This window comes from Oncorhynchus gorbuscha, linkage group LG02 (genome assembly GCF_021184085.1).
Source record: "Oncorhynchus gorbuscha isolate QuinsamMale2020 ecotype Even-year linkage group LG02, OgorEven_v1.0, whole genome shotgun sequence".
Taxonomy (NCBI): domain Eukaryota; kingdom Metazoa; phylum Chordata; class Actinopteri; order Salmoniformes; family Salmonidae; genus Oncorhynchus; species Oncorhynchus gorbuscha.
Genome location: NC_060174.1, coordinates 109338021 through 109410109, shown reverse-complemented (window position 1 = coordinate 109410109; position 72089 = coordinate 109338021). Strand labels below are relative to the sequence as shown.

Genomic DNA, 72089 nt, shown 5'->3' with positions numbered 1-72089 from the left:
CTGTATACTGTCTATATTAACCATGTATACTGTCTATATTAACCATGTATACTGTCTATATTAACCATGTCTACTGTCTATATTAACCATGTATACTGTCTACTGTCTATATTAACCATGTATACTGTATACTGTCTATATTAACCATGTATACTGTCTACTGTCTATATTAACCATGTATACTGTCTACTGTCTATATTAACCATGTATACTGTATACTGTCTATATTAACCACGTATACTGTCTATATTAACCATGTATACTGTCTATATTAACCATGTATACTGTCTATATTAACCATGTATACTGTCTACTGTCTATATTAACCATGTATACTGTATACTGTCTATATTAACCATGTATACTGTCTACTGTCTATGTATACTGTATACTGTCTATATTAACCATGTATACTGTCTATATTAACCATGTATACTGTCTATATTAACCATGTATGCTGTCTATATTAACCATGTATACTGTCTATATTAACCATGTATACTGTCTATATTAACCATGTATACTGTCTATATTAACCATGTATACTGTATACTGTCTATATTAACCATGTATACTGTCTACTGTCTATATTAACCCTGTATACTGTCTATATTAACCATGTATACTGTCTATATTAACCATCTATACTGTCTATATTAAACATGTATACTGTATACTGTCTATATTAACCATCTATACTGTCTATATTAACCATGTATACTGTATACTGTCTATATTAACCATGTATACTGTCTATATTAACCATGTATACTGTCTATATTAACCATGTCTACTGTCTATATTAACCATGTATACTGTCTACTGTCTATATTAACCATGTATACTGTATACTGTCTATATTAACCATGTATACTGTCTACTGTCTATATTAACCATGTATACTGTCTACTGTCTATATTAACCATGTATACTGTATACTGTCTATATTAACCACGTATACTGTCTATATTAACCATGTATACTGTCTATATTAACCATGTATACTGTCTATATTAACCATGTATACTGTCTACTGTCTATATTAACCATGTATACTGTATACTGTCTATATTAACCATGTATACTGTCTACTGTCTATGTATACTGTATACTGTCTATATTAACCATGTATACTGTCTATATTAACCATGTATACTGTCTATATTAACCATGTATGCTGTCTATATTAACCATGTATACTGTCTATATTAACCATGTATACTGTCTATATTAACCATGTATACTGTCTATATTAACCATGTATACTGTATACTGTCTATATTAACCATGTATACTGTCTACTGTCCATATTAACCCTGTATACTGTCTATATTAACCATGTATACTGTCTATATTAACCATCTATACTGTCTATATTAACCATGTATACTGTATACTGTCTATAGTAACCATCTATACTGTCTATATTAACCATGTATACTGTCTATATTAACCATGTATACTGTCTATATTAACCATGTCTACTGTCTATATTAACCATGTATACTGTCTACTGTCTATATTAACCATGTATACTGTATACTGTCTATATTAACCATGTATACTGTCTACTGTCTATATTAACCATGTATACTGTCTACTGTCTATATTAACCATGTATACTGTATACTGTCTATATTAACCACGTATACTGTCTATATTAACCATGTATACTGTCTATATTAACCATGTATACTGTCTATATTAACCATGTATACTGTCTACTGTCTATATTAACCATGTATACTGTATACTGTCTATATTAACCATGTATACTGTCTATATTAACCATGTATACTGTCTATATTAACCATGTATGCTGTCTATATTAACCATGTATACTGTCTATATTAACCATGTATACTGTCTATATTAACCATGTATACTGTCTATATTAACCATGTATACTGTATACTGTCTATATTAACCATGTATACTGTCTACTGTCTATATTAACCCTGTATACTGTCTATATTAACCATGTATACTGTCTATATTAACCATGTATACTGTCTATATTAACCATGTATACTGTATACTGTCTATATTAACCATGTATACTGTATACTGTCTATATTAACCATGTATACTGTCTATATTAACCATGTATACTGTCTATATTAACCATGTCTACTGTCTACTGTCTATATTAACCATGTATACTGTCTATATTAACCATGTCTACTGTCTACTGTCTATATTAACCATGTATACTGTATACTGTCTATATTAACCATGTATACTGTCTATATTAACCATGTATACTGTCTATATTAACCATGTATACTGTATACTGTCTATATTAACCATGTATACTGTCTATATTAACCATGTATACTGTCTATACTAACCATGTATACTGTCTATATTAACCATGTATACTGTATACTGTCTATATTAACCATGTATACTGTCTACTGTCTATATTAACCATGTATACTGTCTATATTAACCATGTATACTGTCTACTGTCTATATTAACCATGTATACTGTCTACTGTCTATATTAACCATGTATACTGTATACTGTCTATATTAACCATGTATACTGTCTATATTAACCATGTATACTGTCTATATTAACCATGTATACTGTCTATATTAACCATGTATGCTGTCTATATTAACCATGTATGCTGTCTATATTAACCATGTATACTGTCTATATTAACCATGTATACTGTCTATATTAACCATGTATACTGTCTATATTAACCATGTATACTGTCTACTGTCTATATTGACCATGTATACTGTATACTGTCTATATTAACCATGTATACTGTCTACTGTCTATATTAACCATGTATACTGTCTATATTAACCATGTATACTGTCTATATTAACCATGTATACTGTTTACTGTCTATATTAACCATGTATACTGTCTACTGTCTATATTAACCATGTATACTGTCTATATTAACCATGTATACTGTCTATATTAACCATGTATACTGTTTACTGTCTATATTAACCATGTATACTGTATACTGTCTATATTAACCATGTATACTGTCTACTGTCTATATTAACCATGTATACTGTATACTGTATATATTAACCATGTATACTGTCTATATTGACCATGTATACTGTCTACTGTCTATATTAACCATGTATACTGTCTATATTAACCATGTATACTGTATACTGTCTATATTAACCATGTATACTGTCTACTGTCTATATTAACCATGTATACTGTCTATATTAACCATGTATACTGTCTATATTAACCATGTATGCTGTCTATATTAACCATGTATACTGTCTATATTAACCATGTAACACTGTCTATATTAACCATGTATACTGTCTATATTAACCATGTATACTGTATACTGTCTATATTAACCATGTATACTGTCTACTGTCTATATTAACCATGTATACTGTCTATATTAACCATGTATACTGTCTATATTAACCATGTCTACTGTCTACTGTCTATATTAACCATGTATACTGTATACTGTCTATATTAACCATGTATACTGTCTACTGTCTATATTAACCATGTATACTGTCTATATTAACCATGTATACTGTCTATATTAACCATGTATGCTGTCTATATTAACCATGTATACTGTCTATATTAACCATGTACACTGTCTATATTAACCATGTATACTGTCTATATTAACCATGTATACTGTATACTGTCTATATTAACCATGTATACTGTCTACTGTCTATATTAACCATGTATACTGTCTATATTAACCATGTATACTGTCTATATTAACCATGTATACTGTCTATATTAACCATGTCTACTGTCTACTGTCTATATTAACCATGTATACTGTATACTGTCTATATTAACCATGTATACTGTCTATATTAACCATGTATACTGTCTATATTAACCATGTCTACTGTCTACTGTCCATATTAACCATGTATACTGTATACTGTCTATATTAACCATGTATACTGTCTATATTAACCATGTATACTGTCTATATTAACCATGTATACTGTATACTGTCTATATTAACCATGTATACTGTCTATATTAACCATGTATACTGTCTATACTAACCATGTATACTGTCTATACTAACCATGTATACTGTATATATTAACCATGTATACTGTATACTGTCTATATTAACCATGTATACTGTCTACTGTCTATATTAACCATGTATACTGTCTATATTAACCATGTATACTGTCTATATTAACCATGTATACTGTCTATATTAACCATGTACACTGTCTATATTAACCATGTATACTGTCTATATTAACCATGTATACTGTCTATATTAACCATGTATACTGTCTATATTAACCATGTATACTGTCTATATTAACCATGTATACTGTCTACTGTCTATATTAACCATGTATACTGTCTATATTAACCATGTATACTGTCTATATTAACCATGTATACTGTCTACTGTCTATATTAACCATGTATACTGTCTATATTAACCATGTATACTGTCTATATTAACCATGTCTACTGTCTATATTAACCCTGTATACTGTCTATATTAACCATGTATACTGTCTACTGTCTATATTAACCATGTATACTGTATACTGTCTATATTAACCATGTATACTGTCTACTGTCTATATTAACCATGTATACTGTCTATATTAACCATGTATACTGTCTATATTAACCATGTATACTATATACTGTCTATATTAACCATGTATACTGTCTATATTAACCATGTATACTGTCTATATTAACCATGTATACTGTCTATATTAACCATGTCTACTGTCTATATTAACCATGTATACTGTCTACTGTCTATATTAACCATGTATACTGTATACTGTCTATATTAACCATGTATACTGTCTACTGTCTATATTAACCATGTATACTGTCTACTGTCTATATTAACCATGTATACTGTATACTGTCTATATTAACCACGCTATACTGTCTATATTAACCATGTATACTGTCTATATTAACCATGTATACTGTCTATATTAACCATGTATACTGTCTACTGTCTATATTAACCATGTATACTGTATACTGTCTATATTAACCATGTATACTGTCTACTGTCTATGTATACTGTATACTGTCTATATTAACCATGTATACTGTCTATATTAACCATGTATACTGTCTATATTAACCATGTATGCTGTCTATATTAACCATGTATACTGTCTATATTAACCATGTATACTGTCTATATTAACCATGTATACTGTCTATATTAACCATGTATACTGTATACTGTCTATATTAACCATGTATACTGTCTACTGTCTATATTAACCCTGTATACTGTCTATATTAACCATGTATACTGTCTATATTAACCATCTATACTGTCTATATTAAACATGTATACTGTATACTGTCTATATTAACCATCTATACTGTCTATATTAACCATGTATACTGTATACTGTCTATATTAACCATGTATACTGTCTAGATTAACCATGTATACTGTCTATATTAACCATGTCTACTGTCTATATTAACCATGTATACTGTCTACTGTCTATATTAACCATGTATACTGTTATATCTATATTAACCATGTATACTGTCTACTGTCTATATTAACCATGTATACTGTCTACTGTCTATATTAACCATGTATACTGTATACTGTCTCTATATTAACCAGATACTGTCTATATTAACCATGTATACTGTCTATATTAACCATGTATACTGTCTATATTAACCATGTATACTGTCTACTGTCTATATTAACCATGTATACTGTATACTGTCTATATTAACCATGTATACTGTCTACTATCTATGTATACTGTATACTGTCTATATTAACCATGTATACTGTCTATATTAACCATGTATACTGTCTATATTAACCATGTATGCTGTCTATATTAACCATGTATACTGTCTATATTAACCATGTATACTGTCTATATTAACCATGTATACTGTCTATATTAACCATGTATACTGTATACTGTCTATATTAACCATGTATACTGTCTACTGTCTATATTAACCCTGTATACTGTCTATATTAACCATGTATACTGTCTATATTAACCATCTATACTGTCTATATTAACCATGTATACTGTATACTGTCTATAGTAACCATCTATACTGTCTATATTAACCATGTATACTGTCTATATTAACCATGTATACTGTCTATATTAACCATGTCTACTGTCTATATTAACCATGATACTGTCTACTGTCTATATTAACCATGTATACTGTATACTGTCTATATTAACTGTATACTGTCTACTGTTATATTAACCATGACCACTGTCTACTGTCTCTATTATAATATGACTAGTCTATATTAACCATGTATACTGTATACTGTCTATATTAACCAGCTAGATCTACTGTCTATATTAACCATGTATACTGTCTATATTAACCATGTATACTGTCTATATTAACCATGTATACTGTCTACTGTCTATATTAACCAGCTATACTGTCTACTGTCTATATTAACCATGTAGACCAGCTATATTAACTGTCTACTGTCTATATTAACCATGATGCTGTCTATATTAACCATTTATACTGTCTATATTAACCATGTATACTGTCTATATTAACCATGTATACTGTCTATATTAACCATGTATACTGTATACTGTCTATATTAACCATGTATACTGTCTACTGTCTATATTAACCCTGTTACTGTCTATATTAACCATGTATACTGTCTATATTAACCATGTATACTGTCTATATTAACCATGTATACTGTATACTGTCTATATTAACCATGTATACTGTATACTGTCTATATTAACCATGTATACTGTCTATATTAACCATGTATTCTGATTATATTATGACTGTCTATATTAACCATGTCTACTGTCTACTGTCTATATTAACCATGTATACAGACCAGCTATATTAACCATGTCTACTGTCTACTGTCTATATTAACCATGTATACTGTATACTGTCTATATTAACCATGTATACTGTCAGATTAACCATGTATACTGTATACTGTCTATATTAACCATGTATACTGTCTATATTAACCATGTATACTGTCTATACTAACCATGTATACTGTCTATATTAACCATGTATACTGTATACTGTCTATATTAACCATGTATACTGTCTACTGTCTATATTAACCATGACAGACTGTCTATATTAACCATGTATACTGTCTATATTAACCATGTATACTGTCTACTGTCTATATTAACCATGATACTGTCTACTGTCTATATTAACCATGTATACTGTCTACTGTCTATATTAACCATGTATACTGTCTACTGTCTATATTAACCATGTATACTGTCTACTGTCTATATTAACCATGTATACTGTATACTGTCTATATTAACCATGTATACTGTCTATATTAACCATATGACATACTGTCTATATTAACCATGTATACTGTCTATATTAACCATGTATGCTGTCTATATTAACCATGTATGCTGTCTATATTAACCATGTATACTGTCTATATTAACCATGTATACTGTCTATATTAACCATGTATACTGTCTATATTAACATGATACTAGATCTACTGTCTATATTGACCATGTATACTGTATACTGTCTATATTAACCATGTATACTGTCTACTGTCTATATTAACCATGTATACTGTCTATATTAACCATGTATACTGTCTATATTAACCATGTATACTGTTTACTGTCTATATTAACCATGTATACTGTCTACTGTCTATATTAACCATGTATACTGTCTATATTAACCATGTATACCAGTCTATATTAACCATGTATACTGTTTACTATCTATATTAACCATGTATACTGTATACTGTCTATATTAACCATGTATACTGTCTACTGTCTATATTAACCATGTATACTGTATACTGTATATATTAACCATGTATACTGTCTATATTGACCATGTATACTGTCTACTGTCTATATTAACCATGTATACTGTCTATATTAACCATGTATACTGTATACTGTCTATATTAACCATGTATACTGTCTACTGTCTATATTAACCATGTATACTGTCTATATTAACCATGTATACTGTCTATATTAACATGACCATGCTGTCTATATTAACCATGTATACTGTCTATATTAACCATGTACACTGTCTATATTAACCATGTATACTGTCTATATTAACCATGTCTACTGTATACTGTCTATATTAACCATGTATACTGTCTACTGTCTATATTAACATGTATAGTGTCTATATTAACCATGTATACTGTTATATTAACCATGTCTACTGTCTACTGTTATATTAACCATGTATAGCTAGATATACTGTCTATATTAACCATGACATACTGTCTACTGTCTATATTAACCATGTATACTGTCTATATTAACCATGTATACTGTCTATATTAACCATGTATGCTGTCTATATTAACCATGTATACTGTCTATATTAACCATGTACACTGTCTATATTAACCATGTATACTGACAGATTAAGCTGTATACTGTATACTGTCTATATTAACCATGTATACTGTCTACTGTCTATATTAACCATGACATACTGTCTATATTAACCATGTATACTGTCTATATTAACCATGATACTGTCTATATTAACTGTCTCTGTCTACTTCTATATATAACCAGACCAGCTAGATCTACTGTCTATATTAACCATGTATACTGTCTATATTAACCATGTATACTGTCTATATTAACCATGTCTACTGTCTACTGTCCATATTAACCATGTATACTGCTAGATACTGTCTATATTAACCATGTATACCAGCTAGATATTAACCATGTCTACTGTTATATTAACAGACCACTAGATCTACTGTCTATATTAACCATGTATACTGTCTATATTAACCATGTATACTGTCTATACTAACCATGTATACTGTCTATATTAACCATGACAGACTGTATACTGTCTATATTAACCATGTATACTGTCTACTGTCTATATTAACCATGTATACAGTCTATATTAACCATGTATACTGTCTATATTAACCATGACACTGTCTATATTAACCATGTATACTGTCTATATTAACCATGTATACTGTCTATATTAACCATGTATACTGTCTATATTAACCATGTATACTGTCTATATTAACAGTATACTGTCTACTGTCTATATTAACCATGTATACTGTCTATATTAACCATGTATACTATCTATATTAACAGATACTGTCTACTGTCTATATTAACCATGTATACTGTCTATATTAACCATGTATACTGTTATATTAACCATGTCTACTGTCTATATTAACCCTGTCTCTATTATATTAACCATGACCAGCTGTCTACTGTCTATATTAACCATGATACTGTATACTGTCTATATTAACCATGTATACTGTCTACTGTCTATATTAACCATGTATACTGTCTATATTAACCATGTATACTGTCTATATTAACCATGTATACTATATACTGTCTATATTAACCATTATACTGTATGACAGACCATGTATACTGTCTATATTAATGTATATGACAGATTAACTATGTCTACTGTCTATATTAACCATGACATACTGTCTATATTAACTGTCTACTGTCTATATCTATATTGACCATGTATACTGTACTGTCTATATTAACCATGTATACTGCTAGATCTACTGTCTATATTAATTATGACAGACTGTCTATATTAACTGTATACTGTTATATTAACCATGATACTGTTTACTGTCTATATTAACCATGTATACAGACTGTCTATATTAACCATGTCTACTGTTATATCTATATTAACCATGTATACTGTATACTGTATATATGAACCATGTATACTGTCTATATTGACCATGTATACTGTCTACTGTCTATATTAACCATGTATACTGTCTATATTAACCATGTATACTGTATACTGTCTATATTAACCATGTATACTGTCTACTGTCTATATTAACCATGTATACTGTCTATATTAACCATGTATATTGTCTATATTAACCATGTATGCTGTCTATATTAACCATGTATACTGTCTATATTAACCATAGATCTACTGTCTACTGTCTATATTAACCATGTATACTGTCTCTATTAACCATGTAGACCAGTCTATATTAACCATGTATGCTGTCTATATTAACCATGTACACTGTCTATATTAACCATGTATACTGTCTATATTAACCATGTATACTGTATACTTCTATATTAACCATGTATACTGTCTATATTAACCATGTATACTGTCTATATTAACCATGTATACTGTCTATATTAACCATGTATAATGTCTATATTAACCATGTCTACTGTCTACTGTCTATATTAACCATGTATACTGTATACTGTCTATATTAACCATGTATACTGTCTACTGTCTATATTAACCATGACATACTGTCTATATTAACCATGTATACTGTCTATATTAACCATGTATGCTGTCTATATTAACCATGTATACCAGCTGTCTATATTAACCATGTACACTGTCTATATTAACCATGTATACTGTCTATATTAACCATGTATACTGTATACTGTCTATATTAACTATGTATACTGTCTACTGTCTATATTAACCATGTGTACTGTCTATATTAACCATGTATACTGTCTATATTAACCATGTATACTGTCTATATTAACCATGTCTACTGTCTACTGTCTATATTAACCATGTATACTGTATACTGTCTATATTAACCATGTATACTGTCTATATTAACCATGTATACTGTCTATATTAACCATGTCTACTGTCTACTGTCTATAATAACCATGTATACTGTATACTGTCTATATTAACCATGTATACTGTCTATATTAACCATGTATACTGTCTATATTAACCATGTATACTGTATACTGTCTATATTAACCATGTATACTGTCTATATTAACCATGTATACTGTCTATACTAACCATGTATACTGTCTATATTAACCATGTATACTGTATACTGTCTATATTAACCATGTATACTGTCTACTGTCTATATTAACCATGTATACTGTCTATATTAACCATGTATACTGTCTATATTAACCATGTATACTGTCTACTGTCTATATTAACCATGTCTACTGTCTATATTAACCATGTATACTGTCTACTGTCTATATTAACCATGTATACTGTCTATATTAACCATGTATACTGTCTATATTAACCATGTATACTGTCTATATTAACCATGTATACTGTCTATATTAACCATGTATACTTTCTATATTAACCATGTACACTGTCTATATTAACCATGTATACTGTCTATATTAACCATGTATACTGTCTATATTAACCATGTATACTGTCTATATTAACCATGTATACTGTCTATATTAACCATGTATACTGTCTACTGTCTATATTAACCATGTATACTGTCTATATTAACCATGTATACTGTCTATATTAACATGTATACTGTCTACTGTCTATATTAACCATGTATACTGTATACTGTCTATATTAACCATATACTGTCTAGAACCTATGTCTACTGTCTATATTAACCATGTATACTGTCTATATTAACCATGTATACTGTCTACTGTCTATATTAACCATGTATGACAGACCAGCTTAACCATCTACTGTCTATATTAACCATGTATACAGACTACTGTCTATATTAACCATGTATACTGTATACTGACAGAACCATGTATACTGTCTATATTAACCATGTATATGACAGATTAACCATGTCTACTGTCTACTGTCTATATTAACCAGTATACTGTATACTGTCTATATTAACCATGTACCAGCTAGATCTACTGTATACTGTCTTATATTAACCATGATATACTGTATACTGTCTATATTAACCATGCTAGATACTGTCTCTATCTATATTAACCATGACATACTGTCTATACTAACCATGTCTACTGTCTATATTAACAGACCAGCTAGTATACTGTATACTGTCTATATTAACATGTATACTAGATCTACTGTCTATATTAACCATGTATACAGACTAGCTAACCATGTATACTGTCTCTATTAACCATGTATACTGTCTAGATTAACCATGTATACTGTCTATATTAACCATGACAGACCAGTCTATATTAACCATGTACACTGTCTATATTAACCATGACAGTCCAGCTATTAACTGTATACTGTCTATATTAACAGACCTGTCTATATTAACCATGTATACTGTCTATATTAACCATGTAGATCTCTACTGTCTATATTAACCATGTATACTGTCTATATTAACCATGTATATCTACTGTCTATATTAACCATGACAGACTGTATACTGTCTATATTAACCATGTATACTGTCTAGTCTATATTAACCATGTCTACTATTATATTAACCATGATACTGTCTATATTAACCATGTATACTGTTTACTGTCTATATTGACCATGATCTACTGTCTACTATTATATTAACCATGTATAGCTAGTCTACTGTCTATATTAACCATGTATGACAGACTATATTAACCTATGTATACTGTCTATATTAACCATGTATACTGTTTACTATCTATATTAACAGACCACTAGATATACTGTCTATATTAACCATGTATACTGTCTACTGTCTATATTAACCATGTATACAGACCTGCTATATTAACTGTATACTGTCTATATTGACATGATAGCTGTCTACTGTCTATATTAACCATGTAGACCAGCTAGATTAACCATGTATACTATACAGACCAGTCTAGATTAACCATGTCTACTGTCTATATTAACAGACCACTGTATACTGTCTATATTAACCATGTATGACTGACCAGCTAGATCTACTGTTAACCATTATACTATATTAACCATGTATACTGTCTATATTAACCATGTATACTGTATACTGTCCCGATATATAATATGACAGACCATTCTACTGTCTCTATTATATTATGACAGACCAGCTAATCTATGTCTCTATTATATTAACATGATACAGCTATATTAACTGTATACTGTCTATATTAACATGTATGCTGTCTATATTAACTGTATACTGTCTATATTAACCATGTACACTGTCTATATTAACCATGTCTACTATCTATATTAACCATGTATACTGATATACTGTCTCTATATTAACCATGTATACTGTCTACTGTCTATATTAACCATGTATACTGTCTATATTAACCATGTCTACTGTCTATATTAACCATGTACCACTGATCTATTAACCATGTATACTGTCTATATTAACCATGATCTACTGTCTACTGTCTATATTAACAGTATACTGTATACTGTCTATATTAACCATGTATACAGTCCAGCTAATCATGTATACTGTCTACTGTTATATTAACCATGTATACTGTCTATATTAACCATGTATACTATTATGTCTATATTAACCATGTATACTGTCTATATTAACCATGTATACTGTATACTGTCTATATTAACCATGTATACTGTCTATATTAACCATGTATACTGTCTATATTAACCATGTATACCAGTCTATATTAACCATGTCTACTGTCTATATTAACAGATACTGTATACTGTCTATATTAACCATGTATACAGACTAGCTAGTCTATATTAACCATGTATACTGTCTATACTAACCATGTATACTGTCTATATTAACCATGTATACAGACCAGCTTAACCATGTATACTGTCTATATTAACCATGTATGATATTAACCATGTATACTGTCTATATTAACCATGTATACTGTATACTGTCTCTATTATATTAACCATGATACTGTCTACTGTCTATATTAACCATGTATACTGTCTAGACTAACCATGTATACTGTCTATATTAACCATGTATACTGTCTATATTAACCATGTATACTGTCTACTGTCTATATTAACCATGTATACTGTCTATACTAACCATGTATACTGTCTCTATTTAACCATGTATACTGTCTATATTAACCATGTATACTGTCTATATTAACCATGTATACTGTCTATATTAACCATGTATACTGTCTATATTAACCATGTATACTGTATACTGTCTATATTAACATGATACTGTCTACTGTCTATATTAACCATGTATACTGTCTATACTAACCATGTATACTGTCTATATTAACCATGTATACTGTCTATATTAACCATGTATACTGTCTATATTAACCATGACATACTGTCTATATTAACCATGTATACTGTCTATATTAACCATGTATACTGTATACTGTCTATATTAATCATGATACTGTCTACTGTCTATATTAACCATGTATACTGTCTACTGTAACCATGTATACTGTCTATATTAACCATGTATACTGTCTATATTAACCATGTATACTGTCTATATTAACCATGTATACTGTCTATATTAACCATGTATACTGTCTATATTAACCATGTATACTGTATACTGTCTATATTAATCATGTATACTGTCTACTGTCTATATTAACCATGTATACTGTCTATACTAACCATGTATACTGTCTATATTAACCATGTATACTGTCTATATTAACCATGTATACTGTCTATATTAACCATGTATACTGTCTATATTAACCATGTATACTGTCTATATTAACCATGTATACTGTCTATATTAACCATGTATACTGTCTATATTAACCATGTATACTGTCTACTGTCTATATTAACCATGTATACTGTCTATATTAACCATGTATACTGTCTATATTAACCATGTATACTGTCTACTGTCTATATTAACCATGTATACTGTCTATATTAACCATGTATACTGTCTACTGTCTATATGAACCATGTATACTGTCTATATTAACCATGTATACTGTCTATATTAACCATGTATACTGTCTACTGTCTATATTAATCATGTATACTGTCTATATTAACCATGTATACTGTCTATATTAACAGACCAGTATACTGTCTATATTAACCATGATATACTGTCTATATTAACCATGTATACTGTCTATATTAACCATGTATACTGTCTACTGTCTATATTAATCATGTATACTGTCTATATTAACCATGTATACTGTCTATATTAACCATGATACTGTCTATATTAACCATGTATACTGTCTATATTAACCATGATACTGTCTATATTAACCATGTATACTGTTATATTAACAGATACTGTCTACTGTCTATATTAACCCATGTATACTGTCTATATTAACCATGACAGACTGTCTATATTAACCATGTATACTGTTATATTAACCATGATACTGTCTACTGTCTATATTAACCATGTAGACTGTCTATATTAACCATGTATACTGTCTATATTAACCATGATACTGTCTATATTAATCATGTATACTGTCTATATTAACCATGTATACTGTCTATATTAACCATGTATACTGTCTATATTAATCACAGACCAGCTAGATCTACTGTCTATATTAACCATGTATACTGTCTATATTAACCATGTATACTGTCTATATTAACCATGATACTAGTCTACTGTCTATATTAATCATGTATACTGTCTATATTAACAGATACTGTCTACTGTCTATATTAATCATGACATACTGTCTATATTAACTGTCTACTGTTATATTAACCATGATACTAGTCTACTGTCTATATTAACCATGTATACTGTAGACTGTCTATATTAACCATGTATACTGTCTACTGTCTATATTAACATGATACTGTCTACTGTCTATATTAATCATGTATACCAGTCTAGATTAACCATGTATACTGTCTATATCTATATTAACCATGTATACTGTCTATATTAATCATGTATACCAGTCTAGATTAACTGTATACTGTCTATATTAACCATGTATACTGTCTATATTAACCATGTATACTGTCTACTGTCTATATTAACCATGTATACTGTCTATATTAACCATGTATACTGTCTATATTAACCATGTATACTGTCTATATTAACCATGTATACTGTCTACTGTCTATACTAACCATGTATACTGTCTATATTAACCATGATCTACTGTCTATATTAATCATGTATACCAGCTAGATTAACCATGTATACTGTCTATATTAACCCATGTATACTGTCTCTATTAACCATGACAGACCAGCTAGATTAACCATGTATACTGTCTATATTAACCATGATACTGCTAGATTAACCATGTATACTGTCTATATTAACAGACCAGCTAGATTAACCATGTATACTGTCTATATTAACATGTATACTGTCTACTGTCTATATTAATCATGTATACTGTCTATATTAACCATGTATACTGTCTACTGTCTATATTAACCATGTCTACTGTCCATATTAACCATGTATACTGTCCATATTAACCATGTATACTGTCTATATTAACCATGATACTGTCTATATTAACCATGTATACTGTCTACTGTCTATATTAACCATGTATGACAGTCCATATTAACCATGTAATATACTGTCCATATTAACCATGTATACTGTCTATATTAACCATGACAGACTGTCTATATTAACTGTCTACTGTCTATATTAACAGACCACTAGATCTACTGTCTATATTAACCATATACAGACTATATTAACCATGTCTACTGTCTATATTAACCATGTCAGACCAGTCTATATTAACTGTCTGTATACTATCTATATTAACCATGTATACTGTCTATATTAACCATGTATACCAGTCTAGATTAACCATGTCTACTGTCTATATTAACCATGCTATACTGTCTACTGTCTATATTAACCATGTATACTGATACTGTCTATATTAACCATGTATACTGTATACTGTCTATACTAACCATGTATACTGTATACTGTCTATATTAACCATGTATACTAGATATACTGTCTATACTAACCATGTATACTGTCTATATTAACCATGATATACTGTATACTGTCTATATTAACATGTATACTGTATACTGTCTATATTAACCATGTATACTGTCCATACTAACCTGTATACTGTCTATATTAACCATGTATACTGTCTACTGTCTATATTAACCATGTATACTGTCTATATTAACATGATACTGTCTACTGTCTATATTAATCATTATACTGTATATTAACCAGCTGTATACTGTATACTGTTATATTAACCATGTATACTAGATCTACTGTCTATATTAACCATGTATGACAGACCAGCTAATCATGTATACTGTCTATATTAACCATGTATACTGTCTATATTAACCATGTATACTGTCTATATTAACCATGTATACTGTCTACTGTCTATATTAACCATGTATACTGTATACTGTCTATATTAACCATGTATACTGTCTATATTAACCATGTATACTGTCTACTGTCTATATTAACCATGTATACTGTATACTGTCTATATTAACCATGTATACTGTCTATACTAACCATGTATACTGTCTATATTAACCATGTATACTGTATACTGTCTATATTAACCATGTATACTGTCTATACTAACCATGTATACTGTCTATACTAACCATGTATACTGTCTATATTAACCATGTATACTGTCTATATTAACCATGTATACTGTCTATATTAACCATGTATACTGTATACTGTCTATATTAACCATGTATACTGTCTATACTAACCATGTATACTGTCTATATTAACCATGTATACTGTATACTGTCTATATTAACCATGTATACTGTCTATACTAACCATGTATACTGTCTATACTAACCATGTATACTGTCTATATTAACCATGTATACTGTATACTGTCTATATTAATCATGTATACTGTCTATACTAACCATGTATACTGTCTATATTAACCATGTATACTGTATACTGTCTATATTAACCATGTATACTGTCTATACTAACCATGTATACTGTCTATATTAATCATGTATACTGTCTATATTAACCATGTATACTGTCTATACTAACCATGTATACTGTCTATACTAACCATGTATACTGTCTATATTAACCATGTATACTGTCTATATTAACCATGTATACTGTCTATATTAACCATGTATACTGTATACTGTCTATATTAATCATGTATACTGTCTACTGTCTATATTAACCATGTATACTGTCTATATTAACCATGTATACTGTCTATATTAACCATGTATACTGTCTATATTAACCATGTATACTGTCTACTGTCTATATTAACCATGTATACTGTCTACTGTCTATATTAATCATGTATACTGTCTATATTAACCATGTATACTGTATACTGTCTATATTAACCATGTATACTGTCTACTGTCTATATTAATCATGTATATGATATTAACCATGTATACTGTATACTGTCTATATTAACCATGTATACTGTATACTGTCTATATTAACCATGTATACTGTATACTGTCTATATTAATCATGACATACTGTCTACTGTCTATATTATATGTATACTGTATACTGTCTATATTAACCATGTATACTGTATACTGTCTATATTAACCATGTATACTGTATACTGTCTATATTAACCATGTATACTGTCTATATTAACCATGTATACTGTATACTGTCTATATTAACCATGTATACTGTATACTGTCTATATTAACCATGTATACTGTCTACTGTCTATATTAACCATGTATACTGTCTAGATTAATCATGTATACTGTCTACTGTCTATATTAACCATGTATACTGTCTACTGTATTATTAACCAGCTGTATACTGTCTATATTAATCATGTATACTGTCAGACCATTAACCTGTATACTGTCTACTGTCTATATTAACCATGTATACTCTACTGTCTATATTAACCATGTATACTGTCTATATTAATCATGTATACTGTCTATATTAACCATGTATACTGTCTATATTAACCATGTATACTGTCTACTGTCTATATTAACCATGTATACTGTCTATATTAACCTATGTATACTGTCTACTGTCTATATTAACCATGTCTACTGTCTATATTAAGCCTATTATGACCATGTATACTGTCTATATTAACCATGTATACTGTCTATATTAACCATGTATACTGTCTACTGTCTATATTAACCATGTATACTGTCTATATTAACCATGTATACTGTCTACTGTCTATATTAACCATGTCTACTGTCTATATTAACCATGTATACTGTTATATTAACAGACATGATATACTGTCTATATTAACCATATACAGACCAGTCTATATTAACCATGTATACTATTATATTAACCATGATACTGTCTACTGTCTATATTAATCATGTATACTGTCTATATTAACCATGTATACTGTCTACTGTCTATATTAACCATGTCTACTGTCTATATTAACCATGTATACTGTCTATATTAACCATGTATACTGTCTACTGTCTATATTAACCATGTATACTGTCTACTGTCTATATTAACCATGTATACTGTATACTGTCTATATTAACCATGTATACTGTCTATACTAACCATGTATACTGTCTATATTAACCATGTATACTGTCTATACTAACCATGTATACTGTCTATACTAATCATGTACACTGTCTATATTAACCATGTATACTGTCTATATTAATCATGTATACTGTCTATATTAATCATGTATACTGTCTATATTAACCATGTATACTGTCTATATTAACCATGTATACTGTCTACTGTCTATATTAACCATGTATACTGTCTATATTAACCATGTATACTGTATACTGTCTATATTAACCATGTATACTGTATACTGTCTATATTAATCATGTATACTGTCTATATTAACCATGTATACTGTCTATATTAATCATGTATACAGTCTATATTAATCATGTATACTGTCTATATTAACCATGTATACAGCTATATTAACCATGTATACTGTCTATATTAACCATGTATACTGTCTATATTAACCATGTATACTGTCTAGATTAACCATGTATACTATCTATATTAACCATGATATACTGTCTATATTAATCATGTATACTGTCTATATTAACCATGTATACTGTCTATATTAATCATGTATACTGTCTATATTAACCATGTATACTGTCTATATTAATCATGTATACTGTCTACTGTCTATATTAACCATGTATACTGTATACTGTCTATATTAACCATGTATACTGTCTACTGTCTATATTAACCATGTATACTGTATACTGTATATATTAACCATGTATACTGACATACTAATCATGTATACTGTCTACTGTCTATATTAACATGTATACTGTCTACTGTCTATATTAATCATGTATACTGTCCATATTAATCATATACTGTCTATATTAATCATGTATACTGTATACTGTCTATATTAACCATGTCTACTGTCTATATTAACCATGATATACTGTCTATATTAATCATGTATACTGTCTAGATTAATCATGTATACTGTTATATTAATCATGATACTAGTCTACTGTCTATATTAACCATGTATACTGTATACTGTCTATATTAACCATGTATACTGTCTATATTAACCATGTATACTGTCTACTGTCTATATTAATCATGTATACCAGTCTATATTAACCTGTATACTGTCTATATTAACCATGTATACTGTCTATATTAACCATGTATACTGTCTCTATTAATCATGTATACTGTCCATATTAATCATGTATACTATCTATATTAACCATGTATACTGTCTATATTAACCATGTATACTGTCTACTGTCTATATTAACCATGTATACTGTCTACTGTCTATATTAATCATGTATACTGATATTAACCATGTATACTGTCTACTGTCTATATTAACCATGTATACCAGTCTACTGTCTATATTAATCATGTATACTGTCTATATTAATCATGTATACTGTCTACTGTCTATATTAACCATGTATACTGTCTACTGTCTATATTAATCATGTATACTGTATACTGTCTATATTAACCATGTATACTGTCTATATTAATCATGTATACTGTCTATATTAATCATGACAGACCAGCTAGATCTACTGTCTATATTATGACAGACCATACTGTCTATATACCATGTATACTGTCTATATTAACCATGTATACTGTCTATATTAACCATGTATACTGTCTATATTAACCATGTATACTGTCTATATTAACCATGTATACTGTCTATATTAACCATGTATACTGTCTATATTAACCATGTATACTGTCTATATTAAGACCATGTATACTGTCTATATTAACCATGTATACTAGATCTACTGTCTATATTAATCATGTATACTGTCTATATTAATCATGTATACTGTCTACTGTTATATTAATCATGATCTACTGTCTATATTAATCATGTATACTGTCTATATTAACCATGTATACTGTCTATATTAATCATGTATACTGACAGATTAACCATGTATACTGTCTATATTAACCATATGACAGACCAGTCTATATTAACCATGTCTACTGTTATATTAATCATGATACTAGATCTATATTAACCATGTATACTATATATTAACCATGTATACTGTCTATATTAACCATGTATACTGTCTATATTAATCATGTATACTGTCTATATTAATCATGTATACTGACTATATTAACCATGTATACTGTCTATATTAACATGATACTGTCTACTGTCTATATTAACCATGTATACTGACAGATTAATCATGTATACTGTCTATATTAATCATGTATACTGTCTATATTAACCATGTATACTGTCTATATTAACCATGTATACTGTCTACTGTCTATATTAACCATGTATACTGTATACTGTCTATATTAATCATGTATACTGTCTATATTAATCATGTATACTGTCTACTGTCTATATTAACCATGTATACTGTATACTGTCTATATTAATCATGTATACTGTCTACTGTCTATATTAACCATGTATACTGTATACTGTCTATATTAATCATGTATACTGTCTATATTAATCATGTATACTGTCTACTGTCTATATTAACCATGTATACTGTCTATATTAATCATGTATACTGTCTACTGTCTATATTAACCATGTATACTGTATACTGTCTATATTAATCATGTATACTGTCTACTGTCTATATTAACCATGTATACTGTCTACTGTCTATATTAACCATGTATACTGTCTATATTAACAGTATACTAGATCTACTGTCTATATTAATCATGTATATGACATATTAATCATGTATACTGTCTATATTAATCATGTATACTGATCTACTGTCTATATTAACCATGTATACTGTCTATATTAATCATGTATACTGTCTATATTAACCATGATACAGTCTATATTAATCATGTATACTGTCTATATTAACCATGTATACTGTCTATATTAATCATGTATACTGTCTATATTAATCATGTACACTGTCTATATTAACCATGTATACTGTCTATATTAATCATGTATACTGTCTATATTAACCATGTATACTGTATACTGTCTATATTAACCATGTATACTGTCTACTGTCTATATTAACCATGTATACTGTCTATATTAACCATGTATACTGTCTATATTAATCATGTATACTGTCTATATTAACCATGTATACTGTCTATATTAACCATGTATACTGTCTATATTAATCATGTATACTGTCTATATTAACCATGTATACTGTCTACTGTCTATATTAACCATGTATACTGTATACTGTCTATATTAATCATGTATACTGTCTATATTAACCATGTATACAGTCTATATTAATCATGTATACTGTCTATATTAACCATGTATACTAGTCTACTGTCTATATTAACCATGTATACTGTATACTGTCTATATTAACCATGTATACTGTCTACTGTCTATATTAACCATGTATACTGTATACTGTCTATATTAACCATGTATACTGTCTACTGTCTATATTAACCATGTCTACTGTCTATATTAACCATGTATACTGTCTATATTAACCATGTATACTGTCTATATTAACCTTGTATACTGTCTATATTGACCATGTATACTGTCTATATTAACCATGTATACTGTCTATATTAACCATGTATACTGTCTATATTAACCTTGTATACTGTCTATATTGACCATGTCTACTGTCTATATTAACCATGTATACTGTCTATATTAACCATGTATACTGTCTATATTAACCTTGTATACTGTCTATATTGACCATGTATACTGTCTATATTAACCATGTATACTGTCTATATTAACCTTGTATACTGTCTATATTGACCATGTATACTGTCTATATTGACCATGTATACTGTCTATATTAATCATGTATACTGTCTACTGTCTATATTAACCATGTATACTGTATACTGTCTATATTAACCATGTATACTGTCTACTGTCTATATTAACCATGTCTACTGTCTATATTAACCATGTATACTGTCTATATTAACCATGTATACTGTCTATATTAATCATGTATACTGTCTATATTAACCATGTATACTGTATACTGTCTATATTAACCATGTATACTAGATCTACTGTCTATATTAACCATGTATACTGTCTATATTAACCATGTATACTGTCTATATTATGACAACCATGTATACTGTCTACTGTCTATATTAACCATGTATACTGTCTACTGTCTATATTAATCATGTATACTGTCTATATTAATCATGTATACTGTCTATATTAACCATGTATACTGTCTACTGTCTATATTAACCATGTATACTGTCTATATTAATCATGTATACTGTCTATATTAACCATGTATACTGTCTACTGTCTATATTAACCATGTATACTGTCTACTGTCTATATTAACCATGTATACTGTCTACTGTCTATATTAATCATGTATACTGTCTATATTAATCATGTATACTGTCTATATTAACCATGTATACTGTCTACTGTCTATATTAATCATGTATACTGTCTATATTAACCATGTATACTGTCTATATTAACCATGTATACTGTCTACTGTCTATATTAACCATGTATACTGTCTATATTAACCATGTATACTGTCTACTGTCTATATTAACCATGTATACTGTCTATATTAACCATGTATACTGTCTATATTAACCTACTGTCTCTAGTTATATTATGACATGTATACTGTCTATATTAACCATGTATACTGTCTACTGTCTATACTAACCATGTATACTGTCTATATTAACCATGTATACTGTCTATATTAATCATGTATACTGTCTATATTAACCATGTATACTGTCTATATTAACCATGTATACTGTCTATATTAACCATGTATACTGTCTATATTAACCATGTATACTGTCTATATTAACCATGTATACTGTCTATATTAACCATGTATACTGTCTATATTAATCATGTATACTGTCTATATTAATCATGTATACTGTCTATATTAATCATGTATACTGTATACTGTCTATATTAACCATGTATACTGTCTACTGTCTATATTAACCATGTATACTGTCTACTGTCTATATTAACCATGTATACTGTCTACTGTCTATATTAATCATGTATACTGTCTATATTAACCATGTATACTGTCTATATTAACCATGTATACTGTCTATATTAATCATGTATACTGTCTATATTAATCATGTATACTGTATACTGTCTATATTAACCATGTATACTGTATACTGTATATATTAACCATGTATACTGTCTATACTAATCATGTATACTGTCTACTGTCTATATTAACCATGTATACTGTCTACTGTCTATATTAACCATGTATACTGTCTATATTAACCATGTATACTGTCTATACTAATCATGTATACTGTCTACTGTCTATATTAACCATGTATACTGTCTATATTAACCATGTATGCTGTCTATATTAACCATGTATACTGTCTACTGTCTATATTAACCATGTATACTGTCTACTGTCTATATTAACCATGTATACTGTATACTGTCTATATTAATCATGTATACTGTATACTGTCTATATTAACCATGTATACTGTCTATACTAATCATGTATACTGTCTACTGTCTATATTAACCATGTATACTGTCTATATTAACCATGTATACTGTCTATATTAACCATGTATACTGTCTACTGTCTATATTAACCATGTATACTGTATACTGTCTATATTAATCATGTATACTGTATACTGTCTATATTAACCATGTATACTGTCTATACTAATCATGTATACTGTCTACTGTCTATATTAACCATGTATACTGTCTATATTAACCATGTATGCTGTCTATATTAACCATGTATACTGTCTACTGTCTATATTAACCATGTATACTGTCTATATTAACCATGTATACTGTCTACTGTCTATATTAACCATGTATACTGTATACTGTCTATATTAACCATGTATACTGTCTACTGTCTATATTAACCATGTATACTGTATACTGTATATATTAACCATGTATACTGTCTATACTAATCATGTATACTGTCTACTGTCTATATTAACCATGTATACTGTCTACTGTCTATATTAACCATGTATACTGTATACTGTCTATATTAACCATGTATACTGTCTATACTAATCATGTATACTGTCTACTGTCTATATTAACCATGTATACTGTCTATATTAACCATGTATGCTGTCTATATTAACCATGTATACTGTCTACTGTCTATATTAACCATGTATACTGTCTACTGTCTATATTAACCATGTATACTGTATACTGTCTATATTAATCATGTATACTGTATACTGTCTATATTAACCATGTATACTGTATACTGTCTATATTAATCATGTATACTGTATACTGTCTATATTAATCATGTATACTGTATACTGTCTATATTAACCATGTATACTGTCTACTGTCTATATTAACCATGTATACTGTATACTGTATATATTAACCATGTATACTGTCTATACTAATCATGTATACTGTCTACTGTCTATATTAACCATGTATACTGTCTACTGTCTATATTAACCATGTATACTGTATACTGTCTATATTAACCATGTATACTGTCTATACTAATCATGTATACTGTCTACTGTCTATATTAACCATGTATACTGTCTATATTAACCATGTATGCTGTCTATATTAACCATGTATACTGTCTACTGTCTATATTAACCATGTATACTGTCTACTGTCTATATTAACCATGTATACTGTATACTGTCTATATTAATCATGTATACTGTATACTGTCTATATTAACCATGTATACTGTATACTGTCTATATTAATCATGTATACTGTATACTGTCTATATTAACCATGTATACTATATACTGTCTATATTAACCATGTATACTGTATACTGTCTATATTAACCATGTATACTGTATACTGTCTATATTAACCATGTATACTGTCTACTGTCTATATTAACCATGTATACTGTATACTGTATATATTAACCATGTATACTGTCTATATTGACCATGTATACTGTCTACTGTCTATATTAACCATGTATACTGTCTATATTAACCATGTATACTGTCTATATTAACCATGTATACTGTCTGTATTAACCATGTATGCTGTCTATATTAACCATGTATACTGTCTATATTAACCATGTACACTGTCTATATTAACCATGTATACTGTCTATATTAACCATGTATACTGTCTATATTAACCATGTATACTGTCTATATTAACCTTGTATACTGTCTATATTGACCATGTATACTGTCTATATTGACCATGTATACTGTCTATATTAACCATGTATACTGTATACTGTCTATATTAACCATGTATACTGTATACTGTCTATATTAACCATGTATACTGTCTATATTAACCTTGTATACTGTCTATATTGACCATGTATACTGTCTATATTGACCATGTATACTGTCTATATTAACCATGTATACTGTATACTGTCTATATTAACCATGTATACTGTATACTGTCTATATTAACCATGTATACTGTCTATATTAACCATGTATACTGTCTATATTAACCATGTATACTGTCTATACTAACCATGTATACTGTCTATATTAACCATGTATACTGTCTACTGTCTATACTAACCATGTATACTGTCTATATTAACCATGTATACTGTATACTGTCTATATTAACCATGTATACTGTCTATACTAACCATGTATACTGTCTATATTAACCATGTATACTGTCTATATTAACCATGTATACTGTCTATATTAACCATGTATACTGTCTATATTAACCATGTATACTGTATACTGTCTATACTAACCATGTATACTGTCTATAGTAACCATGTATACTGTATACTGTCTATATTAACCATGTATACTGTCTACTGTCTATATTAACCATGTATACTGTCTATATTAACCATGTATACTGTCTATATTAACCATGTATACTGTCTATATTAACCATGTATACTGTCTATATTAACCATGTATACTGTCTATATTAACCATGTATACTGTCTACTGTCTATACTAACCATGTATACTGTCTATATTAACCATGTATACTGTATACTGTCTATATTAACCATGTATACTGTCTATACTAACCATGTATACTGTCTATATTAACCATGTATACTGTCTATATTACCCATGTATACTGTCTATACTAACCATGTATACTGTCTATATTAACCATGTATACTGTCTATATTAACCATGTATACTGTCTATATTAACCATGTATACTGTCTATATTAACCATGTATACTGTCTATATTAACCATGTATACTGTATACTGTCTATACTAACCATGTATACTGTCTATATTAACCATGTATACTGTATACTGTCTATATTAACCATGTATACTGTCTACTGTCTATATTAACCATGTATACTGTCTATATTAACCATGTATACTGTCTATATTAACCATGTATACTGTCTATATTAACCATGTATACTGTATACTGTCTATATTAACCATGTATACTGTATACTGTCTATATTAACCATGTATACTGTCTACTGTCTATATTAACCATGTATACTGTCTACTGTCTATATTAACCATGTATACTGTCTACTGTCTATATTAACCATGTATACTGTCTATACTAACCATGTCTACTGTCTATATTAACCATGTATACTGTCTATATTAACCATGTCTACTGTCTACTGTCTATATTAACCATGTATACTGTCTATATTAACCATGTCTACTGTCTATATTAACCATGTATACTGTATACTGTCTATATTAACCATGTATACTGTCTATACTAACCATGTATACTGTCTATATTAACCATGTATACTGTATACTGTCTCTATTAACCATGTATACTGTATACTGTCTATATTAACCATGTATACTGTCTACTGTCTATATTAACCATGTATACTGTCTATACTAACCATGTATACTGTCTATATTAACCATGTATACTGTCTATATTAACCATGTATACTGTCTACTGTCTATATTAACCATGTATACTGTCTATATTAACCATGTATACTGTCTACTGTCTATATTAACCATGTATACTGTCTATATTAACCATGTATACTGTCTATATTAACCTTGTATACTGTCTATATTAACCATGTATACTGTCTATATTAACCATGTATACTGTATACTGTCTATATTAACCATGTATACTGTCTATATTAACCATGTATACTGTATACTGTCTATATTAACCATGTATACTGTATACTGTCTATATTAACCATGTATACTGTATACTGTCTATATTAACCATGTATACTGTCTATATTAACCATGTATACTGTCTATATTAACCATGTATACTGTCTATATTAACCACGTATACTGTCTATATTAACCATGTATACTGTATACTGTCTATATTAACCATGTATACTGTCTACTGTCTATATTAACCATGTCTACTGTCTATATTAACCATGTATACTGTATACTGTCTATATTAACCATGTATACTGTCTACTGTCTATATTAACCATGTATACTGTATACTGTCTATATTAACCATGTATACTGTCTACTGTCTATATTAACCATGTATACTGTATACTGTATATATTAACCATGTATACTGTCTATACTAATCATGTATACTGTCTACTGTCTATATTAACCATGTATACTGTCTACTGTCTATATTAACCATGTATACTGTATACTGTCTATATTAACCATGTATACTGTCTATACTAATCATGTATACTGTCTACTGTCTATATTAACCATGTATACTGTCTATATTAACCATGTATGCTGTCTATATTAACCATGTATACTGTCTACTGTCTATATTAACCATGTATACTGTCTACTGTCTATATTAACCATGTATACTGTATACTGTCTATATTAATCATGTATACTGTATACTGTCTATATTAACCATGTATACTGTATACTGTCTATATTAATCATGTATACTGTATACTGTCTATATTAATCATGTATACTGTATACTGTCTATATTAACCATGTATACTGTCTACTGTCTATATTAACCATGTATACTGTATACTGTATATATTAACCATGTATACTGTCTATACTAATCATGTATACTGTCTACTGTCTATATTAACCATGTATACTGTCTACTGTCTATATTAACCATGTATACTGTATACTGTCTATATTAACCATGTATACTGTCTATACTAATCATGTATACTGTCTACTGTCTATATTAACCATGTATACTGTCTATATTAACCATGTATGCTGTCTATATTAACCATGTATACTGTCTACTGTCTATATTAACCATGTATACTGTCTACTGTCTATATTAACCATGTATACTGTATACTGTCTATATTAATCATGTATACTGTATACTGTCTATATTAACCATGTATACTGTATACTGTCTATATTAATCATGTATACTGTATACTGTCTATATTAACCATGTATACTATATACTGTCTATATTAACCATGTATACTGTATACTGTCTATATTAACCATGTATACTGTATACTGTCTATATTAACCATGTATACTGTCTACTGTCTATATTAACCATGTATACTGTATACTGTATATATTAACCATGTATACTGTCTATATTGACCATGTATACTGTCTACTGTCTATATTAACCATGTATACTGTCTATATTAACCATGTATACTGTCTATATTAACCATGTATACTGTCTGTATTAACCATGTATGCTGTCTATATTAACCATGTATACTGTCTATATTAACCATGTACACTGTCTATATTAACCATGTATACTGTCTATATTAACCATGTATACTGTCTATATTAACCATGTATACTGTCTATATTAACCTTGTATACTGTCTATATTGACCATGTATACTGTCTATATTGACCATGTATACTGTCTATATTAACCATGTATACTGTATACTGTCTATATTAACCATGTATACTGTATACTGTCTATATTAACCATGTATACTGTCTATATTAACCTTGTATACTGTCTATATTGACCATGTATACTGTCTATATTGACCATGTATACTGTCTATATTAACCATGTATACTGTATACTGTCTATATTAACCATGTATACTGTATACTGTCTATATTAACCATGTATACTGTCTATATTAACCATGTATACTGTCTATATTAACCATGTATACTGTCTATACTAACCATGTATACTGTCTATATTAACCATGTATACTGTCTACTGTCTATACTAACCATGTATACTGTCTATATTAACCATGTATACTGTATACTGTCTATATTAACCATGTATACTGTCTATACTAACCATGTATACTGTCTATATTAACCATGTATACTGTCTATATTAACCATGTATACTGTCTATATTAACCATGTATACTGTCTATATTAACCATGTATACTGTATACTGTCTATACTAACCATGTATACTGTCTATAGTAACCATGTATACTGTATACTGTCTATATTAACCATGTATACTGTCTACTGTCTATATTAACCATGTATACTGTCTATATTAACCATGTATACTGTCTATATTAACCATGTATACTGTCTATATTAACCATGTATACTGTCTATATTAACCATGTATACTGTCTATATTAACCATGTATACTGTCTACTGTCTATACTAACCATGTATACTGTCTATATTAACCATGTATACTGTATACTGTCTATATTAACCATGTATACTGTCTATACTAACCATGTATACTGTCTATATTAACCATGTATACTGTCTATATTACCCATGTATACTGTCTATACTAACCATGTATACTGTCTATATTAACCATGTATACTGTCTATATTAACCATGTATACTGTCTATATTAACCATGTATACTGTCTATATTAACCATGTATACTGTCTATATTAACCATGTATACTGTATACTGTCTATACTAACCATGTATACTGTCTATATTAACCATGTATATTGTATACTGTCTATATTAACCATGTATACTGTCTACTGTCTATATTAACCATGTATACTGTCTATATTAACCATGTATACTGTCTATATTAACCATGTATACTGTCTATATTAACCATGTATACTGTATACTGTCTATATTAACCATGTATACTGTATACTGTCTATATTAACCATGTATACTGTCTACTGTCTATATTAACCATGTATACTGTCTACTGTCTATATTAACCATGTATACTGTCTACTGTCTATATTAACCATGTATACTGTCTATACTAACCATGTCTACTGTCTATATTAACCATGTATACTGTCTATATTAACCATGTCTACTGTCTACTGTCTATATTAACCATGTATACTGTCTATATTAACCATGTCTACTGTCTATATTAACCATGTATACTGTATACTGTCTATATTAACCATGTATACTGTCTATACTAACCATGTATACTGTCTATATTAACCATGTATACTGTATACTGTCTCTATTAACCATGTATACTGTATACTGTCTATATTAACCATGTATACTGTCTACTGTCTATATTAACCATGTATACTGTCTATACTAACCATGTATACTGTCTATATTAACCATGTATACTGTCTATATTAACCATGTATACTGTCTACTGTCTATATTAACCATGTATACTGTCTATATTAACCATGTATACTGTCTACTGTCTATATTAACCATGTATACTGTCTATATTAACCATGTATACTGTCTATATTAACCTTGTATACTGTCTATATTAACCATGTATACTGTCTATATTAACCATGTATACTGTATACTGTCTATATTAACCATGTATACTGTCTATATTAACCATGTATACTGTATACTGTCTATATTAACCATGTATACTGTATACTGTCTATATTAACCATGTATACTGTATACTGTCTATATTAACCATGTATACTGTCTATATTAACCATGTATACTGTCTATATTAACCATGTATACTGTCTATATTAACCACGTATACTGTCTATATTAACCATGTATACTGTATACTGTCTATATTAACCATGTATACTGTCTACTGTCTATATTAACCATGTCTACTGTCTATATTAACCATGTATACTGTATACTGTCTATATTAACCATGTATACTGTCTACTGTCTATATTAACCATGTCTACTGTCTATATTAACCATGTATACTGTTCAAATCAAATCAAATCAAATTTTATTTGTCACATACACATGGTTAGCAGATGTTAATGCGAGTGTAGCGAAATGCTTGTGCTTCTAGTTCCGACAATGCAGTGATAACCAACAAGTAATCTAACTAACAATTCCAAAACTACTGTCTTATACACAGTGTAAGGGGATAAGGAACATGTACATAAGGATATATGAATGAGTGATGGTACAGAGCAGCATACAGTAGATGGTATCGAGTACAGTATATACATATGAGATGAGTATGGGCGACTTTAACCTCCCCACGTCTACCTTTGACTCATTCCTCTCTGCCTCCTTCTTTCCACTCCTCTCCTCTTTTGACCTCACCCTCTCACCTTCCCCCCCTACTCACAAGGCAGGCAATACGCTCGACCTCATCTTTACTAGATGCTGTTCCTCCACTAACCTCATTGCAACTCCTCCAAGTCTCCGACCACTGCCTTGTATCCTTTTCCCTCTCGCTCTCATCCAACACCTCCCACACTGCCCCTACTCGGATGGTATCGCGCCGTCCCAACCTTCGCTCTCTCTCCCCCGCTACTCTCTCCTCTTCCATCCTATCATCTCTTCCCTCCGCTCAAACCTTCTCCCACCTATCTCCTGATTCTGCCTCCTCAACCCTCCTCTCCTCCCTCTCTGCATCCCTTGACTCTCTATGTCCCCTATCCTCCAGGCCGGCTCGGTCCTCCCTCCCGCTCCGTGGCTCGATGACTCATTGCGAGCTCACAGAACAGGGCTCCGGGCAGCCGAGCGGAAATGGAGGAAAACTCGCCTCCCTGCGGACCTGGCATCCTTTCACTCCCTCCTCTCTACATTTTCCTCCTCTGTCTCTGCTGCTAAAGCCACTTTCTACCACGCTAAATTCCAAGCATCTGCCTCTAACCCTAGGAAGCTCTTTGCCACCTTCTCCTCCCTCCTGAATCCTCCGCCCCTCCCCCCTCCTCCCTCTCTGCAGATGACTTCGTCAACCATTTTGAAAAGAAGGTCGACGACATCCGATCCTCGTTTGCTAAGTCAAACGACACCGCTGGTTCTGCTCACACTGCCCTACCCTGTGCTCTGACCTCTTTCTCCCCTCTCTCCAGATGAAATCTCGCGTCTTGTGACGGCCGGCCGCCCAACAACCTGCCCGCTTGACCCTATCCCCTCCTCTCTTCTCCAGACCATTTCCGGAGACCTTCTCCCTTACCTCACCTCGCTCATCAACTCATCCCTGACCGCTGGCTACGTCCCTTCCGTCTTCAAGAGAGCGAGAGTTGCACCCCTTCTGAAAAAACCTACACTCGATCCCTCCGATGTCAACAATTACAGACCAGTATCCCTTCTTTCTTTTCTCTCCAAAACTCTTGAACGTGCCGTCCTTGGCCAGCTCTCCCGCTATCTCTCTCTGAATGACCTTCTTGATCCAAATCAGTCAAGTCTCAAGACTAGTCATTCAACTGAGACTGCTCTCCTCTGTATCACGGAGGCGCTCCGCACTGCTAAAGCTAACTCTCTCTCCTCTGCTCTCATCCTTCTAGATCTGTCGGCTGCCTTCGATACTGTGAACCATCAGATCCTCCTCTCCACCCTCTCCGAGTTGGGCATCTCCGGCGCGGCCCACGCTTGGATTGCGTCCTACCTGACAGGTCGCTCCTACCAGGTGGCGTGGCGAGAATCTGTCTCCTCACCACGCGCTCTCACCACTGGTGTCCCCCAGGGCTCTGTTCTTGGCCCTCTCCTATTCTCGCTATACACCAAGTCACTTGGCTCTGTTATAACCTCACATGGTCTCTCTTATCATTGCTATGCAGACGACACACAATTAATCTTCTCCTTTCCCCCTTCTGATGACCAGGTGGCGAATCGCATCTCTGCATGTCTGGCAGACATATCAGTGTGGATGACGGATCACCACCTCAAGCTGAACCTCGGCAAGACGGAGCTGCTCTTCCTCCCGGGAAGGACTGCCCGTTTCATGATCTCGCCATCACGGTTGACAACTCCATTGTGTCCTCCTCCCAGAGCGCCAAGAACCTTGGCGTGATCCTGGACAACACCCTGTCGTTCTCAACCAACATCAAGGCGGTGGCCCGTTCCTGTAGGTTCATGCTCTACAACATCCGCAGAGTACGACCCTGCCTCACACAGGAAGCGGCGCAGGTCCTAATCCAGGCACTTGTCATCTCCCGTCTGGATTACTGCAACTCGCTGTTGGCTGGGCTCCTGCCTGTGCCATTAAACCCCTTCAACTCATCCAGAACGCCGCAGCCCGTCTGGTGTTCAACCTTCCCAAGTTCTCTCACGTCACCCCGCTCCTCCGTTCTCTCCACTGGCTTCCAGTTGAAGCTCGCATCCGCTACAAGACCATGGTGCTTGCCTACGGAGCTGTGAGGGGAACGGCACCTCAGTACCTCCAGGCTCTGATCAGGCCCTACACCCAAACAAGGGCACTGCGTTCATCCACCTCTGGCCTGCTCGCCTCCCTACCACTGAGGAAGTACAGCTCCCGCTCAGCCCAGTCAAAACTGTTCGCTGCCCTGGCCCCCAATGGTGGAACAAACTCCCTCACGACGCCAGGACAGCGGAGTCAATCACCACCTTCCGGAGACACCTGAAACCCCACCTCTTTAAGGAATACCTAGGATAGGATAAGTAATCCCTCTCACCCCCCCCTAAGTTTTAGATGCACTATTGTTAAGTGACTGTCCCACTGGATGTCATAAGGTGAATGCACCAATTTGTAAGTCGCTCTGGATAAGAGTGTCTGCTAAATGACTTAAATGTAATGTAAATGTATGTAGACAAAGTAAACAAAGTGGCATAGTTAAAGTGGCTAGTGATACATGTGTTACATAAGGATGCAGTCGATGATGTAGAGTACAGTATATACATATGCATATGAGATGAATAATGTAGGGTAAGTAACATTATATAAGGTAGCATTGTTTAAAGTGGCTAGTGATATATTTACATCATTTCCCATCAATTCCCATTATTAAAATGGCTGGAGTTGGGTCAGTGTCAATGACAGTGTGTTGGCAGTAGCCACTCAATGTTAGTGGTGGCTGTTTAACAGTCTGATGGCCTTGAGATAGAAGCTGTTTTTCAGTCTCTCGGTCCCAGCTTTGATGCACCTGTACTGACCTCGCCTTCTGGATGATAGCGGGGTGAACAGGCAGTGGTTCGGGTGGTTGATGTCCTTGATGATCTTTATGGCCTTCCTGTAACAACGGGTGGTGTAGGTGTCCTGGAGGGCAGGTAGTTTGCCCCCGGTGATGCGTTGTGCAGTCCTCACTACCCTCTGGAGAGCCTTACGGTTGAGGGCGGAGCAGTTGCCGTACCAGGCGGTGTTACAGCCCGCCAGGATGCTCTCGATTGTGCATCTGTAGAAGTTTGTGAGTGCGTTTGGTGACAAGCCGAATTTCTTCAGCCTCCTGAGGTTGAAGAGGCGCTGCTGCACCTTCTTCACGACGCTGTCAGTGTGAGTGGACCAATTCAGTTTGTCTGTGATGTGTATGCCAAGGAACTTAAAACTAGCTACCTTCTCCACTACTGTTCCATCGATGTGGATAGGGGGGAGTTCCCATGGGCGGGACCAGGACTTTGACATGGGCGGGACCAGGACTTTGACATGGGCGGGACCAGGCCTTTGACATTGGCGGGACCAGGACTTTGACATGGGCGGGACCAATCCTTTGACATGGGCGGGACCAGGCCTTTGACATGGGCGGGACCAGGACTTTGACATGGGCGGGACCAATCCTTTGACATGGGCGGGACCAGGCCTTTGACATGGGCGGGACCAGGACTTTGACATGGACCAGGACTTTGACATGGGCGGAACCAGGCCTTTGACATGGGCGGGACCAGGACTTTGACATGGGCGGGACCAATCCTTTGACATGGGCGGGACCAGGACTTTGACATGGGCGGGACCAATCCTTTGACATGGGCGGGACCAGGCCTTTGACATGGGCGGGACCAGGACTTTGACATGAACGGGACCATTCCTTTGACATGGGCGGGACCAGGCCTTTGACATGGGCGGGACCAATCCTTTGACATGGGCGGGTCCAGGCCTTTGACATGGGCGGGACCAGGACTTTGACATGGGCGGGACCAATCCTTTGACATGGGCGGGACCAAAACTGTTATGCAGGTGAATGAGGACCCAAAAGCGACTTGGCGAAAACAGAGTCTTTAATCCAGAAAAGGAAATATGCAATACTCCTAGACAAATCGGAGCGGTAAATAAAGCATAAAAAACAATTCCACTCGTAATGACGAGAACAGACTGGAGACTCGATCATAAACTGTAGGTTGCCTCGGGAAGGCACTTGACCGTAGCAGACTCAGACACCTGCTCACCACGCAGCATCTGAGGGAAACACGACACGACAGGGTGATACAAAGACACAGCACGGTGAATAATATACAAGGATCCGACAGGACAGAAACGGAAAACAAGGGGAGAAATAGGGACTCTAATCAGGGGAAAAGATAGGGAACAGGAGTGGAAAGACTAAATGATTTATTAGGGTAATAGGAACAGCTGGGAGCAGGAACGGAACGATAGAGAGAAGAGAGAGGGAGGGAGAGAGAAAAAGGGAACGAACCTAAAAAGACCAGCAGGGGGAAAACGAACAGAAGGAAAAGCAAAATGACAAGACAATATAAGACAAAACATGACAGTACCCCCCCACTCACCGAGCGCCTCCTGGCGCACTCGAGGAGGAATCCTGGCGGCAACGGAGGAAATCATCAATCAGTGAACGGTCCAGCACGTCCCGAGACGGAACCCAACTCCTCTCCTCAGGACCGTAACCCTCCCAATCCACTAAGTATTGGTGACCCCGTCCCCGAGAACGCATGTCCATGATCCTACGTACCTTGTAAATAGGTGCGCTCTCGACAAGGACGGGAGGGGGGAGGGAAGACGAACGGGGTGCGAAGAAAGGGCTTGACACAGGAGACATGGAAGACAGGATGGACGCGACGAAGATGTCGCGGAAGAAGCAGTCGCACAGCGACAGGATTGACGACCTGGGAGACACGGAACGGACCAATGAACCGCGGAGTCAACTTACGAGATGCTGTCGTAAGAGGAAGGTTGCGAGTGGAAAGCCACACTCTCTGGCCGCAACAATACCTTGGACTCTTAATCCTACGTTTATTGGCGGCTCTCACAGTCTGTGCCCTGTAACGGCAAAGTGCAGACCTCACCCTCCTCCAGGTGCGCTCACAACGTTGGACAAACGCTTGAGCGGAGGGAACGCTGGACTCGGCAAGCTGGGATGAGAACAGAGGAGGCTGGTAACCCAGACTACTCTGAAACGGAGATAACCCGGTAGCAGACGAAGGAAGCGAGTTGTGAGCGTATTCTGCCCAGGGGAGCTGTTCTGCCCAAGACGCAGGGTTTCTGAAAGAAAGGCTGCGTAGTATGCGACCAATCGTCTGATTGGCCCTCTCTGCTTGACCGTTAGACTGGGGATGAAACCCGGAAGAGAGACTGACGGACGCACCAATCAAACGACAGAACTCCCTCCAAAACTGTGACGTGAATTGCGGGCCTCTGTCTGAAACGGCGTCTAACGGGAGGCCATGAATTCTGAACACATTCTCGATGATGATTTGTGCCGTCTCCTTAGCGGAAGGAAGTTTAGCGAGGGGAATGAAATGTGCCGCCTTAGAGAACCTATCGACAACCGTAAGAATCACAGTCTTCCCCGCAGACAAAGGCAGACCGGTAATGAAGTCTAGGGCGATGTGAGACCATGGTCGAGAAGGAATGGGAAGCGGTCTGAGACGACCGGCAGGAGGAGAGTTACCCGACTTAGTCTGCGCGCAGTCCGAACAAGCAGCCACGAAACGGCGCGTGTCACGCTCCTGAGTCGGCCACCAAAAGCGCTGGCGAATAGAAGCAAGAGTGCCTCGAACGCCGGGATGACCAGCTAACTTGGCAGAGTGAGCCCACTGAAGAACAGCCAGACGAGTAGAAACAGGAACGAAAAGAAGGTTACTAGGACAAGCGCGCGGCGACGCAGTGTGCGTGAGTGCTTGCTTAACCTGTCTTTCAATTCCCAGACTGTCAACCCGACAACACGCCCATAAGGAAGAATCCCTCGGGATCAGTAGAAGCCACAGAAGAACTAAAAAGACGGGATAAGGCATCAGGCTTGGTGTTCTTGCTACCCGGACGGTAAGAAATCACAAACTCGAAACGAGCGAAAAACAACGCCCAACGAGCTTGACGAGCATTAAGTCGTTTGGCAGAACGGATGTACTCAAGGTTCTTATGGTCTGTCCAAACGACAAAGGAACGGTCGCCCCCTCCAACCACTGTCGCCATTCGCCTAGGGCTAAGCGGATGGCGAGCAGTTCGCGGTTACCCACATCATAGTTGCGTTCAGATGGCGACAGGCGATGAGAAAAATAAGCGCAAGGATGAACCTTATCGTCAGACTGGAAGCGCTGGGATAGAATGGCTCCCACGCCTACCTCTGAAGCGTCAACCTCGACAATGAATTGTCTAGTGACGTCAGGAGTAACGAGGATAGGAGCGGACGTAAAACGTTCTTTTAGAAGATCAAAAGCTCCCTGGGCGGAACAGGACCACTTAAAACACGTCTTGACAGAAGTAAGAGCTGTGAGAGGGGCAGCAACTTGACCGAAATTACGAATGAAACGCCGATAGAAATTAGCGAAACCTAGAAAGCGCTGCAACTCGACACGTGACCTTGGAACGGGCCACTCACTGACAGCTTGGACCTTAGCGGAATCCATCTGAATGCCTTCAGCGGAAATAACGGAACCGAGAAAAGTAACGGAGGAGACATGAAAAGAGCACTTCTCAGCCTTCACGTAGAGACAATTCTCTAAAAGGCGCTGGAGAACACGTCGAACGTGCTGAACATGAATCTCGAGTGACGGTGAGAAAATCAGGATATCGTCAAGGTAGACAAAAACAAAGATGTTCAGCATGTCTCTCAGAACATCATTAACTAATGCCTGAAAAACAGCTGGCGCATTGGCGAGACCAAACGGCAGAACCCGGTACTCAAAATGCCCTAACGGAGTGTTAAACGCCGTTTTCCACTCGTCCCCCTCTCTGATGCGCACGAGATGGTAAGCGTTACGAAGGTCCAACTTAGTAAAGCACCTGGCTCCCTGCAGAATCTCGAAGGCTGATGACATAAGGGGAAGCGGATAACGATTCTTAACCGTTATGTCATTCAGCCCTCGATAATCCACGCAGGGGCGCAGAGTACCGTCCTTTTTCTTAACAAAAAAAAAAACCCCGCCCCGGCCGGAGAGGAAGAAGGCACTATGGTACCGGCGTCAAGAGACACAGACAAATAATCCTCGAGAGCCTTACGTTCGGGAGCCGACAGAGAGTATAGTCTACCCCGAGGAGGAGTGGTCCCCGGAAGGAGATCAATACTACAATCATACGACCGGTGAGGAGGAAGGGAGTTGGCTCGGGACCGACTGAAGACCGTGCGCAGATCATGATATTCCTCCGGCACTCCTGTCAAATCGCCAGGTTCCTCCTGAGAAGTGGGGACAGAAGAAACGGGAGGGATGGCAGACATTAAACACTTCACATGACAAGAAACGTTCCAGGAAAGGATAGAATTACTAGACCAATTAATAGAAGGATTATGACATACTAGCCAGGGATGACCCAAAACAACAGGTGTAAAAGGTGAACGAAAAATCAAAAAAGAAATAGTCTCACTGTGGTTACCAGATACTGTGAGGGTTAAAGGTAGTGTCTCAAATCTGATACTGGGAAGATGACTACCATCTAAGGCGAACATGGGCGTAGGCTTGTCTAACTGTCTGAAAGGAATGTCATGTTTCCGAGCCCATGCTTCGTCCATGAAACAACCCTCAGCCCCAGAGTCTATCAAGGCACTGCATGTAGCACCCGAACCGTAGATGGACCGACATAGTAGTACAGGATCTAGATGGAGAGACCTGAGTAGTAGCGCTCACCAGTAGCCCTCCGCTTACTGATGAGCTCTGGCTTTTACTGGACATGAATTGACAAAATGTCCAGCAAGTCCGCAATAGAGGCACAGGCGGTTGGTGATCCTCCGTTCCCTCTCCTTAGTCGAGATGCGAATACCTCCCAGCTGCATGGGCTCAGTCTCTGAGCCAGAGGAGGGAGATGGTTGCGATGCGGAGCAGGGAAACACCGTTGACGCGAGCTCTCTTCCACGAGCTTGGTGACGAAGATCTACCCGTCGTTCTATGCGGATGGCGAGAGCAATCAAAGAGTCCACACTGGAAGGAACCTCCCGGGAGAGAATCTCATCTTTAACCACTGCGTGGAGTCCCTCCAGAAAACGAGCGAGCAGCGCCGGCTCGTTCCAGTCACTAGAGGCAGCAAGAGTGCGAAACTCTATAGAGTAATCCGTTATGGATCGATCACCTTGGCATAGGGAAGCCAGGGCCCTAGAAGCCTCCCTACCAAAAACTGAACGGTCAAAAACCCGAATCATCTCCTCTTTAAAGTTCTGGTAATTGTTAGAACAATCAGCCCTTGCCTCCCAGATAGCTGTGCCCCACTCTCGAGCCCGGCCAGTAAGGAGTGATATGACGTAAGCAACCCGAGCTCTCTCTCTAGAGTATGTGTTGGGTTGGAGAGAGAACACAATATCACACTGGGTGAGAAAGGAGAGGCACTCCGTGGGCTGCCCGGAGTAACAAGGTGGGTTATTAACCCTAGGTTCCGGAGGCTCGGCAGACCAGGAAGTAACAGGTGGCACGAGACGAAGACTCTGGAACTGTCGAGAGAGGTCGGAAACCTGAGCGGCCAGGTTCTCCACGGCATGACGAGCAGCAGACAATTCCTGCTCGTGTCTGCCGAGCATGGGTCCTTGGATCTCGACGGCAGTGTTACGAACGTCTGTAGTCGCTGGGTCCATTCTTTGGTCGGATCCTTCTGTTATGCAGGTGAATGAGGACCCAAAAGCGACTTGGCAAAAACAGAGTCTTTAATCCAGAAAAGGAAATATGCAATACTCCTAGACAAATCGGAGCGGTAAATAAAGCATAAAAAACAATTCCACTCGTAATGACGAGAACAGACTGGAGACTCGATCATAAACTGTAGGTTGCCTCGGGAAGGCACTTGACCGTAGCAGACTCAGACACCTGCTCACCACCCAGCATCTGAGGGAAACACGACACGACAGGGCGATACAAAGACACAGCACGGTGAATAATATACAAGGATCCGACAGGACAGAAACGGAAAACAAGGGGAGAAATAGGGACTCTAATCAGGGGAAAAGATAGGGAACAGGAGTGGAAAGACTAAATGATTGATTAGGGGAATAGGAACAGCTGGGAGCAGGAACGGAACGATAGAGAGAAGAGAGAGAGGGAGGGAGAGAGAAAAAAGGGAACGAACCTAAAAAGACCAGCAGGGGGAAAACGAACAGAAGGAAAAGCAAAATGACAAGACAATATAAGACAAAACATGACAAAAACCCCAATCGCATAATTCATCAATCTCCATAAGTTAATAGGAGCATTTCAGGTTGATATAGTAGAGGTTTCTATGTAGAATGGGCCCCACATATAGAGGTTTCTATGTAGAATGGGCCCCACATATAGAGATGTCTATGTAGAATGGGCCCCACATATAGAGGTTTCCATGTAGAATGGGCCCCACATATAGAGGTTTCCATGTAGAATGGGCCCCACATATAGAGGTGTCTATGTAGAATGGGCCCCACATATAGAGGTTTCTATGTAGAATGGGCCCCACATATAGAGGTTTCTATGTAGAATGGGCCCCACATATAGAGGTTTCTATGTAGAATGGGCCCCACATATAGAGGTTTCTATGTAGAATGGGCCCCACATATAGAGGTTTCTATGTAGAATGGGCCCCACATATAGAGGTTTTCATGTAGAATGGGCCCCACATATAAATATCCCATGTTGTTTTCCCCCTTACCCCAATCGCATAATTCATCTCAATAATGGAACAGAACATAGTTTGATAGTTTTTATTGAAACACAGATTCTTGCAGTTTTATCATCACACCACTAGGGAGTGCTGCAGGATGATTTATGTTCCCTTAATGATGTACGTTCCCTTAGTGATGTATGTTCCCTTAGTGATGTATGTTCCCTTAGTGTTGTATGTTCCCTTAGTGATGTATGTTCCCTTAGTGATGTATGTTCCCTTAGTGATGTATGTTCCTTAGTGATGTATGTTCCCTTAGTGATGTATGTTCCCTTAGTGATGTATGTTCCCTTAGTGATGTATGTTCCCTTAGTGATGTATGTTCCCTTAGTGATGTATGTTCCCTTAGTGATGTATGTTCTCTTAAGGATGTATGTTTCCTTCATGATTTAAGTTCCCTAAATGCTTTATCAAATCAAATCAAATTTATTTATATAGCCCTTCGTACATCAGCTGATGTCACAAAGTGCTGTACTGAAACCCAGCCTAAAACCCCAAACAGCAAGCAATGCAGGTGTAGAAGCACGGTGGCTAGGAAAAACTCCCTAGAACGGGTATAACCTAGGAAGAAACCTAGAGAAGAACCAGGCTATGAGGGGTGGCCAGTCCTCTTCTTTATATTCCCTTATGTCTCTATGTACCCTTAATTTCCTGAATGTTATTTAGTCCATGATTTTAGTCCATGTTGCAGCTAGGATAATTATTTAGTCCATGATTTTAGTCCATGTTGCAGCTAGGATAATTATTTAGTCCATGATTTTTGTCCATCTTGCAGCTAGGATAATTATTTAGTCCATGATTTTAGTCCATGTTGCAGCTAGGATAATTATCTAGTCCATGATTTTTGTCCATCTTGCAGCTAGGATGTAGGATTCAGCTGGTCCAGATATCAGGGTCTGGAACAATGTGTTGGGCTGTAGGGTTCAGCTGGTCCAGATATCAGGGTCTGGAACAATGTGTTGGGCTGTAGGGTTCAGCTGGTCCAGATATCAGGGTCTGGAACAATGTGTTGGGCTGTAGGATTCAGCTGGTCCAGATATCAGGGTCTGGAACAATGTGTTGGGCTGTAGGGTTCAGCTGGTCCAGAGATCAGGAACAATGTGTTGGGCTGTAGGGTTCAGCTGGTCCAGATATCAGGGTCTGGAACAATGTGTTGGGCTGTAGGGTTCAGCTGGTCCAGATATCAGGGTCTGGAACAATGTGTTGGGCTGTAGGGTTCAGCTGGTCCAGATATCAGGGTCTGGAACAATGTGTTGGGCTGCAGGTTTCAGGTCCTAAAACAATTAGAGAGTGTCATTTTCCAAAATTTGAAGCCCTTATTCAAGGTTTCAAAGACCTCTCTGATGAGAGTAGGCTACCCGTCCTGTTGGGGGAGGACGCAGAGAGCTGTGGGTTGGCAGCGCACTACATTGCTGCCTGTCATAAGATGAGGGACAATGTCTGACAGACCAATCAACCTGCACATGTCCTCTACTGTATGCTTATTGTTATTGTTTAATGTTTAATGGTTATTGTTGTCACGTTGACATTTGTGATTCTTATTATTTTAATATTGTAAATATCCAAAGTAAGCTTTGACAATATGTACATTTTTAAGTCATGCCAATAAAGCACATTTAATTGAATTGAGAGAGAGATTAAAAAACAGATTAAATCTGACCATCACTCTTGCTGCAGATGAAGTTGAATTTGTCAGTCTCAGGCAGGCCGACCCACTTCCCCCCAACTCTCTCTATGGCCCCCGTGTTCCCAGACTGCTCCTTGCTGGTGTTGTAGCCCTCCCCGTGGGCCCAGTTGTGGTAGCAGGACTCTTCTCCATTGACCCAGAACCAGAAGTCCAGAGTGCAGGTGTACCTCAGGCCCAGCCAGACGAAGGGACTGGAGGCCATCTTGGCTTTCTGTCGGACCCAATGCTGGATGCTGTGGTTGTGGACAGACACCAGCTCCATGTGCCGGTCTCTGCAGTACCTCAGGGCTTCTGACCACGTCTTGTTCTCTGAGACCAGAACCAGTTTATCTGGAGGAAGAGACGGATATGGAGATTCATGCTAAATATTCACCAAATAACTGTCATTCTAAAGTAAATTTACATTTGTTTTATGAATATGTATCTAACCTTCTCCCCTCACCATCATAGCAGATAAAATGATTTTCGGTGACACAGAGGTTATCATTCCACTCTCCAGATGGGAACTTAACTTCCACACAGTGCTCTCCTCTCTCATCTGCCCCGTTTGGCTCGCGTGCCATCCAGTTTCTGAAGGTTGAGCCACTCTGGTCAGACCACCTCCAGTCTCTATACAGGCCGATCCACACCACCTCTCCCTGTCAATGTTTTGCAAATGCTGATTATGTTTTTAACACGGTGCTCAAAGTGAAAAACAAATGAATAGAAGTGAAGTGAACTTGCCTTCATGGCCTGCAGTATGGCCTGATGTATGGTGTTATTCTCTGTTACATCCCTCACACTGGCCAGGTCCGTATGGTTATTCTGACAGTAGCGCTGAGCCTCACTCCAAGTCTTCTCTTCAGTGACGACGATGTACTTCTTAATGAGATTTGTGCCTATTTGAAAGAACAGAAGGAATATAAGAAGAGAAGAGATATAAATAAACATGATACAATAAAGACAAGTTCATACAGACAAACACATGTCTGGAAATAAACCGGTAGAATTAATAATAATAAATTAAATAATAATAAATTAAATAATAATAAATTAAATAATAATAAATTAAATATCAATCTGTTGACTGAATCCAAACTCTTTGGTGTTTGACTGGTTGACAAACAGAAAGATGGAAGGAAAGAGAGTGAAAAGGTTGACTGACAGGGAGATGACTGACAGGAAGATGACTGACAGGGAGATGACTGACAGGGGAGATGACTGACAGGGAGATGACTGACAGGGGAGATGACTGACAGGGGAGATGACTGACAGGGAGATGACTGACAGGGGAGATGACTGACAGGGAGATGACTGACAGGGGAGATGACTGACAGGGAGATGACTGACAGGGGAGATGACTGACAGGGGAGATGACTGACAGGGAGATGACTGACAGGGGAGATGACTGACAGGGAGATGACTGACAGGGGAGATGACTGACAGGGGAGATGACTGACAGGGAAGATGACTGACAGGGAAGATGACTGACAGGGAGATGACTGACAGGGAGATGACTGACAGGGAGATGACTGACAGGGAAGATGACTGACAGGAAGATGACTGACAGGAGAGATGACTGACAGGATAGATGACTGACAGGAAGATGACTGACAGGGTGATGACTGACAGGGAAGATGACTGACAGGGAAGATGACTGACAGGAGAGATGACTGACAGGAGAGATGACTGACTGGGAGATGACTGACTGGGAGCTGACTGACAGGGAGCTGACTGACAGGGAGCTGACTGACAGGGAAGATGACTGACAGGGAAGATGACTGACAGGGGAGATGACTGACAGGGGAGATGACTGACAGGGGAGATGACTGACAGGGGAGATGACTGACAGGGGAGATGACTGACAGGGGAGATGACTGACAGGGGAGATGACTGACAGGGAGATGACTGACAGGGGAGATGACTGACAGGGAGATGACAGACAGGGGAGATGACAGACAGGGGAGATGACTGACGGAGATGACTGACAGGGAGATGACTGACAGGGAGATGACTGACAGGGGAGATGACTGACAGGGAGATGACTGACAGGGGAACTCACCATAGCAGACAAAATGATGTGGTTCACCACAGTTCGCATCATGCCAAAGCCCATTTCGCATCCACACACAGGACTCATTGTTGTTTCCATTATCTGGTTGGTTTTTGTCCCAAAACCTCTCCGTCCCTAATTCTGTGTCTTCCAGAGACCACCTCCAGCTGGTGTTATACAACCCTATCCAGGCTGGTACAGTTAATAACTCAGCCTGTACTGTCTTTTGGAGCCTGTTCATATCTGCCATGTCGTCTATGGAGGCCAGGTCAGTGTGGTTCTGTCTGCAGTAACTCTGAGCTTCAGTCCAGGTTTTATTGATTTTCACAAAGTGGAACTGATGAGAGAGGCATGAGGGGAGGATGGACAGCCCTGTGGAGAACAAACCAACATTATGAGAGGAGGATGGACAGCCCTGTGGAGAACAAACCAACACTATGAGAGGAGGATGGACAGCCCTGTGGAGAACAAACCAACACTATGAGGGGAGGATGGACAGCCCTGTGGAGAACAAACCAACACTATGAGAGGAGGATGGACAGCCCTGTGGAGAACAAACCAACACTATGAGAGGAGGCCCTGTGGAGAACAAACCAACATTATGAGAGGAGGATAGACAGCCCTGTGGAGAACAAACCAACACTATGAGAGGAGGATGGACAGCCCTGTGGAGAACAAACCAACATTATGAGAGGAGGATGGACAGCCCTGTGGAGAACAAACCAACACTATGAGAGGAGGCCCTGTGGAGAACAAACCAACATTATGAGAGGAGGATGGACAGCCCTGTGGAGAACAAACCAACATTATGAGAGGAGGATGGACAGCCCTGTGGAGAACAAACCAACATTATGAGAGGAGGATGGACAGCCCTGTGGAGAACAAACCAACACTATGAGAGGAGGCCCTGTGGAAAACAAACCAACACTATGAGAGGAGGATGGACAGCCCTGTGGAGAACAAACCAACATTATGAGAGGAGGATGGACAGCCCTGTGGAGAACAAACCAACATTATGAGAGGAGGATGGACAGCCCTGTGGAGAACAAACCAACATTATGAGAGGAGGATGGACAGCCCTGTGGAGAACAAACCAACACTATGAGGGGAGGATGGACAGCCCTGTGGAGAACAAACCAACACTATGAGAGGAGGATGGACAGCCCTGTGGAGAACAAACCAACACTATGAGAGGAGGATGGACAGCCCTGTGGAGAACAAACCAACACTATGAGAGGAGGATGGACAGCCCTGTGGAGAACAAACCAACATTATGAGAGGAGGATGGACAGCCCTGTGGAGAACAAACCAACACTATGAGAGGAGGCCCTGTGGAAAACAAACCAACACTATGAGAGGAGGATGGACAGCCCTGTGGAGAACAAACCAACATTATGAGAGGAGGATGGACAGCCCTGTGGAGAACAAACCAACATTATGAGAGGAGGATGGACAGCCCTGTGGAGAACAAACCAACACTATGAGAGGAGGCCCTGTGGAAAACAAACCAACACTATGAGAGGAGGATGGACAGCCCTGTGGAGAACAAACCAACATTATGAGAGGAGGATGGACAGCCCTGTGGAGAACAAACCAACATTATGAGAGGAGGATGGACAGCCCTGTGGAGGACAAACCAACACTATGAGAGGAGGATGGACAGCCCTGTGGAGAACAAACCAACATTATGAGAGGAGGATGGACAGCCCTGTGGAGAACAAACCAACATTATGAGAGGAGGATGGACAGCCCTGTGGAGGACAAACCAACACTATGAGAGGAGGATGGACAGCCCTGTGGAGAACAAACCAACATTATGAGAGGAGGATGGACAGCCCTGTGGAGAACAAACCAACATTATGAGAGGAGGATGGACAGCCCTGTGGAGAACAAACCAACACTATGAGAGGAGGATGGACAGCCCTGTGGAGAACAAACCAACACTATGAGAGGAGGATGGACAGCCCTGTGGAGAACAAACCAACATTATGAGAGGAGGATGGACAGCCCTGTGGAGAACAAACCAACATTATGAGAGGAGGATGGACAGCCCTGTGGAGGACAAACCAACACTATGAGAGGAGGATGGACAGCCCTGTGGAGAACAAACCAACATTATGAGAGGAGGATGGACAGCCCTGTGGAGAACAAACCAACATTATGAGAGGAGGATGGACAGCCCTGTGGAGAACAAACCAACACTATGAGAGGAGGATGGACAGCCCTGTGGAGAACAAACCAACACTATGAGAGGAGGATGGACAGCCCACACACACACACACACACACACACTAACTGTTGACATCAATGATAATGGTAACATACAGACAGACACACACACACACACACACACACACACACACACACACACACACACACACACACACACACACACACACACACACACACACACACACACACACACACACACACACACACACACACACACACACACACACACACACACACACACACACACACACACACACACACACACACACACACACACACATGAACACCAACCTGAGTAGAACAGGAGAAACAGAGAGTGGCCCATCCCTGGAGAGAGATAACAGTCTGGTAAACACATCCCAACAACTAAACTTTAACTTCTACCAGCAGCATGGGTCAGGTTTGGTATTTATGGGTGGTTTAGACTTCATGGGTCGCATGCTTCAGGTTTGGTATTTATGGGTGGTTTAGACTTTATGGGTCGCATGCTTCAGGTTTGGTATTTATGGGTCGCATGCTTCAGATTTGGTATTTATGGGTGGTTTGGACTTTATGGGTCGCATGCTTCAGATTTGGTATTTATGGGTGGTTTAGACTTTATGGGTCGCATGCTTCAGATTTGGTATTTATGGGTGGTTTAGACTTTATGGGTCGCATGCTTCAGATTTGGTATTTATGGGTCGCATGCTTCAGATTTGGTATTTATGGGTCGCATGCTTCAGATTTGGTATTTATGGGTCGCATGCTTCAGATTTGGTATTTATGGGTCGCATGCTTCAGATTTGGTATTTATGGGTGGTTTAGACTTTATGGGTAGCATGCTTCAGATTTGGTATTTATGGGTCGCATGCTTCAGATTTGGTATTTATGGGTCGCATGCTTCAGATTTGGTATTTATGGGTGGTTTAGACTTTATGGGTCGCATGCTTCAGATATGGTATTTATGGGTCGCATGCTTCAGATTTGGTATTTATGGGTCGCATGCTTCAGATTTGGTATTTATGGGTCGCATGCTTCAGATTTGGTATTTATGGGGCGCATGCTTCAGGTTTGGTATTTATGGGTGGTTTAGACTTTATGGGTCGCATGCTTCAGATTTGGTATTTATGGGTGGTTTAGACTTTATGGGTGGCATGCTTCAGATTTGGTATTTATGGGTGGTTTAGACTTTATGGGTCGCATGCTTCAGATTTGGTATTTATGGGTCGCATGCTTCAGATTTGGTATTTATGGGTCGCATGCTTCAGATTTGGTATTTATGGGTGGTTTAGACTTTATGGGTCGCATGCTTCAGATTTGGTATTTATGGGTCGCATGCTTCAGATTTGGTATTTATGGGTGGTTTAGACTTTATGGGTGGCATGCTTCAGATTTGGTATTTATGGGTGGTTTAGACTTTATGGGTCGCATGCTTCAGATTTGGTATTTATGGGTCGCATGCTTCAGATTTGGTATTTATGGGTCGCATGCTTCAGATTTGGTATTTATGGGTGGTTTAGACTTTATGGGTCGCATGCTTCAGATTTGGTATTTATGGGTCGCATGCTTCAGATTTGGTATTTATGGGTCGCATGCTTCAGATTTGGTATTTATGGGTCGCATGCTTCAGATTTGGTATTTATGGGTCGCATGCTTCAGATTTGGTATTTATGGGTCGCATGCTTCAGATTTGGTATTTATGGGTCGCATGCTTCAGATTTGGTATTTATGGGTCGCATGCTTCAGATTTGGTATTTATGGGTCGCATGCTTCAGATTTGGTATTTATGGGTCGCATGCTTCAGATTTGGTATTTATGGGTGGTTTAGACTTTATGGGTTGCATGCTTCAGATTTGGTATTTATGGGTCGCATGCTTCAGATTTGGTATTTATGGGTCGCATGCTTCAGATTTGGTATTTATGGGTCGCATGCTTCAGATTTGGTATTTATGGGTCGCATGCTTCAGATTTGGTATTTATGGGTCGCATGCTTCAGATTTGGTATTTATGGGTCGCATGCTTCAGATTTGGTATTTATGGGTCGCATGCTTCAGATTTGGTATTTATGGGTCGCATGCTTCAGATTTGGTATTTATGGGTCGCATGCTTCAGATCTGGTATTTATGGGTCGCATGCTTCAGATTTGGTATTTATGGGTCGCATGCTTCAGATTTGGTATTTATGGGTCGCATGCTTCAGATTTGGTATTTATGGGTCGCATGCTTCAGATCTGGTATTTATGGGTCGCATGCTTCAGATTTGGTATTTATGGGTCGCATGCTTCAGATCTGGTATTTATGGGTCGCATGCTTCAGATTTGGTATTTATGGGTCGCATGCTTCAGATTTGGTATTTATGGGTCGCATGCTTCAGATTTGGTATTTATGGGTCGCATGCTTCAGATTTGGTATTTATGGGTCGCATGCTTCAGATTTGGTATTTATGGGTCGCATGCTTCAGATTTGGTATTTATGGGTCGCATGCTTCAGATCTGGTATTTATGGGTCGCATGCTTCAGATTTGGTATTTATGGGTCGCATGCTTCAGATTTGGTATTTATGGGTCGCATGCTTCAGATTTGGTATTTATGGGTGGTTTAGACTTTATGGGTGGCATGCTTCAGATTTGGTATTTATGGGTGGTTTAGACTTTATGGGTGGCATGCTTCAGATTTGGTATTTATGGGTCGCATGCTTCAGATTTGGTATTTATGGGTGGTTTAGACTTTATGGGTCGCATGCTTCAGATTTGGTATTTATGGGTCGCATGCTTCAGATTTGGTATTTATGGGTGGTTTAGACTTTATGGGTGGCATGCTTCAGATTTGGTATTTATGGGTGGTTTAGACTTTATGGGTCGTGCTTCAGATTTGGTATTTATGGGTCGCATGCTTCAGATTTGGTATTTATGGGTCGCATGCTTCAGATTTGGTATTTATGGGTCGCATGCTTCAGATTTGGTATTTATGGGTCGCATGCTTCAGATTTGGTATTTATGGGTCGCATGCTTCAGATCTGGTATTTATGGGTCGCATGCTTCAGATTTGGTATTTATGGGTCGCATGCTTCAGATTTGGTATTTATGGGTCGCATGCTTCAGATTTGGTATTTATGGGTCGCATGCTTCAGATCTGGTATTTATGGGTCGCATGCTTCAGATTTGGTATTTATGGGTCGCATGCTTCAGATCTGGTATTTATGGGTCGCATGCTTCAGATTTGGTATTTATGGGTCGCATGCTTCAGATTTGGTATTTATGGGTCGCATGCTTCAGATTTGGTATTTATGGGTCGCATGCTTCAGATTTGGTATTTATGGGTCGCATGCTTCAGATCTGGTATTTATGGGTCGCATGCTTCAGATTTGGTATTTATGGGTCGCATGCTTCAGATTTGGTATTTATGGGTCGCATGCTTCAGATTTGGTATTTATGGGTGGTTTAGACTTTATGGGTGGCATGCTTCAGATTTGGTATTTATGGGTGGTTTAGACTTTATGGGTGGCATGCTTCAGATTTGGTATTTATGGGTCGCATGCTTCAGATTTGGTATTTATGGGTCGCATGCTTCAGATTTGGTATTTATGGGGCGCATGCTTCAGGTTTGGTATTTATGGGTGGTTTAGACTTTATGGGTCGCATGCTTCAGATTTGGTATTTATGGGTGGTTTAGACTTTATGGGTGGCATGCTTCAGATTTGGTATTTATGGGTGGTTTAGACTTTATGGGTCGCATGCTTCAGATTTGGTATTTATGGGTCGCATGCTTCAGATTTGGTATTTATGGGTCGCATGCTTCAGATTTGGTATTTATGGGTGGTTTAGACTTTATGGGTCGCATGCTTCAGATTTGGTATTTATGGGTCGCATGCTTCAGATTTGGTATTTATGGGTGGTTTAGACTTTATGGGTGGCATGCTTCAGATTTGGTATTTATGGGTGGTTTAGACTTTATGGGTCGCATGCTTCAGATTTGGTATTTATGGGTCGCATGCTTCAGATTTGGTATTTATGGGTCGCATGCTTCAGATTTGGTATTTATGGGTGGTTTAGACTTTATGGGTCGCATGCTTCAGATTTGGTATTTATGGGTCGCATGCTTCAGATTTGGTATTTATGGGTCGCATGCTTCAGATTTGGTATTTATGGGTCGCATGCTTCAGATTTGGTATTTATGGGTCGCATGCTTCAGATTTGGTATTTATGGGTCGCATGCTTCAGATTTGGTATTTATGGGTCGCATGCTTCAGATTTGGTATTTATGGGGCGCATGCTTCAGGTTTGGTATTTATGGGTGGTTTAGACTTTATGGGTCGCATGCTTCAGATTTGGTATTTATGGGTGGTTTAGACTTTATGGGTGGCATGCTTCAGATTTGGTATTTATGGGTGGTTTAGACTTTATGGGTCGCATGCTTCAGATTTGGTATTTATGGGTCGCATGCTTCAGATTTGGTATTTATGGGTCGCATGCTTCAGATTTGGTATTTATGGGTGGTTTAGACTTTATGGGTCGCATGCTTCAGATTTGGTATTTATGGGTCGCATGCTTCAGATTTGGTATTTATGGGTGGTTTAGACTTTATGGGTGGCATGCTTCAGATTTGGTATTTATGGGTGGTTTAGACTTTATGGGTCGCATGCTTCAGATTTGGTATTTATGGGTCGCATGCTTCAGATTTGGTATTTATGGGTCGCATGCTTCAGATTTGGTATTTATGGGTGGTTTAGACTTTATGGGTCGCATGCTTCAGATTTGGTATTTATGGGTCGCATGCTTCAGATTTGGTATTTATGGGTCGCATGCTTCAGATTTGGTATTTATGGGTCGCATGCTTCAGATTTGGTATTTATGGGTCGCATGCTTCAGATTTGGTATTTATGGGTCGCATGCTTCAGATTTGGTATTTATGGGTCGCATGCTTCAGATTTGGTATTTATGGGTCGCATGCTTCAGATTTGGTATTTATGGGTCGCATGCTTCAGATTTGGTATTTATGGGTCGCATGCTTCAGATTTGGTATTTATGGGGTCGCATGCTTCAGATTTGGTATTTATGGGTCGCATGCTTTGGTATTTATGGGTCGAGAGATTTGGTATTTATGGGTCGCATGCTTCAGATTTGGTATTTATGGGTCGCATGCTTCAGATTTGGTATTTATGGGTCGCATGCTTCAGATTTGGTATTTATGGGTCGCATGCTTCAGATTTGGTATTTATGGGTCGCATGCTTCAGATTTGGTATTTATGGGTCGCATGCTTCAGATTTGGTATTTATGGGTCGCATGCTTCAGATTTGGTATTTATGGGTCGCATGCTTCAGATTTGGTATTTATGGGTCGCATGCTTCAGATTTGGTATTTATGGGTCGCATGCTTCAGATTTGGTATTTATGGGTCGCATGCTTCAGATTTGGTATTTATGGGTCGCATGCTTCAGATTTGGTATTTATGGGTCGCATGCTTCAGATTTGGTATTTATGGGTCGCATGCTTCAGATTTGGTATTTATGGGTCGCATGCTTCAGATCTGGTATTTATGGGTCGCATGCTTCAGATTTGGTATTTATGGGTCGATTTGGTATGCTTCAGATCTGGTATTTATGGGTCGCATGCTTCAGATTTGGTATTTATGGGTCGCATGCTTCAGATTTGGTATTTATGGGTCGCATGCTTCAGATTTGGTATTTATGGGTCGCATGCTTCAGATTTGGTATTTATGGGTCGCATGCTTCAGATTTGGTATTTATGGGTCGCATGCTTCAGATTTGGTATTTATGGGTCGCATGCTTCAGATCTGGTATTTATGGGTCGCATGCTTCAGATTTGGTATTTATGGGTCGCATGCTTCAGATTTGGTATTTATGGGTCGCATGCTTCAGATTTGGTATTTATGGGTGGTTTAGACTTTATGGGTGGCATGCTTCAGATTTGGTATTTATGGGTGGTTTAGACTTTATGGGTGGCATGCTTCAGATTTGGTATTTATGGGTCGCATGCTTCAGATTTGGTATTTATGGGTGGTTTAGACTTTATGGGTCGCATGCTTCAGATTTGGTATTTATGGGTCGCATGCTTCAGATTTGGTATTTATGGGTGGTTTAGACTTTATGGGTGGCATGCTTCAGATTTGGTATTTATGGGTGGTTTAGACTTTATGGGTCGCATGCTTCAGATTTGGTATTTATGGGTCGCATGCTTCAGATTTGGTATTTATGGGTCGCATGCTTCAGATTTGGTATTTATGGGTCGCATGCTTCAGATTTGGTATTTATGGGTCGCATGCTTCAGATTTGGTATTTATGGGTCGCATGCTTCAGATTTGGTATTTATGGGTCGCATGCTTCAGATTTGGTATTTATGGGTCGCATGCTTCAGATCTGGTATTTATGGGTCGCATGCTTCAGATTTGGTATTTATGGGTCGCATGCTTCAGATTTGGTATTTATGGGTCGCATGCTTCAGATTTGGTATTTATGGGTCGCATGCTTCAGATCTGGTATTTATGGGTCGCATGCTTCAGATTTGGTATTTATGGGTCGCATGCTTCAGATCTGGTATTTATGGGTCGCATGCTTCAGATTTGGTATTTATGGGTCGCATGCTTCAGATTTGGTATTTATGGGTCGCATGCTTCAGATTTGGTATTTATGGGTCGCATGCTTCAGATTTGGTATTTATGGGTCGCATGCTTCAGATCTGGTATTTATGGGTCGCATGCTTCAGATTTGGTATTTATGGGTCGCATGCTTCAGATTTGGTATTTATGGGTCGCATGCTTCAGATTTGGTATTTATGGGTGGTTTAGACTTTATGGGTGGCATGCTTCAGATTTGGTATTTATGGGTGGTTTAGACTTTATGGGTGGCATGCTTCAGATTTGGTATTTATGGGTCGCATGCTTCAGATTTGGTATTTATGGGTCGCATGCTTCAGATTTGGTATTTATGGGGCGCATGCTTCAGGTTTGGTATTTATGGGTGGTTTAGACTTTATGGGTCGCATGCTTCAGATTTGGTATTTATGGGTGGTTTAGACTTTATGGGTGGCATGCTTCAGATTTGGTATTTATGGGTGGTTTAGACTTTATGGGTCGCATGCTTCAGATTTGGTATTTATGGGTCGCATGCTTCAGATTTGGTATTTATGGGTCGCATGCTTCAGATTTGGTATTTATGGGTGGTTTAGACTTTATGGGTCGCATGCTTCAGATTTGGTATTTATGGGTCGCATGCTTCAGATTTGGTATTTATGGGTGGTTTAGACTTTATGGGTGGCATGCTTCAGATTTGGTATTTATGGGTGGTTTAGACTTTATGGGTCGCATGCTTCAGATTTGGTATTTATGGGTCGCATGCTTCAGATTTGGTATTTATGGGTCGCATGCTTCAGATTTGGTATTTATGGGTGGTTTAGACTTTATGGGTCGCATGCTTCAGATTTGGTATTTATGGGTCGCATGCTTCAGATTTGGTATTTATGGGTCGCATGCTTCAGATTTGGTATTTATGGGTCGCATGCTTCAGATTTGGTATTTATGGGTCGCATGCTTCAGATTTGGTATTTATGGGTCGCATGCTTCAGATTTGGTATTTATGGGTCGCATGCTTCAGATTTGGTATTTATGGGGCGCATGCTTCAGGTTTGGTATTTATGGGTGGTTTAGACTTTATGGGTCGCATGCTTCAGATTTGGTATTTATGGGTGGTTTAGACTTTATGGGTGGCATGCTTCAGATTTGGTATTTATGGGTGGTTTAGACTTTATGGGTCGCATGCTTCAGATTTGGTATTTATGGGTCGCATGCTTCAGATTTGGTATTTATGGGTCGCATGCTTCAGATTTGGTATTTATGGGTGGTTTAGACTTTATGGGTCGCATGCTTCAGATTTGGTATTTATGGGTCGCATGCTTCAGATTTGGTATTTATGGGTGGTTTAGACTTTATGGGTGGCATGCTTCAGATTTGGTATTTATGGGTGGTTTAGACTTTATGGGTCGCATGCTTCAGATTTGGTATTTATGGGTCGCATGCTTCAGATTTGGTATTTATGGGTCGCATGCTTCAGATTTGGTATTTATGGGTGGTTTAGACTTTATGGGTCGCATGCTTCAGATTTGGTATTTATGGGTCGCATGCTTCAGATTTGGGTCGCATTTATTTGGTCGCATGCTTCAGATTTGGTATTTATGGGTCGCATGCTTCAGATTTGGTATTTATGGGTCGCATGCTTCAGATTTGGTATTTATGGGTCGCATGCTTCAGATTTGGTATTTATGGGTCGCATGCTTCAGATTTGGTATTTATGGGTCGCATGCTTCAGATTTGGTATTTATGGGTCATGCTTCAGATTTGGTATTTATGGGTCGCATGCTTCAGATTTGGTATTTATGGGTCGCATGCTTCAGATTTGGTATTTATGGGTCGCATGCTTCAGATTTGGTATTTATGGGTCGCATGCTTCAGATTTGGTATTTATGGGTCGCATGCTTCAGATTTGGTATTTATGGGTCGCATGCTTCAGATTTGGTATTTATGGGTCGCATGCTTCAGATTTGGTATTTATGGGTCGCATGCTTCAGATTTGGTATTTATGGGTCGCATGCTTCAGATTTGGTATTTATGGGTCGCATGCTTCAGATCTGGTATTTATGGGTCGCATGCTTCAGATTTGGTATTTATGGGTCGCATGCTTCAGATTTGGTATTTATGGGTCGCATGCTTCAGATTTGGTATTTATGGGTCGCATGCTTCAGATTTGGTATTTATGGGTCGCATGCTTCAGATTTGGTATTTATGGGTCGCATGCTTCAGATTTGGTATTTATGGGTCGCATGCTTCAGATTTGGTATTTATGGGTCGCATGCTTCAGATTTGGTATTTATGGGTCGCATGCTTCAGATCTGGTATTTATGGGTCGCATGCTTCAGATTTGGTATTTATGGGTCGCATGCTTCAGATTTGGTATTTATGGGTCGCATGCTTCAGATTTGGTATTTATGGGTCGCATGCTTCAGATTTGGTATTTATGGGTCGCATGCTTCAGATTTGGTATTTATGGGTCGCATGCTTCAGATTTGGTATTTATGGGTCGCATGCTTCAGATTTGGTATTTATGGGTCGCATGCTTCAGATTTGGTATTTATGGGTCGCATGCTTCATTCTATTCAAACATATATGTATAAGCATTACAACATTTACTAAATAACAACACACATTAATGTTTAGTAAATAACAACACACATTAATGTTTAGTAAATAACAATACACATTAATGTTTAGTAAATAACAACACACATTAATGTTTAGTAAATAACAACACACATTAATGTTTAGTAAATAACAACACACATTAATGTTTAGTAAATAACAACACACATTTATGTTTAGTAAATAACAACACACATTTATGTTTAGTAAATAACAACACACATTTATGTTTAGTAAATAACAACACACATTTATGTTTAGTAAATAACAATACACATTAATGTTTAGTAAATAACAACACACATTAATGTTTAGTAAATAACAACACACATTTATGTTTAGTAAATAACAACACACATTAATGTTTAGTAAATAACAACACACATTAATGTTTAGTAAATAACAACACACATTAATGTTTAGTAAATAACAACACACATTTATGTTTAGTAAATAACAACACACATTTATGTTTAGTAAATAACAACACACATTAATGTTTAGTAAATAACAACACACATTTATGTTTAGTAAATAACAACACACATTAATGTTTAGTAAATAACAATACACATTAATGTTTACTAAATAACAACACACATTAATGTTTAGTAAATAACAATACACATTTATGTTTACTAAATAACAACACACATTAATGTTTAGTAAATAACAACACACATTAATGTTTAGTAAATAACAATACACATTTATGTTTACTAAATAACAACACACATTAATGTTTAGTAAATAACAACACACATTAATGTTTAGTAAATAACAATACACATTAATGTTTACTAAATAACAACACACATTTATGTTTAGTAAATAACAACACACATTTATGTTTAGTAAATAACAATACACATTTATGTTTAGTAAATAACAATACACATTAATGTTTACTAAATAACAACACACATTAATGTTTAGTAAATAACAACACACATTAATGTTTAGTAAATAACAACACACATTAATGTTTAGTAAATAACAATACACATTAATGTTTACTAAATAACAACACACATTTATGTTTAGTAAATAACAACACACATTTATGTTTAGTAAATAACAATACACATTTATGTTTAGTAAATAACAACACACATTTATGTTTATAAATAAAAATACACATTTATGTTTAGTAAATAACAACACACATTTATGTTTAGTAAATAACAACACACATTTATGTTTAGTAAATAACAACACACATTTATGTTTAGTAAATAACAACACACATTTATGTTTAGTAAATAAAAATACACATTTATGTTTAGTAAATAACAATACACATTTATGTTTAGTAAATAACAACACACATTTATGTTTAGTAAATAACAACACACATTTATGTTTAGTAAATAACAACACACATTTATGTTTAGTAAATAACAACACACATTTATGTTTAGTAAATAACAACACACATTTATGTTTAGTAAATAACAACACACATTTATGTTTAGTAAATAACAACACACATTTATGTTTAGTAAATAACAACACACATTTATGTTTAGTAAATAACAACACACATTTATGTTTAGTAAATAACAACACACATTTATGTTTAGTAAATAACAACACACATTTATGTTTAGTAAATAACAACACACATTTATGTTTAGTAAATAACAACACACATTTATGTTTAGTAAATAAAAATACACATTTATGTTTAGTAAATAACAATACACATTTATGTTTAGTAAATAACAATACACATTTATGTTTAGTAAATAACAACACACATTTATGTTTAGTAAATAACAACACACATTTATGTTTAGTAAATAACAACACACATTTATGTTTAGTAAATAACAACACACATTTATGTTTAGTAAATAACAACACACATTTATGTTTAGTAAATAACAACACACATTTATGTTTAGTAAATAACAACACACATTTATGTTTAGTAAATAACAACACACATTTATGTTTAGTAAATAACAACACACATTTATGTTTAGTAAATAAAAATACACATTTATGTTTAGTAAATAACAATACACATTTATGTTTAGTAAATAACAACACACATTAATGTTTACTAAATAACAACACACATTTATGTTTAGTAAATAACAATACACATTTATGTTTAGTAAATAACAACACACATTTATGTTTAGTAAATAACAACACACATTTATGTTTAGTAAATAACAACACACATTTATGTTTAGTAAATAACAACACACATTTATGTTTAGTAAATAACAACACACATTTATGTTTAGTAAATAACAACACACATTTATGTTTAGTAAATAACAACACACATTTATGTTTAGTAAATAACAACACACATTTATGTTTAGTAAATAACAACACACATTTAAGTTTACTAAATAACAACACACATTTAAGTTTACTAAATAACAACACACATTTATGTTTAGTAAATAACAACACACATTTATGTTTAGTAAATAACAACACACATTTATGTTTAGTAAATAACAACACACATTTAAGTTTACTAAATAACAACACACATTTAAGTTTACTAAATAACAACACACATTTATGTTTAGTAAATAAAAATACACATTTAAGTTTACTAAATAACAACACACATTTAAGTTTACTAAATAACAACACACATTTATGTTTAGTAAATAAAAATACACATTTAAGTTTACTAAATAACAACACACATTTAAGTTTACTAAATAAAAATACACATTAATGTTTACTAAATAACAACACACATTAATGTTTACTAAATAAAAATACACAATAATGTTACTTACTGTCGTGTACTTTACTCTTTACAAAAGTAGACATATAGAGTTATTAAGAAAGAAATCCTCATACCTGATGTTTGTTGTTGTCGATGTTGTTGTTGATATTGCTGTCAGCTCTCCCTCTCCCTCCTAGTGGCCCTGTCCCCCTCGGAGACAGGAGTTATATAGCACTTCCTGCTCTGTGACCTCATAACGTGGTGATGTCACAGTGGAAGGATGAAAGGCATCTGTCAGTTATTTTGAATTAGTTCTTCTTCGTAGAGACATGCAAAACACTGGTCAAATAAAAACAAAACATACAGGAAGAAGGAAATCCAGGAATACTCCAACTGGGGTTTCTGGAAAACAAAAATAAATGTAAACCCTCCCTGTGGCTAAACTATACTAACATGTTGGATTACAGTATAATATGTCTTTTAAAAAAGTAAATAGGAAGAACCAAAGAGAGAAATCATCAACAGTCAAATCCAGCCAAAGTAAATAGGCCTAGATAAAGAATCTCCTGTGTCATTCACTCAGCTCCCTTGTCAGTAACCCTGGTCTCAGGTATTACCTCTCTGTCAGTAACCCTGGTCTCAGGTATTACCTCTCTGTCAGTAACCCTGGTCTCAGGTATTACCTCTCTGTCAGTAACCCTGGTCTCAGGTATTACCTCTCTGTCAGTAACCCTGGTCTCAGGTATTACCTCTCTGTCAGTAACCCTGGTCTCAGGTATTACCTCTCTGTCAGTAACCCTGGTCTCAGGTATTACCTCTCTGTCAGTAACCCTGGTCTCAGGTATTACCTCTCTGTCAGTTACCCTGGTCTCAGGTATTACCTCTCTGTCAGTAACCCTGGTCTCAGGTATTTACCTCTCTGTCAGTAACCCTGGTCTCAGGTATTACCTCTCTGTCAGTAACCCTGGTCTCAGGTATTACCTCTCTGTCAGTAACCCTGGTCTCAGGTATTACCTCTCTGTCAGTAACCCTGGTCTCAGGTATTTACCTCTCTGTCAGTAACCCTGGTCTCAGGTATTTAGCTCTCTGTCAGTAACCCTGGTCTCAGGTATTACCTCTCTGTCAGTAACCCTGGTCTCAGGTATTTACCTCTCTGTCAGTTACCCTGGTCTCAGGTATTACCTCTCTGTCAGTAACCCTGGTCTCAGGTATTACCTCTCTGTCAGTAACCCTGGTCTCAGGTATTACCTCTCTGTCAGTAACCCTGGTCTCAGGTATTACCTCTCTGTCAGTAACCCTGGTCTCAGGTATTACCTCTCTGTCAGTAACCCTGGTCTCAGGTATTACCTCTCTGTCAGTAACCCTGGTCTCAGGTATTACCTCTCTGTCAGTAACCCTGGTCTCAGGTATTACCTCTCTGTCAGTAACCCTGGTCTCAGGTATTTACCTCTCTGTCAGTAACCCTGGTCTCAGGTATTTACCTCTCTGTCAGTAACCCTGGTCTCAGGTATTACCTCTCTGTCAGTAACCCTGGTCTCAGGTATTACCTCTCTGTCAGTTACCCTGGTCTCAGGTATTACCTCTCTGTCAGTAACCCTGGTCTCAGGTATTACCTCTCTGTCAGTAACCCTGGTCTCAGGTATTACCTCTCTGTCAGTAACCCTGGTCTCAGGTATTTAGCTCTCTGTCAGTAACCCTGGTCTCAGGTATTACCTCTCTGTCAGTAACCCTGGTCTCAGGTAGTGTACTCAGGTATTGGAGTGTACCAGAGTGAACTAGCGTGTTGGAGTGTACCAGAGTGAACTAGCATGTTGGAGTGTACCAGAGTGTACTAGCGTGTTGTAGTGTACCAGAGTGTACTAGCGTGTTGGAGTGTACCAGAGTGTACTAACATGTTGGAGTGTACCAGAGTATACTAACGTGTTGGAGTGTACCAGAGTGTACTAATTTGTTGGAGTGTACTAGAGTGTACTAACGTGTTGGAGTGTACCAGAGTGTACTAACGTGTTGGAGTGTACCAGAGTGTACTAACGTGTTGGAGTGTACCAGAGTATACTAACGTGTTGGAGTGTACCAGAGTGTACTAATTTGTTGGAGTGTACTAGAGTGTACTAACGTGTTGGAGTGTACCAGAGTATACTAACGTGTTGGAGTGTACCAGAGTATACTAATGTGTTGGAGTGTACTAACGTGTTGGAGTGTACCAGAGTATACTAACGTGTTGGAGTGTACCAGAGTGTACTAGCATGTTGGAGTGTACTAACGTGTTGGAGTGTACCAGAGTGTACTAGCATGTTGGAGTGTACTAACGTGTTGGAGTGTACCAGAGTGTACTAACGTGTTGGAGTGTACTAACGTGTTGGAGTGTACCAGAGTGTACTAATGTGTTGGAGTGTACCAGAGTATACTAACGTGTTGGAGTGTACTAACGTGTTGGAGTGTACCAGAGTGTACTAACGTGTTGGAGTGTACTAACGTGTTGGAGTGTACCAGAGTGTACTAACGTGTTGGAGTGTACCAGAGTGTACTAACGTGTTGGAGTGTACCAGAGTATACTAACGTGTTGGAGTGTACTAACGTGTTGGAGTGTACCAGAGTATACTAACGTGTTGGAGTGTACTAACGTGTTGGAGTGTACCAGAGTGTACTAACGTGTTGGAGTGTACTAACGTGTTGGAGTGTACCAGAGTGTACTAGCGTGTTGTAGTGTACCAGAGTGTACTAACGTGTTGGAGTGTACCAGAGTATACTAACGTGTTGGAGTGTACCAGAGTGTACTAGCATGTTGGAGTGTACTAACGTGTTGGAGTGTACCAGAGTGTACTAGCATGTTGGAGTGTACTAACGTGTTGGAGTGTACCAGAGTGTACTAACGTGTTGGAGTGTACTAACGTGTTGGAGTGTACCAGAGTGTACTAACGTGTTGGAGTGTACCAGAGTATACTAACGTGTTGGAGTGTACTAACGTGTTGGAGTGTACCAGAGTATACTAACGTATTGGAGTGTACTAACGTGTTGGAGTGTACCAGAGTGTACTAACGTGTTGGAGTGTACTAACGTGTTGGAGTGTACCAGAGTGTACTAGCGTGTTGTAGTGTACCAGAGTGTACTAACGTGTTTGGTGGCTGTGTTAGAATGGCATAGAGCAGAGGGAATTGATGTCAGTGTGATTACAGACAAAAACAGCAATAACCCAAACAGCCTCGGTCAAGACTCCACTTGGACTTGTTTATATCACCCAAACAGCCTCGGTCAAGACTCCACTTGGAGTTGATTATATCACCCAAACAGCCTTGATCAAGACTCCACTTGGACTTGTTTATATCACCCAAACAGCCTCGGTCAAGACTCCACTTGGAGTTGATTATATCACCCAAACAGCCTCGGTCAAGACTCCACTTGGAGTTGATTATATCACCCAAACAGCCTCGATCAAGACTCCACTTGGACTTGGTGCGTGTGTGTGTGTGTGTGTGTGTGTGTGTGTTTGTACAATGTCAGAAATGATTATGTGACCTACCAAAGACCTACAAAATGTCTGACATGATAATCAGAAGTTAGGGGTTAAAGTATCCAGTGGTATAATTAGAAAACAGAATACTCGAGTGTCTGTTTCGCTTCTATTGGTGTTCATGTAAATGTATTCAGTGTTGCATTGATTAGACAGCAGGTGGCAGCTTGTCTGATACTTGTGATATTTGTTTATGACAATTTGAGATCGAACATGTGAAAATTGCATGAACTTTCAGAATTGTTTAGCTCCTCATAGGTGGGCTGCTGGCTGGCGATCGACCTATTGGGGACTTCAACCATAGGGTTTATAGACAGATACCAGGAGACCACTGCTATAGGGTTTATAGACAGATACCAGGAGACCACTGCTATAGGGTTTATAGACAGATACCAGGAGACCACTGCTATAGGGTTTATAGACAGATACCAGGAGACCACTGCTATAGGGTTTATAGACAGATACCAGGAGACCACTGCTATAGGGTTTATAGACAGATACCAGGAGACCACTGCTATAGGGTTTATAGACAGATACCAGGAGACCACTGCTATAGGGTTTATAGACAGATACCAGGAGACCACTGCTATAGGGTTTATAGACAGATACCAGGAGACCACTGCTATAGGGTTTATATACAGATACCAGGAGACCACTACTATAGGGTTTATAGACAGATACCAGGAGACCACTGCTATAGGGTTTATAGACAGATACCAGGAGACCACTGCTATAGGGTTTATATACAGATACCAGGAGACCCTGCTATAGGGTTTATAGACAGATACCAGGAGACCCCTGCTATAGGGTTTATAGACAGATACCAGGAGACCCCTGCTATAGGGTTTATAGACAGATACCAGGAGACCACTGCTATAGGGTTTATAGACAGATACCAGGAGACCACTGCTATAGGGTTTATAGACAGATACCAGGAGACCACTGCTATAGGGTTTATAGACAGATACCAGGAGACCACTGCTATAGGGTTTATAGACAGATACCAGGAGACCACTGCTATAGGGTTTATAGACAGATACCAGGAGACCACTGCTATAGGGTTTATAGACAGATACCAGGAGACCACTGCTATAGGGTTTATAGACAGATACCAGGAGACCACTGCTATAGGGTTTATAGACAGATACCAGGAGACCACTGCTATAGGGTTTATAGACAGATACCAGGAGACCACTGCTATAGGGTTTATAGACAGATACCAGGAGACCACTGCTATAGGGTTTATAGACAGATACCAGGAGACCACTGCTATAGGGTTTATAGACAGATACCAGGAGACCACTGCTATAGGGTTTATAGACAGATACCAGGAGACCACTGCTATAGGGGTTATACACAGATACCAGGAGACCACTGCTATAGGGGTTATAGACAGATACCAGGAGACCACTGCTATAGGGGTTATACACAGATACCAGGAGACCACTGCTATAGGGTTTATAGACAGATACCAGGAGACCACTGCTATAGGGTTTATAGACAGATACCAGGAGACCACTGCTATAGGGTTTATAGACAGATACCAGGAGACCACTGCTATAGGGTTTATAGACAGCTACCAGGAGACCACTGCTATAGGGTTTATATACAGATACCAGGAGACCACTGCTATAGGGTTTATATACAGCTACCAGGAGACCACTGTTATAGGGTTTATAGACAGATACCAGGAGACCACTGCTATAGGGTTTATAGACAGATACCAGGAGACCACTGCTATAGGGTTTATAGACAGATACCAGGAGACCACTGCTATAGGGTTTATATACAGCTACCAGGAGACCACTGCTATAGGGTTTATAGACAGATACCAGGAGACCACTACTATAGGGTTTATATACAGATACCAGGAGACCACTGCTATAGGGTTTATAGACAGATACCAGGAGACCACTGCTATAGGGTTTATAGACAGATACCAGGAGACCACTGCTATAGGGTTTATAGACAGATACCAGGAGACCACTGCTATAGGGGTTATACACAGATACCAGGAGACCACTACTATAGGGTTTATAGACAGATACCAGGAGACCACTGCTATAGGGTTTATAGACAGCTACCAGGAGACCACTGCTATAGGGTTTATAGACAGATACCAGGAGACCACTGCTATAGGGTTTATAGACAGATACCAGGAGACCACTGCTATAGGGTTTATAGACAGATACCAGGAGACCACTGCTATAGGGTTTATAGACAGATACCAGGAGACCACTGCTATAGGGTTTATAGACAGATACCAGGAGACCACTGCTACCAGGAGACCACTGCTAGGGTTTATAGACAGATACCAGGAGACCACTGCTATAGGGTTTATAGACAGATACAGATACAGGAGACCACTGCTATAGGGTTTATAGACAGATACCAGGAGACCACTGCTATAGGGTTTATAGACAGGAGACCACTGCTATAGGGTTTATAGACAGATACCAGGAGACCACTGCTATAGGGTTTATAGACAGATACCAGGAGACCACTGCTATAGGGTTTATAGACAGATACCAGGAGACCACTGCTATAGGGTTTATAGACAGATACCAGGAGACCACTGCTATAGGGTTTATAGACAGATACCAGGAGACCACTGCTATAGGGTTTATAGACAGATACCAGATACCAGAGACCACTGCTATAGGGTTTATAGACAGATACCAGGAGACCACTGCTATAGGGTTTATAGACAGATACCAGGAGACCACTGCTATAGGGTTTATAGACAGATACCAGGAGACCACTGCTATAGGGTTTATAGACAGATACCAGGAGACCACTGCTATAGGGTTTATAGACAGATACCAGGAGACCACTGCTATAGGGTTTATAGACAGATACCAGGAGACAGATACACCACTGCTATAGGGTTTATAGACAGATACCAGGAGACCACTGCTATAGGGTTTATAGACAGATACCAGGAGACCACTGCTATAGGGTTTATAGACAGATACCAGGAGACCACTGCTATAGGGTTTATAGACAGATACCAGGAGACCACTGCTATAGGGTTTATAGACAGATACCAGGAGACCACTGCTATAGGGTTTATAGACAGATACCAGGAGACCACTGCTATAGGGTTTATAGACAGATACCAGGAGACCACTGCTATAGGGTTTATAGACAGATACCAGGAGACCACTGCTATAGGGTTTATAGACAGATACCAGGAGACCACTGCTATAGGGTTTATAGACAGATACCAGGAGACCACTGCTATAGGGTTTATAGACAGATACCAGGAGACCACTGCTATAGGGTTTATAGACAGATACCAGGAGACCACTGCTATAGGGTTTATAGACAGATACCAGGAGACCACTGCTATAGGGTTTATAGACAGATACCAGGAGACCACTGCTATAGGGTTTATAGACAGATACCAGGAGACCACTGCTATAGGGTTTATAGACAGATACCAGGAGACCACTGCTATAGGGTTTATAGACAGATACCAGGAGACCACTGCTATAGGGTTTATAGACAGATACCAGGAGACCACTGCTATAGGGTTTATAGACAGATACCAGGAGACCACTGCTATAGGGTTTATAGACAGATACCAGGAGACCACTGCTATAGGGTTTATAGACAGATACCAGGAGACCACTGCTATAGGGTTTATAGACAGATACCAGGAGACCACTGCTATAGGGTTTATAGACAGATACCAGGAGACCACTGCTATAGGGTTTATAGACAGATACCAGGAGACCACTGCTATAGGGTTTATAGACAGATACCAGGAGACCACTGCTATAGGGTTTATAGACAGATACCAGGAGACCACTGCTATAGGGTTTATAGACAGATACCAGGAGACCACTGCTATAGGGTTTATAGACAGATACCAGGAGACCACTGCTATAGGGTTTATAGACAGATACCAGGAGACCACTGCTATAGGGTTTATAGACAGATACCAGGAGACCACTGCTATAGGGTTTATAGACAGATACCAGGAGACCACTGCTATAGGGTTTATAGACAGATACCAGGAGACCACTGCTATAGGGTTTATAGACAGATACCAGTGCTATAGGGTTTATAGACAGATACCAGGAGACCACTGCTATAGGGTTTATAGACAGATACCAGGAGATAAGCTATAGGGTTTATAGACCACTGCTATAGGGTTTATAGACAGATACCAGGAGACCACTGCTATAGGGTTTATAGACAGATACCAGGAGACCACTGCTATAGGGTTTATAGACAGATACCAGGAGACCACTGCTATAGGGTTTATAGACAGATACCAGGAGACCACTGCTATAGGGTTTATAGACAGATACCAGGAGACCACTGCTATAGGGTTTATAGACAGATACCAGGAGACCACTGCTATAGGGTTTATAGACAGATACCAGGAGACCACTGCTATAGGGTTTATAGACAGATACCAGGAGACCACTGCTATAGGGTTTATAGACAGATACCAGGAGACCACTGCTATAGGGTTTATAGACAGATACCAGGAGACCACTGCTATAGGGTTTATAGACAGATACCAGGAGACCACTGCTATAGGGTTTATAGACAGATACCAGGAGACCACTGCAGGGTTTAGACCAGGAGACCACTGCTATAGGGTTTATAGACAGATACCAGGAGACCACTGCTATAGGGTTTATAGACAGATACCAGGAGACCACTGCTATAGGGTTTATAGACAGATACCAGGAGACCACTGCTATAGGGTTTATAGACAGATACCAGGAGACCACTGCTATAGGGTTTATAGACAGATACCAGGAGACCACTGCTATAGGGTTTATAGACAGATACCAGGAGACCACTGCTATAGGGTTTATAGACAGATACCAGGAGACCACTGCTTTATAGACAGATACCAGTAGGGTTTATAGACAGATACCAGGAGACCACTGCTATAGGGTTTATAGACAGATACCAGGAGACCACTGCTATAGGGTTTATAGACAGATACCAGGAGACCACTGCTATAGGGTTTATAGACAGATACCAGGAGACCACTGCTATAGGGTTTATAGACAGATACCAGGAGACCACTGCTATAGGGTTTATAGACAGATACCAGGAGACCACTGCTATAGGGTTTATAGACAGATACCAGGAGACCACTGCTATAGGGTTTATAGACAGATACCAGGAGACCACTGCTATAGGGTTTATAGACAGATACCAGGAGACCACTGCTATAGGGTTTATAGACAGATACCAGGAGACCACTGCTATAGGGTTTATAGACAGATACCAGGAGACCACTGCTATAGGGTTTATAGACAGATACCAGGAGACCACTGCTATAGGGTTTATAGACAGATACCAGGAGACCACTGCTATAGGGTTTATAGACAGATACCAGGAGACCACTGCTATAGGGTTTATAGACAGATACCAGGAGACCACTGCTATAGGGTTTATAGACAGATACCAGGAGACCACTGACTATAGGGACCACTTTATAGACAGATACCAGGAGACCACTGCTATAGGGTTTATAGACAGATACCAGGAGACCACTGCTATAGGGTTTATAGACAGATACCAGGAGACCACTGCTATAGGGTTTATAGACAGATACCAGGAGACCACTGCTATAGGGTTTATAGACAGATACCAGGAGACCACTGCTATAGGGTTTATAGACAGATACCAGGAGACCACTGCTATAGGGTTTATAGACAGATACCAGGAGACCACTGCTATAGGGTTTATAGACAGATACCAGGAGACCACTGCTATAGGGTTTATAGACAGATACCAGGAGACCACTGCTATAGGGTTTATAGACAGATACCAGGAGACCACTGCTATAGGGTTTATAGACAGATACCAGGAGACCACTGCTATAGGGTTTATAGACAGATACCAGGAGACCACTGCTATAGGGTTTATAGACAGATACCAGGAGACCACTGCTATAGGGTTTATAGACAGATACCAGGAGACCACTGCTATAGGGTTTATAGACAGATACCAGGAGACCACTGCTATAGGGTTTATAGACAGATACCAGGAGACCACTGCTATAGGGTTTATAGACAGATACCAGGAGACCACTGCTATAGGGTTTATAGACAGATACCAGGAGACCACTGCTATAGGGTTTATAGACAGATACCAGGAGACCACTGCTATAGGGTTTATAGACAGATACCAGGAGACCACTGCTATAGGGTTTATAGACAGATACCAGGAGACCACTGCTATAGGGTTTATAGACAGATACCAGGAGACCACTGCTATAGGGTTTATAGACAGATACCAGGAGACCACTGCTATAGGGTTTATAGACAGATACCAGGAGACCACTGCTATAGGGTTTATAGACAGATACCAGGAGACCACTGCTATAGGGTTTATAGACAGATACCAGGAGACCACTGCTATAGGATACCAGTTTATAGACAGATACCAGGAGACCACTGCTATAGGGTTTATAGACAGATACCAGGAGACCACTGCTATAGGGTTTATAGACAGATACCAGGAGACCACTGCTATAGGGTTTATAGACAGATACCAGGAGACCACTGCTATAGGGTTTATAGACAGATACCAGGAGACCACTGCTATAGGGTTTATAGACAGATACCAGGAGACCACTGCTATAGGGTTTATAGACAGATACCAGGAGACCACTGCTATAGGGTTTATAGACAGATACCAGGAGACCACTGCTATAGGGTTTATAGACAGATACCAGGAGACCACTGCTTAGGGTTTATATACAGATACCAGGAGACCACTGCTATAGGGTTTATAGACAGATACCAGGAGACCACTGCTATAGGGTTTATAGACAGATACCAGGAGACCACTGCTTATAGGGATTTATATACAGATACCAGGAGACCACTGCTATAGGGTTTATAGACAGATACCAGGAGACCACTGCTATAGGGTTTATATACAGATACCAGGAGACCACTGCTATAGGGTTTATAGACAGATACCAGGAGACCACTGCTATAGGGTTTATAGACAGATACCAGGAGACCACTGCTATAGGGTTTATAGACAGATACCAGGAGACCACTGCTATAGGGTTTATAGACAGATACCAGGAGACCACTGCTATAGGGTTTATAGACAGATACCAGGAGACCACTGCTATAGGGTTTATAGACAGATACCAGGAGACCACTGCTATAGGGAGACCACTTTATAGACAGATACCAGGAGACCACTGCTATAGGGTTTATAGACAGATACCAGGAGACCACTGCTATAGGGTTTATAGACAGATACCAGGAGACCACTGCTATAGGGTTTATAGACAGATACCAGGAGACCACTGCTATAGGGTTTATAGACAGATACCAGGAGACCACTGCTATAGGGTTTATAGACAGATACCAGGAGACCACCACAGATACCAGCCACTATAGGGTTTATAGACAGATACCAGGAGACCACTGCTATAGGGTTTATAGACAGATACCAGGAGACCACTGCTATAGGGTTTATAGACAGATACCAGGAGACCACTGCTATAGGGTTTATAGACAGATACCAGGAGACCACTGCTATAGGGTTTATAGACAGATACCAGGAGACCACTGCTATAGGGTTTATAGACAGATACCAGGAGACCACTGCTATAGGGTTTATAGACAGATACCAGGAGACCACTGCTATAGGGTTTATAGACAGATACCAGGAGACCACTGCTATAGGGTTTATAGACAGATACCAGGAGACCACTGCTATAGGGTTTATAGACAGATACAGATACCAGGGTTTAGACCACTGCTATAGGGTTTATAGACAGATACCAGGAGACCACTGCTATAGGGTTTATAGACAGATACCAGGAGACCACTGCTATAGGGTTTATAGACAGATACCAGAGACCACTGCTATAGGGTTTATAGACAGATACCAGGAGACCACTGCTATAGGGTTTATACCAGAGACCACTGCTATAGGGTTTATAGACAGATACCAGAGACCACTGCTATAGGGTTTATAGACAGATACCAGGAGACCACTGCTATAGGGTTTATAGACAGATACCAGGAGACCACTGCTATAGGGTTTATAGACAGATACCAGGAGACCACTGCTATAGGGTTTATAGACAGATACCAGGAGACCACTGCTATAGGGTTTATAGACAGATACCAGGAGACCACTGCTATAGGGTTTATAGACAGATACCAGGAGACCACTGCTATAGGGGTTATACACAGATACCAGGAGACCACTGCTATAGGGTTTATAGACAGATACCAGGAGACCACTGCTATAGGGGTTATACCAGGAGACCACTGCTATAGGGTTTATAGACAGATACCAGGAGACCACTGCTATAGGGTTTATAGACAGATACCAGGAGACCACTGCTATAGGGTTTATACACAGATACCAGGAGACCACTGCTATAGGGTTTATAGACAGATACCAGGA

The 72089-nt window shown here is 37.3% G+C and overlaps 1 protein-coding gene and 1 long non-coding RNA gene across 2 annotated transcripts; both read right to left on the bottom strand.

Moving 5' to 3' along the window:
- Window positions 1-42571: 42571 nt before the first annotated feature.
- LOC123990957 (C-type mannose receptor 2-like) lies at window positions 42572-44971 on the bottom strand. Its single transcript, XM_046292019.1, has 5 exons — window positions 44968-44971; window positions 44729-44883; window positions 44448-44643; window positions 43979-44335; window positions 42572-43592 (listed from the first exon to the last, which is right to left on the bottom strand). Exons 1-5 carry the CDS (start codon window positions 44969-44971, stop codon window positions 43552-43554), a joined length of 753 nt encoding a protein of 250 aa, XP_046147975.1. The 3' UTR covers window positions 42572-43551.
- Window positions 44972-46052: 1081 nt separating this feature from the next.
- On the bottom strand, window positions 46053-60323 carry LOC123995245. Its single transcript, XR_006831795.1, has 3 exons — window positions 60292-60323; window positions 48561-48596; window positions 46053-46409 (listed from the first exon to the last, which is right to left on the bottom strand). It is a non-coding gene; the product is annotated as an uncharacterized LOC123995245 (long non-coding RNA).
- Between the last annotated feature and the right edge of the window lie 11766 nt (window positions 60324-72089).

Coding starts and splice junctions, on each gene's coding strand:
- LOC123990957 (XM_046292019.1), bottom strand. Junction 44,336..44,447: donor TCATTTTATCTGCTATGATG/GTGAGGGGAGAA, acceptor CTCTTCCTCCAG/ATAAACTGGTTCTGGTCTCA. Junction 43,593..43,978: donor CATCTGCAGCAAGAGTGATG/GTCAGATTTAAT, acceptor TAATTGTTTTAG/GACCTGAAACCTGCAGCCCA.